At 44.7% G+C, this 72,089-nt stretch overlaps 1 protein-coding gene across 2 annotated transcripts; it reads left to right on the top strand.

Moving 5' to 3' along the window:
* The first annotated feature begins 29,968 nt into the window (after positions 1 to 29,968).
* On the top strand, positions 29,969 to 41,003 carry LOC129842570 (dolichyl-diphosphooligosaccharide--protein glycosyltransferase subunit 4). 2 transcript variants are annotated; one of them, XM_055911180.1, is made up of 3 exons: positions 29,969 to 30,107; positions 37,710 to 37,842; positions 40,447 to 41,003. In XM_055911180.1, exon 2 carries the CDS (start codon positions 37,711 to 37,713, stop codon positions 37,822 to 37,824), a length of 114 nt encoding a protein of 37 aa, XP_055767155.1. In that variant the 5' UTR covers positions 29,969 to 30,107; position 37,710; the 3' UTR covers positions 37,825 to 37,842; positions 40,447 to 41,003. The 2 variants fall into 2 exon arrangements, with proteins under 2 accessions (XP_055767155.1, XP_055767154.1); XM_055911179.1 differs by lacking the exon at positions 40,447 to 41,003 and adding an exon at positions 38,494 to 38,629 and having other exon boundaries at positions 29,970 to 30,107.
* Positions 41,004 to 72,089: the final 31,086 nt, after the last annotated feature.

Here is a 72,089-nt window from a genome sequence, read left to right as displayed (position 1 = left end):
AGATGAGGTAGAGGACTGGTGATGATACTGATCAGATGAGGTAGAGGACTGGTGATGATACAGATCAGATGAGGTAGAGGACTGGTGATGATACAGATCAGATGAGGTAGGGGACTGGTGATGACACAGATCAGATGAAGTAGAGGACTGGTGATGATACAGATCAGATGAGGTAGAGGACTGGTGATGATACAGATCAGATGAGGTAGAGGACTGGTGATGATACAGATCAGATGAGGTAGGGGACTGGTGATGACACAGATCAGATGAAGTAGAGGACTGGTGATGATACAGATCAGATGAGGTAGAGGACTGGTGATGATACAGATCAGATGAGGTAGAGGATTGGTGATGACACAGATCAGATGAAGTAGAGGACTGGTGATGACACAGATCAGATGAGGTAGAGGACTGGTGATGACACAGATCAGATGAGGTAGAGGACTGGTGATGACAGATCAGATGAGGTAGAGGACTGGTGATGATACAGATCAGGTGAGGTAGAGGACTGGTGATGACACAGATCAGATGAGGTAGAGGACTGGTGATGACACAGATCAGATGAGGTAGAGGACTGGTGATGACACAGATCAGATGAAGTAGAGGACTGGTGATGAAACAGATCAGATGAGGTAGAGGACTGGTGATGACACAGATCAGATGAGGTAAGATTGAATCCCCTGAGCTGACAAGGTAAAAATCTGTCGTTCTGCCCCTGAACAAGGCAGTTAACTCTAACAAGTCGCACTCCCGGATCCGGGATCCTCTTCATCAAAAAAGCTGACTAGCATAGCCTAGCCTAACGGGACAAGGATATCATATAAAATAATTTCATGAAATCACAAGTCCAATACAGCAAATGAAAGATAAACATCTTGTGAATCCAGTCATCATTTCCGATTTTTAAAATGTTTTACAGCGAAAACACCATATGTATTTTTATTAGCTAACCACAATAGCCAAACACACAACCGCATATTTTCACCATGTTTCCACCGCATAGGTAGCTTTCACAAAACCCACAAATAGAGATACAATTAATCACTAACCTTGAACAACTTCATCAGATGACAGTCTTATAACATCATGTTATACAATACATTTATGTTTTGTTCGAAAATGTGCATATTTGAGGTATAAATCGTAGTTTTACATTGCAGCCACCATCACAAATAGCACCAAAGCAGCCAGAATATTTACAGAGAGCAACGTGAAATAAATAAATACTCAACATAAAACATTTATGAAAAATACATGGTGTACAGCAAATGATAGTTAACCTCTACTTCCACACAATCCCGGTTCCGGGAGCACCCCCATCAGTAAAAAAGCTGACTAGCATAGCCTAGCATAGCGTCACAAGTAAATACTAGCATCTAAATATCATTAAATCACAAGTCCAAGACACCAGATGAAAGATACACATCTTGTGAATCCAGCCATCATTTCTGATTTTTAAAATGTTTTACAGGGAAGACACAATATGTAAATCTATTAGCTAACCACGATAGCAAAAGACACAACTTTTTTTACTCCACCATTTTTTTCCTGTATAGGTAGCTATCACAAATTCGACCAAATAAAGATATAAATAGCCACTAACCAAGAAACAACTTCATCAGATGACAGTCTGATAACATATGTATTGTATAGCATATGTTTTGTTAGAAAAATTTGCATATTTCAGGTATAAATCATAGTTTACATTGCAGCTACAATCAGAAATTGCACCAAAGCAGCCATAATAATTACAGGCACCAACGTCAAATACCTAATTACTCATCATAAAACATTTCTGAAAAATACATAGTGTACAGCAAATGAAAGACAGGCATCTTGTGATTCCAGCCAATATTTCCGATTTAATAAGTGTTTTACAGCGGGAAAAAATGTAGCGTTATATTAGCTTACCACAATAGCCAGAAACACTTGGGCGCCGACGACTACGACAGATATATGAAATAGCATCATAAAATGTTTCTTCCTTTGCTGATCTTCCATCAGAATGTTGTACAAGGAGTCCTTTGTCCAGAACAGTCATTGTTTGGATTTAGAACGGCAACTTTCCCTCTTCATTTAGCACGCGCACTAGCCGGGTGGCACATATCTCTCCAAGTCAACAAACGGAAGAGAACGGAACACGGCAAAACTCCCGAAAAATGTTCAATAATCTGATGAAACTATGTTGAAAAAACATACTTTACGATGATATGGTCACATGTATCAAATAAAATCAAAGCCGGAGATTGTAGTCGCCTATAACGGCAGCTAAACAAAACGCAATCCCACTGTCCACCTCGCGCTCTTCAGAGTACCGAAAATGGGGGACACGTCATTCCAAGATGATGTGTTCCATCTCAGACCAAGATAATCACCTCATTTCTTCTCTCACAGCCTCTTGACACCCAGGGGAAGGTGTATGACGTGCATGTATACTAATAGGTCTCGTGCCCATTTATAGGCAGGAAGAAGAACAGAGCATCGATTTCAGACTTTCCACTTCCTGGTCAGGAAGTTTGTGCCAAATGAGTTCTGTTTAACTCACAGATATAATTCAAACGGTTTTAGAAACTAGAGTGTTTTCTATCCAATAGTAATAATAATATGCATATTGTACGAGCAAGAATTGAGTACGAGGCCGTTTGAAATGGGCACCTTTCATCCAAGCTACTCAATACTGCCCCTTGCAGCCCAAACAGGTTAATATAATGTTTACATACCCTACATTACTCATCTCATATGTATATGTATATACTGTACTCTATATCATCTACTGCATCTTGCCATCTTTATGTAATACATGTATCACTAGCCACTTTAAACTATGCCACTTTATGTTTACATACCCTACAGTACTCATCTCATATGTATATACTGTACTCTATACCATCTACTGCATCTTGCCTATGCCGTTCTGTACCATCACTCATTCAAATATCTTTACATATTATCCGTACATATTCTTTCTCCCTTTACAATTGTGTGTATAAGGTAGTAGTTGTGGAATTGTTAGGTTAGATTACTTGTTGGTTATTACTGCATTGTCGGAACTAGAAGCACAAGCATTTCGCTACACTCGCATTAACATCTGCTAACCATGTGTATGTGACAAATAAAATTTGATTTGATTTGAGTAGATTCTCAGCCCTCACTAGCATGAAAACTAAATACAGGCACAGACTGTTTGTGGAAAATGATTTAAGACTGAGACTCTCTCCAATACAACCCAACATTGTAGAGTTCTGTGCATCCTTTCAAGCACACCCTTCTCATTAACCTGTGGTGAGTTATTCACCATTTCCGATTAACAATTAAGGTCTTATATGTAAGATGGTTAAAAAAGGTAGGGACGTGGATCAGAAAACTAGTCAGTATCTGGTGTGTCCACCATTTGCCTCATTCAGCGCGACACATCTCCTTCACATAGAGTTGATCAGGTTGTTGATTGTGGCCTGTGGAATGTTGTCCCACTCCTCTTCAATGGCTGTGCGAAGTTGCTGGATATTGGCGGGAACTGGAACACGATGTCGTACATGTCGATCCAGAGCATCTCAAACATGCTCAATGGATGACATGTTTGGTGAGTATGCAGGCCATGAAAGAACAAGAATTGTGTACAGATCCTTGTGACATGGGGCTGTGCATTATCATGCTGAAACATGAGGTGAAGGCGTAGATGAATAGCATGACAATCGGCCTCAGGATCTCATCACAGTATCTCTGCCATCTAAAAAACAACTGTGTTTGTTGTCCATAGCTTATGCCTGCCCATACAATAACCCCATGGGGCACTCTGTTCACAACGCTGACATCAGGGAACCGCTCACCCACACCACGCCATTGAAACAGGGAATCGATCAATCAATCAAGTTTATTTTATATAGCCCTTGGTACATCAGCTAATATCTCGAAGTGCTGTACAGAAACCCAGCCTAAAACCCCAAACAGCAAGCGATGCAGGTATAGAAGCACGGTGGAATCGTTCATGAAGAGCACACTTCTCCAGCGTGCCAGCGGCCATCGGAGCATTTGCCTGCTGAAGTTGGTTACGACGCAAACTGCAGTCAGGTCAAGACCCTGGTGAGAATGACGAGCACACAGATGAGCTTCCCTGAGACGGTTTCTGACAGTTTGTGCAGAAATTCTTCGGTTGTACAAACCTAGTTTCATCAGCTGTCCGGGTGGCTGGTCTCAGACGAGGGGAAAGAACTGGATGTGTAGGTCCTGGGCTGGCGTGACATGTGGTCTGCGGTTGTGAGACCAGTTGGGCGTTCTCTATGACGACGTTGGAGGTGGCTTATGGTAGAGGAATGAACATGCAATTCTCTGGCAACAGCTCTGGTGGACATTCCTGCAGTCAGAATGCCAATTGCACGCTCCCTCAAAACGCAAAGCTTCTTGATATGCCACACCTGTCAGGTGGATGGATTGTCTTGGTCAAGGAGAAATGCTCACTAACAGGGATGTAAAGAAAATTGTGCACAAAAATTTAGAGAAATTATCTATTTGTGCTCATGGAAAGTTTCTGGGCTCTTTTATTTCAGCTCATGAAACATGGGACCAACACTTCACATGGTGCATTGATATTATTCTGGTTCAGTACATAGTTACATCACCAGCTATATTATTCTGGTTCAGTACATAGTTACATCACCAGTTATATTATTCTGGTTCAGTATATAGTTACATCACCAGTTATATTATTCTGGGTCAGTACATAGTTACATCACCAGTTATATTATTCTGGGTCAGTACATAGTTACATCACCAGTTATATTATTCTGGGTCAGTACATAGTTACATCACCAGTTATATTATTCTGGGTCAGTACATAGTTACATCACCAGTTATATTATTCTGGTTCAGTATACATAGTTACATCACCAGTTATATTATTCTGGTTCAGTACATAGTTACATCATCAGTTATATTATTCTGGTTCAGTACATAGTTACATCACCAGTTATATTATTCTGGTTCAGTACATAGTTACATCACCACAGTTATATTATTCTGGTTCAGTACATAGTTACATCACCAGTTATATTATTCTGGTTCAGTACATAGTTACATCACCAGTTATATTATTCTGGTTCAGTACATAGTTACATCACCACAGTTATATTATTCTGGTTCAGTATACATAGTTACATCACCAGTTATATTATTCTGGTTCAGTACATAGTTACATCACCAGTTATATTATTCTGGTTCAGTACATAGTTATATCACCAGTTATATTATTCTGGTTCAGTACATAGTTACATCACCAGTTATATTATTCTGGTTCAGTACATAGTTACATCACCAGTTATGTTATTCTGGTTCAGTACATAGTTACATCACCACAGTTATATTATTCTGGTTCAGTACATAGTTACATCACCAGTTATATTATTCTGGTTCAGTACATAGTTACATCACCACAGTTATATTATTCTGGTTCAGTATACGTAGTTACATCACCAGTTATATTATTCTGGTTCAGTACATAGTTACATCACCAATTATATTATTCTGGTTCAGTACATAGTTACATCACCAGTTATATTATTCTGGTTCAGTACATAGTTACATCATCAGTTATATTATTCTGGTTCAGTACATAGTTATATCACCAGTTATATTATTCTGGGTCAGTACATAGTTACATCACCACAGTTATATTATTCTGGTTCAGTACATAGTTACATCACCACAGTTATATTATTCTGGTTCAGTACATAGTTACATCACCAGTTATATTATTCTGGTTCAGTACATAGTTACATCACCAGTTATATTATTCTGGTTCAGTACATAGTTACATCACCAGTTATATTATTCTGGTTCAGTATACATAGTTACATCACCAGTTATATTATTCTGGTTCAGTACATAGTTACATCACCAGTTATATTATTCTGGTTCAGTACATAGTTACATCACCAGTTATATTATTCTGGTTCAGTACGTATTTACATCACCAGTTATATTATTCTGGTTCAGTACATAGTTACATCACCAGTTATATTATTCTGGTTCAGTACATAGTTACATCACCACAGTTATATTATTCTGGTTCAGTATACGTAGTTACATCACCAGTTATATTATTCTGGTTCAGTACATAGTTACATCACCAGTTATATTATTCTGGTTCAGTACATAGTTATATCACCAGTTATATTATTCTGGTTCAGTACATAGTTACATCATCAGTTATATTATTCTGGTTCAGTACATAGTTATATCACCAGTTATATTATTCTGGGTCAGTACATAGTTACATCACCACAGTTATATTATTCTGGTTCAGTACATAGTTACATCACCACAGTTATATTATTCTGGTTCAGTATACGTAGTTACATCACCAGTTATATTATTCTGGTTCAGTACATAGTTACATCACCAGTTATATTATTCTGGTTCAGTACATAGTTATATCACCAGTTATATTATTCTGGTTCAGTACATAGTTACATCATCAGTTATATTATTCTGGTTCAGTACATAGTTATATCACCAGTTATATTATTCTGGTTCAGTACATAGTTATATCACCAGTTATATTATTCTGGTTCAGTACATAGTTACATCATCAGTTATATTATTCTGGTTCAGTACATAGTTATATCACCAGTTATATTATTCTGGGTCAGTACATAGTTACATCACCACAGTTATATTATTCTGGTTCAGTACATAGTTACATCACCAGTTATATTATTCTGGTTCAGTACATAGTTACATCACCAGTTATATTATTCTGGTTCAGTATACATATTTACATCACCAGTTATATTATTCTGGTTCAGTACATAGTTACATCACCAGTTATATTATTCTGGTTCAGTACATAGTTACATCACCAGTTATATTATTCTGATTCAGTACGTAGTTACATCACCAGTTATATTATTCTGGTTCAGTACATAGTTACATCACCAGTTATATTATTCTGGTTCAGTACATAGTTACATCACCAGTTATATTATTCTGGTTCAGTACATAGTTACATCACCAGTTATATTATTCTGGTTCAGTACATAGTTACATCACCAGTTATATTATTCTGGTTCAGTACATAGTTACATCACCAGTTATATTATTCTGGTTCAGTACATAGTTACATCACCAGTTATATTATTCTTGTTCAGTACATAGTTACATCACCAGTTATATTATTCTGGTTCAGTACATAGTTACATCACCAGTTATATTATTCTGGTTCAGTACATAGTTACATCACCAGTTATATTATTCTTGTTCAGTACATAGTTACATCACCAGTTATATTATTCTGGTTCAGTACATAGTTACATCACCAGTTATATTATTCTTGTTCAGTACATAGTTACATCACCAGTTATATTATTCTGGTTCAGTACATAGTTACATCACCAGTTATATTATTCTGGTTCAGTACATAGTTACATCACCACAGTTATATTATTCTGGTTCAGTACATAGTTACATCACCACAGTTATATTATTCTGGTTCAGTACATAGTTACATCACCAGTTATATTATTCTGGTTCAGTACATAGTTACATCACCAGTTATATTATTCTGGTTCAGTACATAGTTACATCACCAGTTATATTATTCTGGTTCAGTATACATAGTTACATCACCAGTTATATTATTCTGGTTCAGTACATAGTTACATCACCAGTTATATTATTCTGGTTCAGTACATAGTTACATCACCAGTTATATTATTCTTGTTCAGTACATAGTTACATCACCAGTTATATTATTCTGGTTCAGTACATAGTTACATCACCAGTTATATTATTCTGGTTCAGTACATAGTTACATCACCACAGTTATATTATTCTGGTTCAGTACATAGTTACACCACCAGTTATATTATTCTGGTTCAGTACATAGTTACATCATCAGTTATATTATTCTGGTTCAGTACATAGTTACATCACCAGTTATATTATTCTGGTTCAGTACATAGTTACATCACCAGTTATATTTTTCTGGTTCAGTACATAGTTACATCACCAGTTATATTATTCTGGTTCAGTACATAGTTACATCACCACAGTTATATTATTCTGGTTCAGTACATAGTTACATCACCAGTTATATTATTCTGGTTCAGTACATAGTTACATCACCAGTTATATTATTCTGGTTCAGTACATAGTTACATCACCACAGTTATATTATTCTGGTTGAGTACATAGTTACATCACCAGTTATATTATTCTGGTTCAGTACATAGTTATATCACCAGTTATATTATTCTGGTTCAGTACATAGTTACATCACCAGTTATATTATTCTGGTTCAGTACGTAGTTACATCACCAGTTATATTATTCTGGTTCAGTACATAGTTATATCACCAGTTATATTATTCTGGTTCAGTATATAGTTACATCACCAGTTATATTATTCTGGTTCAGTACATAGTTACATCACCAGTTATATTATTCTGGTTCAGTACGTAGTTACATCACCAGTTATATTATTCTGGTTCAGTGCATAGTTACATCACCAGTTATATTATTCTGGTTCAGTACATAGTTACATCACCAGTTATATTATTCTGGTTCAGTACATAGTTACATCACCAGTTATATTATTCTGGTTCAGTACATAGTTACATCACCACAGTTGTATTGAAGTCAGTTATATGAATAAACAGGTAGAATGGTTTCACAAAATCAACTTTACTCATCTGGACAGACCTTTGTTTCTTTACACGTTAAATACATCATTGTCATCATATGAATCATCATAACTACTGCGGATGTGGTACGAGAGTTAGAGTCACATATTAACGGTTTTCACTCATTACAGGCAAATGTTCTTAGTGATGGAGGAAAAGCAGGACAGTGTCTAGCTCTTCAGAATGACTAGATCCTACCTGATCTGATGGAAGACTAGATCCTGATGGAGGACTAGATCCTACCTGATCTGATGGAGGACTAGATCCTACCTGATCTGATGGAGGACTAGATCCTACCTGATCTGATGGAGGACTAGATCCTACCTGATCTGATGGAGGACTAGATCCTACCTGATCTGATGGAGGACTAGATCCTACCTGACCGTATGGAGCACTAGATCCTACCTGATCTGATGGAGGACTAGATCCTGATGGAGGACTAGATCCTACCTGATCTGATGGAGGACTAGATCCTACCTGATCTGATGGAGAACTAGATCCTACCTGATCTGATGGAGGACTAGATCCTACCTGATCTGATGGAGAACTAGATCCCACCTGATCTGATGGAGGACTAGATCCTGATGGAGGACTAGATCCTACCTGATCTGATGGAGGAATAGATCCTACCTGATCTGATGGAGGACTAGATCCTACCTGATCTGATGGAGAACTAGATCCTACCTGATCTGATGGAGAACTAGATCCTACCTGATCTGATGGAGGACTAGATCCTGATGGAGGACTAGATCCTACCTGATCTGATGGAGGACTAGATCCTACCTGATGGGGGACTAGATCCTACCTGACCGTATGGAGGACTAGATACTACATGATCTGATGGAGGACTAGATCCTGATGGAGGACTAGATCCTGATGGAGGACTAGATCCTGATGGAGGACTAGATCCTAGCTGATCTGATGGAGGATTAGATCCTACCTGATCTCCCAGATGTTCAGAGGGGTTCTGTATTCACATTTAAGATATAGTTAAAAAAATAAATAACGAAGATTAAATCATATATTTACACAAACGTCCCGGCCCTTCAGTTGACATGTCTATGGCGTCATCGTCGTCACTTCACTACAGACCAATCAAAGCCTCTCATACGGTCTTACCAATCAAAGCCTCTCGTGCGGTCTGACCAACATCCCAACTGAAGTAATGATGAACAAACAAACACTTCCCGAGTCCCAAAAACGTCTCAAGGGCATCAGACTGTTAAATAGCCATCACTAGTCGGCTACCAGCCAGTTACTCCACCCTGCACCTTAGAGGCTGCTGCCCTCTATACATAGACATGGAATCACACTTTAATAATGTTACTCCACCCTGTACCTTAGAGGCTGCTGCCCTCTATACATAGACATGGAATCACTGGCCACTTTAATAATGTTACTCCACCCTCCACCTTAGAGGCTGCTGCCCTCTATACATAGACATGGAATCACTGGTCACTTTAATAATGTTACTCAACCCTCCACCTTAGAGGCTGCTGCCATCTATACATAGACATGGAATCACACTTTAATAATGTTACTCCACCCTGCACCTTAGAGGCTGCTGCCCTGTATACATAGACATGGAATCAGACTTTAATAATGTTACTCCACCCTGCACCTTAGAGGCTGCTGCCCTCTATACATAGACATGGAATCACACTTTAATAATGTTACTCCACCCTGCACCTTAGAGGCTGCTGCCCTCTATACATAGACATGGAATCACTGGTCACTTTAATAATGTTACTCCACCCTCCACCTTAGAGGCTGCTGCCCTCTATACATAGACATGGAATCACTGGTCACTTTAATAATGTTACTCCACCCTCCACCTTAGAGGCTGCTGCCCTCTATACATAGACATGGAATCACTGGTCACTTTAATAATGTTACTCCACCCTGCACCTTAGAGGCTGCTGCCCTCTATACATAGACATGGAATCACTGGTCACTTTAATAATGTTACTCCACCCTCCACCTTAGAGGCTGCTGCCCTCTATACATAGACATGGAACACTGGTCACTTTAATAATGTTACTCCACCCTGCACCTTAGAGGCTGCTGCCCTCTATACATAGACATGGAATCACACTTTAATAATATTACTCCACCCTCCACCTTAGAGGCTGCTGCCCCGTATACATAGACATGGAATCACTGGTCACTTTAATAATGTTACTCCACCCTCCACCTTAGAGGCTGCTGCCCCGTATACATAGACATGGAATCACTGGCCACTTTAATAATGTTACTCCACCCTGTACCTTAGAGGCTGCTGCCCTCTATACATAGACATGGAATCACTAGTCACTTAAATAATGTTACTCCACCCTGCACCTTAGAGGCTGCTGCCCTCTATACATAGACATGGAATCACACTTTAATAATGTTACTCAACCCTCCACCTTAGAGGCTGCTGCCCTCTATACATAGACATGGAATCACACTTTAATAATGTTACTCAACCCTGCACCTTAGAGTCTGCTGCCCTCTATACATAGACATGGAATCACTGGTCACTTTAATCATGTTACTCAACCCTCCACCTTAGAGGCTGCTGCCCTCTATACATAGACATGGAATCACTGGTCACTTTAATAATGTTACTCCACCCTGCACCTTAGAGGCTGCTGCCCTCTATACATAGACATGGAATCACACTTTAATAATGTTACTCCACCCTCCACCTTAGAGGCTGCTGCCCTCTATACATAGACATGGAATCACTGGTCACTTTAATAATGTTACTCCACCCTGCACCTTAGAGGCTGCTGCCCTCTATACATAGACATGGAATCACTGGTCACTTTAATAATGTTACTCCACCCTCCACCTTAGAGGCTGCTGCCCTCTATACATAGACATGGAATCACACTTTAATAATGTTACTCCACCCTGCACCTTAGAGGCTGCTGCCCTCTATACATAGACATGGAATCACACTTTAATAATGTTACTCAACCCTCCACCTTAGAGGCTGCTGCCCTCTATACATAGACATGGAATCACTGGTCACTTTAATAATGTTACTCCACCCTCCACCTTAGAGGCTGCTGCCCTCTATACATAGACATGGAATCACTGGCCACTTTAATAATGTTACTCCACCCTGCACCTTAGAGGCTGCTGCCCCGTATACATAGACATGGAATCACTGGTCACTTTAATAATGTTACTCCACCCTGTACCTTAGAGGCTGCTGCCCTCTATACATAGACATGGAATCACACTTTAATAATGTTACTCCACCCTGCACCTTAGAGGCTGCTGCCCTCTATACATAGACATGGAATCACTGGCCACTTTAATAATGTTACTCCACCCTGCACCTTAGAGGCTGCTGCCCCATATACATAGACATGGAATCACACTTTAATAATGTTACTCCACCCTGCACCTTAGAGGCTGCTGCCCCATATACATAGACATGGAATCACACTTTAATAATGTTACTCCACCCTGCACCTTAGAGGCTGCTGCCCTCTATACATAGACATGGAATCACACTTTAATAATGTTACTCCACCCTGCACCTTAGAGGCTGCTGCCCTCTATACATAGACATGGAATCACTGGTCACTTTAATAATGTTACTCCACCCTGCACCTTAGAGGCTGCTGCCCTCTATACATAGACATGGAATCACTGGTCACTTTAATAATGTTACTCCACCCTCCACCTTAGAGGCTGCTGCCCTCTATACATAGACATGGAATCACTGGTCACTTTAATAATGTTACTCCACCCTGCACCTTAGAGGCTGCTGCCCTCTATACATAGACATGGAATCACTGGTCACTTTAATAATGTTACTCCACCCTCCACCTTAGAGGCTGCTGCCCTCTATACATAGACATGGAATCACTGGTCACTTTAATAATGTTACTCCACCCTCCACCTTAGAGGCTGCTGCCCTCTATACATAGACATGGAATCACACTTTAATAATGTTACTCAACCCTCCACCTTAGAGGCTGCTGCCCTCTATACATAGACATGGAATCACACTTTAATAATGTTACTCCACCCTCCACCTTAGAGGCTGCTGCCCTCTATACATAGACATGGAATCACACTTTAATAATGTTACTCCACCCTGCACCTTAGAGGCTGCTGCCCTCTATACATAGACATGGAATCACACTTTAATAATGTTACTCAACCCTCCACCTTAGAGGCTGCTGCCCTCTATACATAGACATGGAATCACTGGTCACTTTAATAATGTTACTCCACCCTGCACCTTAGAGGCTGCTGCCCTATATACATAGACATGGAATCACTGGTCACTTTAATAATGTTACTCCACCCTGTACCTTAGAGGCTGCTGCCCTCTATACATAGACATGGAATCACTGGTCACTTTAATAATGTTACTCCACCCTGTACCTTAGAGGCTGCTGCCCTCTATACATAGACATGGAATCACTGGCCACTTTAATAATGTTACTCAACCCTCCACCTTAGAGGCTGCTGCCCTCTATACATAGACATGGAATCACACTTTAATAATGTTACTCCACCCTGCACCTTAGAGGCTGCTGCCCTCTATACATAGACATGGAATCACACTTTAATAATGTTACTCCACCCTGCACCTTAGAGGCTGCTGCCCTCTATACATAGACATGGAATCACTGGTCACTTTAATAATGTTACTCCACCCTGCACCTTAGAGGCTGCTGCCCTCTATACATAGACATGGAATCACTGGTCACTTTAATAATGTTACTCAACCCTCCACCTTAGAGGCTGCTGCCCTCTATACATAGACATGGAATCACACTTTAATAATGTTACTCCACCCTGCACCTTAGAGGCTGCTGCCCTGTATACATAGACATGGAATCAGACTTTAATAATGTTACTCCACCCTGCACCTTAGAGGCTGCTGCCCTCTATACATAGACATAATAATGTTTACATACTGCTTTACTCTTCTCATATGTACATACTGTATTCTATTCTACTGTATTTAGTCAATGCCGCTGCGACATTACTCATCCTAATATATATATTTCTTAATTCCAGTCTTTTACTTTTAGGTTTTGTGTATTGTGTTTATTGTTGTGAGATATTACTGCAGTGTTGGAGCTACGAACACAAGCATTTCGCTACACCCGCAATAACTTCTGCTAAGTATGTGCGTGACAACAATAATAAAAATATATTTAAAAATGCCACCCTATTCCCTATATAGTGCACTAAAGTCCTTTCCACACTGCATTGTTCTTAGCCCCGGGCTAAAATGGCCCCTAAAACTGGTCCTGTGTTTGTTAATCCCGGGCTAAAATGACCCCAGGCTAAGTCTGGTCCTGTGTTCACACAAGCGTTTGTTAATCCTGGGCTAAAATGACCCCAGGCTAAGACTGGTCCTGTGTTTGTTAATCCCGGGTTAAAATGGCCCCTAAAACTGGTCCTGTGTTTGTTAATCCTGGGCTAAAATGGCCCCTAAGACTGGTCCTGTGTTCACACAAGCGTTTGTTAATCCTGGGCTAAGGATTCCGACTTGTATTCCAAAGCCCTGGGCTAAATGGACAAACTGCCACGCTCCTAATGTTAGAAGCAATAAAGCCTGTATTAACATGATTTCCTCCTGCTTCTAGCCTAGCATTTGATTTCCAACAGGAATGGTTTATATAAACCTTGCGGTCTTCCTGTCTGACCTCTGAAACAATGTTTCACTTATGAAATGTGATCTCGCCCCCTGTACAGAGAATGCTGTGCACGTGTAACGGATGTGAAATGGCTAGCAAGTTAGCGGGTACGCGCTACTAGCGTTCCAATCAGTTACGTCACTTGCTCTGAAACCTAGATGTAGTGTTGCCCCTTGCTCTGCAAGGACCGTGGCTTTTGTGGAGCGATGGGTAACGACGCTTCGTGGGAAACCGTTGTTGATGTGTGCAGAAGGTCCCTGGTTCGTGCCCGAGTCGGGGCGAAGGGACGTACTAAAGTTATACTGTTACACACAGACGAGACATCGACTTCTCTGATCCAGGCGAAATCACGCAACAATATTATCATGGATAGCACCATGACGCTTGAGGATTCATTACCAATACTAGATCACTCACCCACCACTGTGATCTGTACGCTATGGTACAATGCACATCTCTCTCCAGCAGGAGGCTAAAGCACCGGTTCACTTCTGTGTACAAAGCATTGATGTGACAACTCCCTTTGTATCTCTCTTCCTTACTGACCAGATCAGTCACTCAATACAGTCTTCGTTCACAATCGCTGCTGCCTTTGTCTGTTCCTAAAGCAGGAACTGAGATGGGGAAACAATCTTTCTCCCATAATGCCCCTTCATCCTGGAACATGCTACAGAAGATTTTAAAGTTAGTGAAGTTAGTGTCCTTCTCCGTTGTTAAGACTCTGATCGACAACACCGTTTGTGATAGCTGCAGGTGTTTCTAATCTTCACTTGTGCACCAGGTGTTACAGTAATACAGGTGTGTACCAGTAATACAGGTGTGTACCACTAATACAGGTGTGTACCAGGTGTGTTACATTAATACATGTGTATACCAGGTGTGTTACAGTAATGCAGGTGTGTACCAGGTGTGTTACATTAATGCATGTGTAAACCAGGTGTGTTACAGTAATACAGGTGTGCACCAAGTGTGTTACAGTAATGCAGGTGTGTTACAGTAATACAGGTGTATACCAGGTGTGTTACATTAATACAGGTGTAAACCAGGTGTGTTACAGTAATACAGGTGTATACCAGGTGTGTTACAGTAATGCAGGTGTATACCAGGTGTGTTACAGTAATGCAGGTGTATACCAGGTGTGTTACAGTAATACAGGTGTATACCAGGTGTGTTACAGTAATACAGGTGTGCACCAGGTGTGTTACAGGAATGTAGGTGTATACCAGGTGTGTTACAGTAATGCAGGTGTATACCAGGTGTGTTACAGTAATGCAGGTGTATTTTTTTTTCACCTTTCTTTAACCAGGTAGGCTAGTTGAGAACAAGTTCTCATTTGCAACTGCGACCTGGCCAAGATAAAGCAAAGCAGTGTGAACAGACAACAACACAGAGTTACACATGGAGTAAACAATAAACAAGTCAATAACATGGTAGAAAAAAAGAGAATCTATATACAATGTGTGCAAAAGGCATGAGGTATACAAGAAATACGAAAAATACAAATGTACACGAGAGGACTCAACAAACACGTCTACACTGCTACGCCATCTTGGAACCATCAGTATACCAGGTGTGTTACAGTAATACAGGTGTGCACCAGGTGTTTTACAGTAATACAGGTGTATACCAGTTGTGTCACAGTAATGCAGGTGTGTACCAGGTGTGTTACATTAATGCATGTGTATACCAGGTGTGTTACAGTAATACAGGTGTGCACCAAGTGTGTTACAGTAATGCAGGTGTGTTACAGTAATACAGGTGTATACCAGGTGTGTTACAGTAATACAGGTGTATACCAGGTGTGTTACAGTAATACAGGTGTATACCAGGTGTGTTACAGTAATGCAGGTGTATACCAGGTGTGTTACAGTAATGCAGGTGTATACCAGGTGTGTTACAGTAATGCAGGTGTATACCAGGTGTGTTACAGTAATGCAGGTGTATACCAGGTGTGTTACAGTAATACAGGTGTATACCAGGTGTGTTACAGTAATACAGGTGTATACCAGGTGTGTTACAGTAATACAGGTGTATACCAGGTGTGTTACAGTAATACAGGTGTATACCAGGTGTGTTACAGTAATACAGGTGTATACCAGGTGTGTTACAGTAATACAGGTGTATACCATATGTGTTACAGTAATACAGGTGTATACCAGGTGTGTTACAGTAATACAGGTGTATACCATATGTGTTACAGTAATACAGGTGTATACCAGGTGTGTTACAGTAATACAGGTGTATACCATATGTGTTACAGTAATACAGGTGTATACCAGGTGTGTTACAGTAATACAGGTGTATACCAGGTGTGTTACAGTAATACAGGTGTATACCATATGTGTTACAGTAATACAGGTGTATACCAGGTGTGTTACAGTAATACAGGTGTATACCAGGTGTGTTACAGTAATGCAGGTGTATACCATACGTGTTACAGTAATACAGGTGTATACCATGTGCGTTACAGTAATACAGGTGTATACCAGGTGTGTTACAGTAATGCAGGTGTATACCAGGTGTGTTACAGTAATACAGGTGTATTTTTTTTTCACCTTTCTTTAACCAGGTAGGCTAGTTGAGAACAAGTTCTCATTTGCAACTGCGACCTGGCCAAGATAAAGCAAAGCAGTGTGAACAGACAACAACAAAGAGTTACACATGGATTAAACAATAAACAAGTCAATAACATGGTAGAAAAAAAGAGAATCTATATACAATGTGTGCAAAAGGCATGAGGTATACAAGAAATACGAAAAATACAAATGTACACGAGAGGACTCAACAAACACGTCTACACTGCTACGCCATCTTGGAACCATCAGTATACCAGGTGTGTTACAGTAATACAGGTGTGCACCAGGTGTTTTACAGTAATACAGGTGTATACCAGGTGTGTCACAGTAATGCAGGTGTATACCATACGTGTTACAGTAATACAGGTGTATACCAGGTGTGTTACAGTAATACAGGTGTATACCAGGTGTGTTACAGTAATACAGGTGTATACCAGGTGTGTTACAGTAATACAGGTGTGCACCAGGTGTGTTACAGTAATACAGGTGTGCACCAGGTGTGTTACAGTAATGCAGGTGTGTCACAGTAATACAGGTGTATACCAAGTGTGTTACAGTAATACAGGTGTATACCAGGTGTGTTACAGCAATGCAGGTGTATACCAGGTGTATTACAGTAATGCAGGTGTATACCAGGTGTGTTACAGTAATGCAGGTGTATACCAGGTGTGTTACAGTAATACAGGTGTATACCAGGTGTGTTACAGTAATGCAGGTGTATACCATACGTGTTACAGTAATACAGGTGTGTACCAGGTGTGTTACAGTAATGCAGGTGTATACCAGGTGTGTTACAGTAATGCAGGTGTATACCATACGTGTTACAGTAATGCAGGTGTATATCAGGTGTGTTACAGTAATGCAGGTGTATACTATATGTGTTACAGTAATACAGGTGTATACCAGGTGTGTTACAGTAATACAGGTGTATACCAGGTGTGTTACAGTAATACAGGTGTATACCAGGTGTGTTACAGTAATACAGGTGTATACCAGGTGTGTTACAGTAATACAGGTGTATACCAAGTGTGTTACAGTAATACAGGTTTATACCAGGTGTGTTACAGTAATACAGGTGTATACCATACGTGTTACAGTAATACAGGTGTATACCATGTGCGTTACAGTAATACAGGTGTATACCAGGTGTGTTACAGTAATGCAGGTGTATACCAGGTGTGTTACAGTAATACAGGTGTATTTTTTTTTCACCTTTCTTTAACCAGTTAGGCTAGTTGAGAACAAGTTCTCATTTGCAACTGCGACCTGGCCAAGATAAAGCAAAGCAGTGTGAACAGACAACAACACAGAGTTACACATGGAGTAAACAATAAACAAGTCAATAACATGGTAGAAAAAAAGAGAATCTATATACAATGTGTGCAAAAGGCATGAGGTATACAAGAAATACGAAAAATACAAATGTACACGAGAGGACTCAACAAACACGTCTACACTGCTACGCCATCTTGGAACCATCAGTATACCAGGTGTGTTACAGTAATACAGGTGTGCACCAGGTGTTTTACAGTAATACAGGTGTATACCAGTTGTGTCACAGTAATGCAGGTGTATACCATACGTGTTACAGTAATACAGGTGTATACCAGGTGTGTTACAGTAATACAGGTGTATACCAGGTGTGTTACAGTAATACAGGTGTATACCAGGTGTGTTACAGTAATACAGGTGTGCACCAGGTGTGTTACAGTAATACAGGTGTGCACCAGGTGTGTTACAGTAATGCAGGTGTGACACAGTAATACAGGTGTATACCAAGTGTGTTACAGTAATACAGGTGTATACCAGGTGTGTTACAGTAATGCAGGTGTATACCAGGTGTGTTACAGTAATGCAGGTGTATACCAGGTGTGTTACAGTAATGCAGGTGTATACCAGGTGTGTTACAGTAATACAGGTGTATACCAGGTGTGTTACAGTAATGCAGGTGTATACCATATGTGTTACAGTAATACAGGTGTGTACCAGGTGTGTTACAGTAATGCAGGTGTATACCAGGTGTGTTACAGTAATGCAGGTGTATACCATACGTGTTACAGTAATGCAGGTGTATACCAGGTGTGTTACAGTAATGCAGGTGTATACTATATGTGTTACAGTAATACAGGTGTATACCAGGTGTGTTACAGTAATACAGGTGTGTACCATATGTGTTACAGTAATACAGGTGTACACCAGGTGTGTTACAGTAATGCAGGTGCATACCATATGTGTTACAGTAATACAGGTGTATACCAGGTGTGTTACAGTAATACAGGTATATACCAGGTGTGTTACAGTAATACAGGTGTATACCAGGTGTGTTACAGTAATACAGGTGTATACCAGGTGTGTTACAGTAATACAGGTGTATACCAAGTGTGTTACAGTAATACAGGTTTATACCAGGTGTGTTACAGTAATACAGGTGTGTACCATATGTGTTACAGTAATACAGGTGTATACCAGGTGTGTTACATTAATACAGGTGTATACCAGGTGTGTTACAGTAATACAGGTGTATACCATGTGTTACAGTAATACAGGTGTATACCAGGTGTGTTACACTAATACAGCTGTGCACCAGGTGTGTTCCAGTAATACAGGTGTATACCAAGTGTGTTACAGTAATACAGGTTTATACCAGGTATTTTACAGTAATACAGGTGTGTACCAGGTATTTTACAGTAATACAGGTGTGCACCAGGTGTGTTACAGTAATACAGGTGTATACCAAGTGTGTTACAGTAATACAGGTGTATATCAGGTGTGTTACAGTAATACAGGTGTGCACCAGCTTCCTCCTCTGCCATGGTGGATGAGCTACCTCTTCTGCCAAATACAGGACCATTTATCCTTCCCAACAGGAAATGGCATCTACAGACCTGAGTGTTGTCACTGGGTTTCTGGTCCACCCATCTGAAAAGACAAACATTTAAAAACAAAAAAATGTTTTTTTTACTAGCTAGCTAAGTTCATTACTAAAATGGTAACGTGTATATTAAAATACAATAAGAGGTGAATGCCATAAGAGTCCAACGAGGTGAAGTATTGCGATGAGCTATACTACTGTACTTCTGATTGTAGTTGTCAAGAGGAAAGTTAAAACCCTCAGCCGTGAGGTCACTGAGGAGGACCAACAGGTCCGGTGGATCAGGTGGATCATGCAGCGATGGAACATACGGATTTTAGGCCCTGGCCAGCAGACCATGATTTCTACTAGCCTCGGGCTAGCTTAATGGTCATCCCTGCTGACATGTATAACTGACTTCATTGGACATTTGATCGGTCATGTACAACAGATGCACTCGTGGAACAAAACCATTTATGTTTTCTTTGGGAAAACATCAAGTCCACACGTCTTTTGTGAGCTAGCTAGCCAGCGAGTTAACGTTAGCTCACCGGTCGTGTAGTCACACTTTTCCACATGGTGACATAATAGCTCATGTTAGCCCATCAGGGCACGGATATTTAGGCAACTCATCGTTCGTGTAGTCAGACTTCCCCCCAGACCCCACGGGTGTTGACATGCTAGCTAAGAGATATTAGTGCCAATCGTTAGGCACATGTGCTAGCAAGTCTGACTACACCAGGGTGAGATACGGTGCAATGTTTGCTAGCTAGTTATAACGGCAGTCCTCCTCCTCTTCATCTGAAGAGGAGGAGTATTGAGGGAACCAAGGCGCAGCGTAGTGAAATGACATATTTTTATTAACGAAAACACGAACTTGACTAAACTAACAAAAACAACAAACGGTGTAGACAGACCTAAACGACGAACTTACATAAAACAAGAAGAACGCACGAATAGGAAACATAGACTACACAAACCGAACAAACCGTAAACAGTCCCGCGTGGTGTACAGACACAGACACGGAAGACAATCACCCACAACGAACACTGTGACAACGCCTACCTAAATATGACTCTTAATTAGAGGAACGCCAAACACCTGCCTCTAATTAAGAGCCATACCAGGCAACCCAAAACCAACACAGAAACAGAAAACATAGAATGCCCACCCAACCTCACGTCCTGACCAACTAACACACATAACAAACTAACAGAAATAGGTCAGGAACGTGACATAACCCCCCCCATAAGGTGCGAACTCCGGGCGCACCAGCACAAAGTCTAGGGGAGGGTCTGGGTGGGCATCTGACCACGGTGGTGGCTCAGGCTCCGGGCGAGGTCCCCACCCCACCATAATCCATCCTAGCCTCCATCTCCCCCTAAGAATGTCCACCCTATTTTTACCCCCACAAAATCCCCTTAGTAACATCAATGACAGGGACAGCACCGGGACAGAGAGATAGATCAAGACAGAGGGATAGCACAAGACAGAGGGATAGATCAGAATAAAGAGGTAGATCAAGATAGAGAGGGAGATCATGATAGAGGGGCAACTCCGGACTGAAAGGCAGCTCCGGACAGAGAGACAGCTCTGGACTGAGGGGCAGTTCTGGGTATATAGCCGTTTCTGGCTGAAGGGCAGCTCATGGCTGACTGACGAATCTGGACGCTCATGGCAGGCTGACGGCTCTCGACGCTCATGGCTGGCTGAAGGCTCTGGACGCTCATGGCTCACTGACGGCTCTCGACGCTCATGGCTGGCTGACGGCTCTCGACGCTCATGGCTGGCTGACGGCTCTCGACGCTCATGGCTGGCTGACGGCTCTCGACGCTCATGGCAGGCTGACGGCTCTCGACGCTCATGGCAGGCTGACGGCTCTCGACGCTCATGGCAGGCTGACGGCTCTCGACGCTCATGGCAGGCTGACGGCTCTCGACGCTCATGGCAGGCTGACGGCTCTGGACGCTCATGGCTCTCTGACGGCTCTGGCTGCTCATGGCTCGCTGGCGGCTCTGGCAGATCCTGTCTGGCTGGCGGCTCTGGCAGATCCTGTCTGGTTGGCGGCTCTGGCAGATCCTGTCTGGTTGGCGGCTCTGGCAGATCCTGTCTGGTTGGCGGCTCTGGCAGATCCTGTCTGGTTGGCGGCTCTGGCAGATCCTGTCTGACGGATGGCTCTAGCGGCTCCTGTCTGGCGGGCGGCTCTAGCGGCTCCTGTCTGGCGGACGGCTCTGTAGGCTCATGGCAGACGGGCGGCTTTGCAGGCTCATGGCAGACGGGCGGCTTTGCAGGCTCATGGCAGACGGATGGCTCAGATGGCGCTGGGGAGACGGATGGCTCAGATGGCGCTGGGGAGACGGATGGCTCAGATGGCGCTGGGGAGACGGATGGCTCTGGCCGGATAAGGCGCACTGTAGACCTGGTGCGTGGTGCCGGAACTGGAGGCACCGGGCTAAGGACACGCACCTTCATACTAGTGCGGGGAGCAGGGACAGGGCACACTGGACTCTCAAAGCCCACTCTATACCTGGTGCGTGGTACCGGCACTGGTGGCTCCGGGCTGAGGGCAAGCACATCAGGATTAGTAGGGGGAGAAGAAACAGTGTGTACAGGGCTCTGGAGACGCACATGTGGCTTAGTGCGTGGTGCCGGAACTGGAGGCACCGAACTGGATACACGCACTACAGGGAGAATGCGTGGAGGAGGAACAGGGCTCAGGAGACGCACTGGTAGCCTAGTGAGTAGTGTAGGCACTGTAGGTACTAGGCTGGGGCGGGGAGGTGGCGCCGGAAATACCGGACCGTGCAGGCGTACTGGCTCTCTTGAGCATTGAGCCTGCCCAACCTTACCTGGTTGAATGTTCCCGGTCGCCCGACCAGTGCGGGGAGGTGGAATACCCCGCACCGGGCTATGTAGGCGAACTGGGGAAACCATGCGTAAGGCAGGTGCCATGTATGCCGGCCCGAGGAGACGCACTGGAGACCAGACGCGTTGAGCCGGCCTCATGACACCTGGCTCAATACCCAATCTAGCCCTACCAGTGCGGGGAGGTGGAATAACCCACACTGGGCTATGCACTCGTACAGGAGACACCGTGCGCTCTACTGCGTAACATGGCGCCTGCCCGTACTCCCGCTCTCCACGGTAAGCCTGAGAAGTGGGCGCAGGTCTCCTACCTGCCCTTGGCCCACTACCTCTTAGCCCCCCCACCCCCCCAAGAAATTTTTGGGTGTTACTCACGGGCTTTTTGGGCTTCCGTGCAAGACGCGTTCCCTCATAACTCCGGTTCCTCTCTCTCTTTTCCTCCGCTCTCCGAACTGCCTCCAGCTGTTCCCATGGACGGTGATTCACTTTAGCCCATGGTCCATCTCCGTTAAATACTTGCTCCCAACTCCACAAGTCCTGTATACTCTCCCGTTGCTCGAAATTCCGCTGCTTGGTTCTGGAGATTTGGTGGGTGATTCTGTAACGGCAGTCCTCCTCCTCTTCATCTGAAGAGGAGGAGTATTGAGGGAACCAAGGCGCAGCGTAGTGAAATGACATATTTTTATTAACGAAAACACGAACTTGACTAAACTAACAAAAACAACAAACGGTGTAGACAGACCTAAACGACGAACTTACATAAAACAAGAAGAACGCACGAATAGGAAACATAGACTACACAAACCGAACAAACCGTAAACAGTCCCGCGTGGTGTACAGACACAGACACGGAAGACAATCACCCACAACGAACACTGTGACAACGCCTACCTAAATATGACTCTTAATTAGAGGAACGCCAAACACCTGCCTCTAATTAAGAGCCATACCAGGCAACCCAAAACCAACACAGAAACAGAAAACATAGAATGCCCACCCAACCTCACGTCCTGACCAACTAACACACATAACAAACTAACAGAAATAGGTCAGGAACGTGACACTAGTGTTGCCAACTAGCCAACCAAGGTGTCTAACTAACCAGCCTATCAGGCGATATTTAGCTAGCTATATCCCTGCCCTGGTGGGATAACTTTAGTTCATGTGTCACCACGTGAAAAAGTATGAATACACAAACCGTGAGCTAACGTTAACTAGCTGGCTAACTCACACAGGTCAAAATGTCAAAAGTTCACAAGAGTCATTATGCTGGTTTTCTTTTTACTTGTAAGGAGGGTAATGTACGTTCTACACGTAACTACAGTCGGTGTTTTATCTAGATTGTTTTCAAAAGCATCTAGCTAACCACAGATCTTTGTCCTAGCCAAAATAGCTTGTTTGCGGCAGACTACCTTATCACACAGCTTCAGCGATGCCTCGCTTACTGGAGGAGTGGCTACAATCTGGTACATAGCACAGAACCCACGGGTGGAAGTCCGACTACACGAACGATGAGTTGCCTAAATATCCCTGCCCTCCTGGGCTAACATGAGCTATTATGTCACCATGTGGAAAAGTGTGACTACACGACCAGTGAGCTAACGTTAACTCGCTGGCTAGCTAGCTCACAAAAGACGTGTGGACTTAATGTTTTCCTTCTGAATGACAGAGAGCCCTAAGGTCAGCTACAGTAGGGTACTTAAACAAATTCTAGTAATTTTAAAAAATGCTAAAGAAGAATACACACGAGAAATACACAATCAATTATTTACACGAGAAACTATGATGAACAAAAGATATAAGCCCAAGACATAACAATTTAAAACATGTTGCTGAGTTATAGTTCATATAAGGAAATCAGTCAAATGAAATAAATTCATTAGGTCCTAATCTATAGAGTTCACATGACTGGGTGTAACAGTATAACTTTTAAACCGTCCCCTCGCCCCGACACGGGCGCGAACCAGGGACCTTCTGCACACATCAACAACGGTCGCCCACGAAGCATCGTTACCCATCGCTCCACAAAAGGCCACGGCCCTTGCAGAGCAAGGGGCAACACTACTTCTAGGTTTCAAAGCAAGTGACGTAACTGATTGAAACGCTAGTAGCGCGTACCCGCTAACTAGCTAGCCATTTCACATCCGTTACACGGGCAGGGGCGCAGCCATGGGTGGGCCTGGGAGGGCATAGACCCACCCACTTGGGAGCCTGGCCGACCCACTGCAGAGCCAGGCCCAGCCAATCAGAAAGAGGTTTTCCACACAAATGGGCATTGTTACAGACAGAAATACTCCCCCCCATCCCTCTAACGATCCCACAGGTTAGGAAACCCGGAGGTTCTGGTCTGGCGTGGTTTCACGTGGTCTGCGGTTGTGAGGCCGGTTGGACGTACTGCCAAATTTTCTAAAACGACGTTGGAGGCAGCTTATGGTGAAGAAATGAACATTCAATTCCCAGGCAACAGATCAGGTGAACATTCCGCTCCCTCAAAACTTGAGACATCTGTGGGATTTTGTTATGTGACAAGACTGCACATTTTATAGTGGCCTTTTATTGCCCCCAGCACAAGGTGCACTTGTGTAATGATCATGCTGTTTAATCAGCTACCTGTCAGGTGGATGGATTATCTTGACAAAGGATAAAATCCTAACAGCGATGTAAACAAATTTGTGCACAAAATGTTTGGAACATTTCTGGGATATTTTATTTCAGCTCATGAAACATGGGACCAGCACTTTACATAATATGTGTCACATTCTGACCTTAGTTCTTTTGTTATTTCTTTGTTTTAGTTAGTTAGTTAGGTCAGGGCGTGAGTTGGGTGGGTTATCTATGTTCGTTTTTCTATGTTTTTTTTTCTTTCGTTTGGCCTGGTATGATTCTCACTCAGAGGCAGGTGACGTTAGTTGTCTCTGATTGAGAATCAAACTTAGGTAGCCTTTTTCCACCTGTGTTTGGTAGGTGTTTATTTTCTGTGTCTGTGTGTTCCACACGGAACTGTTTCGGGTTGGTTATTTCACGTGTCGTTTATTGGTGTTGTTTCAGTGTTCGATTGTTTTAATAAAGAGCATGAACACATACCACGATGCGCATTGGTCCTCCGATCCTTACTACTCCTCCTCGTCTGAGGAAGAGGAAGACAGCCGTTACAATATGTTTACATTTTTGTTCAGTGTAAAAAGCCAATACTATCTACACGTTAGGTAACTTATTACTTGTCGATAAGAGTTGGTATGGAGAAATGTGGAGGTTTCCCCAAACCTGGGCCTTGAGTGATTACGGCAAAGCTTGCAACAGGTAGTTCTGTATGATAGCCACATTAGCAGCTAATTAGCATTTCATTTTGGGGGATAATTACAGGTGAAAATATTGACAAAAGTTACCTTGTCCGAGAGAGATATGCTCAGTTATCGAAACATCACGTCAGGGTAAGCCTTAACGAAACACAGACCTTATTTAAATCACATGGTTATCAAATCGCAAATTAATTTCTTAAAAATCATACAATGTGATTTTATGGATTTTTGTTTTAGATTCCGTCTCTCACAGTTGAAGTGTAACTATGATAAACAATTACAGACCTCTACATGCTTTGTAAGTAGGAAAACCTGCAACATCGTCAGTGTGTCAAATACTTGTTCTCCCCACTATATGTATAGGGGGAAGGTGACTATATACAGGGTCAGTACCATATTAACAATGTACAGGGATACTGGAGTGATGGAGGTAGATATGTATAGGGGTAAGGAGACTATATACAGGGTCAGTACCATATTAACAATGTACAGGGATACTGGAGTGATGGAGGTAGATATGTATAGGGGTAAGGTGACTATATACAGGGTCAGTACCATATTAACAATGTACAGGGATACTGGAGTGATGGAGGTAGATATGTATAGTGATGGAGGTAGATATGTATAGTGATGGAGGTAGATATGTATAGGAATGAGGGGACAGGGATACTGGAGTGATGGAGGTAGATATGTATAGGGGTAAGGAGACAGGGATACTGGAGTGATGGAGGTAGATATGTATAGGGGTAAGGTGACAGGGATACTGGAGTGATGGAGGTAGATATGTATAGGGGTAAGGAGACAGGGATACTAGAGTGATGGAGGTAGATATGTATAGGGGGAAGGGGACAGGGATACTGGAGTGATGGAGGTAGATATGTATAGGGGGAAGGGGATACTGGAGTGATGGAGGTAGATATGTATAGGGGGAAGGGGACAGGGATACTGGAGTGATGGAGGTAGATATGTATAGGGGGAAGGGGACAGGGCTACTGGAGTGATGGAGGTAGATATGTATAGGGGTAAGGAGACAGGGATACTAGAGTGATGGAGGTAGATATGTATAGGGGGAAGGGGACAGGGATACTGGAGTGATGGAGGTAGATATGTATAGGGGGAAGGAGACAGGGATACTGGAGTGATGGAGGTAGATATGTATAGGGGTAAGGTGACAGGGATACTGGAGTGATGGAGGTAGATATGTATAGGGGGAATGAGACAGGGATACTGGAGTGATGGAGGTAGATATGTATAGGGGTAAGGTGACAGGGATACTGGAGTGATGGAGGTAGATATGTATAGGGGGAAGGTGACAGGGATACTGGAGTGATGAAGGTAGATATGTATAGGGGTAAGGTGACTATATACAGGGTCAGTTCCATATTAACAATGTACAGGGATACTGGAGTGATGGAGGTAGATATGTATAGGGGGAAGGGGACAGGGATACTGGAGTGATGGAGGTAGATATGTATAGGGGTAAGGTGACTATATACAGGGTCAGTACCATATCAACAATGTACAGGGATACTGGAGTGATGGAGGTAGATATGTATAGGGGGAAGGGGACAGGGATACTGGAGCGATGGAGGTAGATATGTATAGGGGGAAGGGGACAGGGATACTGGAGTGATGGAGGTAGATATGTATAGGGGGAAGGGGACAGGGATACTGGAGTGATGGAGGTATATATGTATAGGGGTAAGGTGACAGGGATACTGGAGTGATGGAGGTAGATATGTATAGGGGTAAGGGGACAGGGATACTGGAGTGATGGAGGTAGATATGTATAGGGGGAAGGGGACAGGGATACTGGAGTGATGGAGGTAGATATGTATAGGGGGAAGGAGACAGGGATACTGGAGTGATGGAGGTATATATGTATAGGGGGAAGGGGACAGGGATACTGGAGTGATGGAGGTAGATATGTATAGGGGGAAGGGGACAGGGATACTGGAGTGATGGAGGTAGATATGTATAGGGGGAAGGGGACAGGGATACTGGAGTGATGGAGGTAGATATGTATAGGGGGAAGGAGACAGGGATACTGGAGTGATGGAGGTAGATATGTATAGGGGGAAGGGGACAGGGATAGTGGAGTGATGGAGGTAGATATGTATAGGGGGAAGGGGACAGGGATACTGGAGTGGTGGAGGTAGATATGTATAGGGAGAAGGAGACAGGGATACTGGAGTGATGGAGGTAGATATGTACAGGGGTAAGGTGACTATATACAGGGTCAGTACCATATTAACAATGTACAGGGATACTGGAGTGATGGAGGTAGATATGTATAGGGGGAAGGGGACAGGGATACTGGAGTGATGGAGGTAGATATGTATAGGGGGAAGGGGACAGGGATACTGGAGTGATGGAGGTATATATGTATAGGGGTAAGGTGACAGGGATACTGGAGTGATGGAGGTAGATATGTATAGGGGGAAGGGGACAGGGATACTGGAGTGATGGAGGTAGATATGTATAGGGGGAAGGGGACAGGGATACTGGAGTGATGGAGGTAGATATGTATAGGGGGAAGGGGACAGGGATACTGGAGTGATGGAGGTAGATATGTATAGGGGGAAGGAGACAGGGATACTGGAGTGATGGAGGTAGATATGTATAGGGGGAAGGAGACAGGGATACTGGAGTGATGGAGGTAGATATGTATAGGGGGAAGGAGACAGGGATACTGGAGTGATGGAGGTAGATATGTATAGGGAGAAGGGGACAGGGATACTGGAGTGATGGAGGTAGATATGTATAGGGAGAAGGGGACAGGGATACTGGAGTGATGGAGGTAGATATGTATAGGGGGAAGGGGACAGGGATACTGGAGTGATGGAGGTAGATATGTATAGGGGGAAGGAGACAGGGATACTGGAGTGATGGAGGTAGATATGTATAGGGGTAAGGTGACCGGGATACTGGAGTGATGGAGGTAGATATGTATAGGGGTAAGGTGACCGGGATACTGGAGTGATGGAGGTAGATATGTATAGGGGGAAGGAGACAGGGATACTGGAGTGATGGAGGTAGATATGTATAGGGGGAAGGGGACAGGGATACTGGAGTGATGGAGGTAGATATGTATAGGGGTAATGTATTGTCACGGAGAGGCCGGGGGGATCATCAAGGACAACAACCACCCGAGGGGACCTACCCGAGGGGACCTACCGGGTCTCCCGGGTGGAGCAGTGGTCTAGGGCACTGCATCTCAGTGCTAGCTGCGCCACCACAGTCTCTGGGTTCGCGCCCAGGCTGGGCTGGGTTCCTGCCCAGGCTCTGTCGCAGCCGGCTGCAACCGGGAGGTCCGTGGGGCGACGCACAATTGGCATAGCGTCGTTAGGGAGGGTTTGGCCGGTAGGGATATCCTTGTCTCAGTATGTAATATGTACGGTAATATGTAAAAATGTAAAATGTAATAAAATGTATGCACTCTACTGTAAGTCGCTCTGGATAAGAGCGTCTGCTAAATGACTAAAATGTAAAATGTAATGGGACAGGGATACTAATAGTGTTCTAATGTGTGGTGCTGACCAAGAGCCAATCAGACTCTGGATATGGACCCACCTGTTTGGTTCTAGCCGGACAGCCTGTAGTCAGATCCTTAACCATCAGCGATATGTACTAGTGGGTGATTCACAGCCGACCTCTCAGACGAGCTAGTCGTTTTTACAACACCACTGCCCCGGACCCACCATTACCTCCCCCTCTGGCGAGGAAGACCAACAACTTGTATCAAATCTAAATCATTGATTCACTTTCAAATCTCATATTCTAATCTAGATTAATATTTTGCTAATGAAATATTCATAATAATATTAATAGAAATCAGGCGTGTTTTCTATTCATTTAGTCAATTCTGTTGCAAAACCTTTCTTAAACGGAAGCAAACGGAATGAAACAGGGAGGGACTTACCTGAGTTTGTCCAATGGAAACTACAAACAGTTGCATAACGTTCCTTTGTGCAACAGAATCGGCGGAATAAATACACCCCAGGTTACAATATGTACAGACAGAGCCGATCTATGAATTATATTTCTATGGCGCCGCCCTCATTACGGTGACGTGGCCCTCTAGTCGAAAGCGACAGGACTGGAAACCTGCGACCGCATCACACATCAGAAAGGCTAACTGAGTCTGCAACGAACTCAATTACACATCAGCGAGAAATAACGTAAGGAATGCATTGGGTATTTTTGCTGAAATGTAGTCGAATGATTTTTTTTTTTTTTAAATCAAAGGCTGTATTGCCTTCCTCGCCGATTTTACCGGCGACTTGTGCTGTGCAACGTTGGCCAATTATGAAAATAGCATGACAATGGCCATCCTCATTTTGTAGGCATAACTAGCTAACGTCCGGATAGTCTTAATCATGTTATCAACTATTCATAATGTGCCATTATTCATGACTAGTCGGCCAACCATCCATGTTTTGCTACGCTAGCTAGCTAATAGTCGAATGAATGGCGGATAGTTAGGTAACTAACGTTAGTGTCGTATTCTTAACAACTGGGCATGGGGAACTCGTAAGTCTCCGACAACAGTGCGTTCAGAAGCACTGGGAATTTGTTACTCCGACTGGGGGGGAAAAGATTCCAACGTTCATCCAAATCGGGATTTCGGGTCTCTTTCTAGAGCTTTAAGGTCGGAAACCCGGAGCTAACTGATGTCAGGATTTAACATTGTAGTTCTCCGAGTTCAGTTGTTTTGAACGCGGCATCAAGCTATTAAAGTAGACATTTTTCCCTGACACCCAAAAGTATTCGTTACATTTTGAATGCTTAGCAGGACAGGAAAATGGTCCAAATCACGCACTTATCAGGAGAACAAACCCTGGTCATCTCTACATCAGCTTATCTTCAGCAACAAAAAAAACAATTACTTCCGGGTCGCGGAATTGGGGTATATGTTCAAAATAAAAGTCCTTATGCGTGATAGAATACATGTTATGATGCAATAGTATACGTGTTTATTCATGATAAAGCATGCCCCACTCAAAAAATGTAGAACTAGGAATAGATATAGTCCTTGGTTCACTCCAGACTTGACTGCCCTTGACCAGCACAAAAAAACATCCTGTGGCGTTCTGCATTAGTATTGAATAGCCACCGCGATATGCATCTTTTCAGGGAAGTTAGGAACAAATATACACAGGCAGTTAGGAAAGCAAAGGTTAGCTTTTTCAAACAAATTTGCATCCTGTAGCTCAAACTCCAAAAGGTTCTGGGACACTGTAAAGTCCATGGAGAATAAGAACACCTCCTCCCAGCTGCCCACTGCTCTGAGGCTAGGAAACACTGTCACCACCGATAAATCCATGATAATCGAGCATTTCAATAAGCATTTCTCTACGGCTGGCCATGCTTTCCACCTGGCTACCCCTACCCCGGTCAATCAATCAAGTTTATTTTATATAGCCCTTCGTACATCAGCTAATATCTCGAATAGCTGTACAGAAACCCAGCCTAAAACCCCAAACAGCTAGTAATGCAGGTGTAGAAGCACGGTGGCTAGGAAAAACTCCCTAGAAAGGCCAGAACCTAGGAAGAAACCTAGAGAGGAAGAAGGCTATGAGGGGTAGCCAGTCCTCTTCTGGCTGTGCCGGGTGGAGATTATAACAGAACTATGCCAAGATGTTCAAAAATGTTCATAAGTGACAAGCATGGTCAAATAATAATCATGAATAATTTTCAGTTGGCTTTTCATAGCCGATCATTAAGAGTTGAAAAACAACTCACTTTTGAGTTAATATTCTCCATATGAATATTAAAATCACCAAAAATTTGAATATGATCTGCTATGACTACAAGGTCTGATAGGAATTCAGGGAACTCAGAGAGGAACGCTGTATATGGCCCAGGAGGCCTGTAAACAGTAGCTATAAAAAGTGATTGAGTAGGCTGCATAGATTTCATGACTAGAAGCTCAAAAGACGAAAATGTCACTTTTTTTTGTGTAAATTGAAATTTGCTATCGTAGATGTTAGCAACACCTCCGCCTTTGCGGGATGCACGGGGGATATGGTCACTAGTGTAACCAGGAGGTGAGGCCTCATTTAACACAGTAAATTCATCAGGCTTAAACCATGTTTCAGTCAGGCCAATCACATCAAGATTATGATCAGTGATTAGTTCATTGACTATAACAGCCTTTGAAGTGAGGGATCTAACATTAAGTAACCCTATTTTGAGATGTGAGGTATCACGATCTCTTTCAATAATGGCAGGAATGGAGGAGGTCATTATTCCAGTGAGATTGCTAAGGCAAACACCGCCATGTTTAGTTTTGCCCAACCTAGATCGAGGCACAGACACAGTCTCAATGGGTATGGCTGAGCTGACTACACTGACTGTGCTAGTGGCAGACTCCACTAAGCTGGCAGGTTGGCTGACAGCCTGCTGCCTGGCCTGCACCATATTTCATTGTGGAGCTAAAGGAGTTAGAGCCCTATCTATGTTGGTAGATAAGATGAGAGCACCCCTCCAGGTAGGATGGAGTCCGTCACGCCTTAGCAGGTCAGGCTTGGTCCTGTTTGTGGGTGAGTCCCAGAAAGAGGGCCAATTATCTACAAATTCTATCTTTTGGGAGGGGCAGAAAACAGTTTTCAACCAGCGATTGAGTGCTGAGACTCTGCTGTAGAGCTCGTCACTCCCCCTAACTGGGAGGGGGCCAGAGACAATTACTCGATGCCGACACATCTTTCTAGCTGATTTACACGCTGAAGCTATGTTGCACTTGGTGACCTCTCACTGTTTCATCCTAACATCGTTGGTGCCGACGTGGATAACAATATCTCTATACTCTCTACACTCGCCAGATTTAGCTTCAGCCAGCACCATCTTTAGATTAGCCTTAACGTCGGTAGCCCTGCCCCCTGGTAAACAGTGTATGATGGCTGGGTGAATCGTTTTAAGTCTAATACTGCGGGTAATGGAGTAGCCAATGACTAGGGTTTTCAATTTGTCAGAGCTAATGGTGGCAGCCTTCGGCGTCTCAGACCCCGTAGCGGGAGGAGTAGAGACAAGAGAAGACTCAGCCTCAGACTCCGACTCGTTGCTTAATGGGGAGAACCGGTTGAAAGTTTCTGTCGGCTGAATGAGCGACACCGGTTGAGCATTCCAACAGCATTTCCCTCCAGAAGCCATGAGAAAGTTGTCCGGCTGCGGGGACTGTGCGGGGGGATTTATACTAACGTTAGTATCTGTACTTACTGGTGGCACAGACGCTGTTTCTTCCTTTCCTACACTGAAATGACCCTTGCCTAACGATGGCATCTGAAGTTGGGCTTGCAGCACAGCTATTTTCGCCGTAAGGCGATCGTTCTCCTGTATATTATGAGTACAGCGACTGCAATTAGAAGACATCATGTTAATGTTACTACTTAGCTTCGGCTGTTGAAGGTGTTGACGAACCATGTCCAGATAAAGCGTCCGGAGTGAAAAAGTTGAATGAGGGAAAAAAGTTGCGATGGAAAAACTAAATATATAAACGGTAATAAACGGTAAAAAAAAACGTAAAGTTGTCAGCAAAACGCACAGCAACACGTCTGCAAATTCAACAGGAAGTGACGTCGCATACGCAGGTAACGCTTTCCCCACTCAACAAAGTGGGGAAATGGTGGTGGCTGTGGAGGGTACCGGGTCAACTGCCCGGTACCCTCCACAGCCACCACCATTTCTCCTTCACTCAAATCCAGACAGCTGATGTTCTGAAAGAGCTGCAAAATCTGGACCCCCACAAATCAGCCGGGCTAGACAATCTGGACCCTCTCTTCCTAAAACTATCTGCTGAAATTGTTGCAACCCCTATTACTAGCCTGTTCAACTTCTCTTTCATATCGTCTGAGATCCCCAAAGATTGGAAAGCTGCTGCGGTCATCCCCCTCTTCAAAGGGGGAGACACTCTAGACCCAAACTGTTACAGACCTATATCTATCCTACCCTGTCTTTCTAATGTCTTCGAATGCCAAGTTAACAGATTACCGACCATTTCAAATCCCACCGTACCTTCTCCACTATGCAATCTGGTTTCAGAGCTGGTCATGGGTGGACTTCAGCCACGCTCAAGGTCCTAAACGACATCACAACCGGCATCGATATTATTCTACAATGTAGAAAATAGTCAAAATAAAGAAAAACCCAGGACATATAAAGACCCCCCCCCCCTCATCATGATGATGATATGTATGTTTCCCCCCCCCCCCTCCAGAATGGTAATGATACGTATGTCCCCCCCCCCCTCCAGAATGGTAATGATACGTATGTCCCCCCCCCCCTCCAGAATGGTAATGATATGTATGTCCCCCCCCCCTCCAGAATGGTAATGATATGTATGTTCCCCCCCCCCCCCCTCCAGAATGGTAATGATATGTATGTTTCCCCCCCCCTCCAGAATGGTAATGATATATGTATGTTTCCCCCCCCCTCCAGAATGGTAATGATATGTATGTCCCCCCCCCCCTCCAGAATGGTAATGATATGTATGTTTCCCCCCCCCTCCAGAATGGTAATGATATGTATGTCCCCCCCCCCTCCAGAATGGTAATGATATGTATGCCCCCCCCTCCAGAATGGTAATGATACGTATGTCCCCCCCCCTCCAGAATGGTAATGATATGTATGCCCCCCCCCCCTCCAGAATGGTAATGATATGTATGTCCCCCCCCCTCCAGAATGGTAATGATATGTATGTTTCCCCCCCCCTCCAGAATGGTAATGATATGTATGTTCCCCCCCCCCCTCCAGAATGGTAATGATATGTATGTCCCCCCCCCTCCAGAATGGTAATGATATGTATGCCCCCCCCCCTCCAGAATGGTAATGATATGTATGTTTCCCCCCCCCTCCAGAATGGTAATGATATGTATGCCCCCCCCCCTCCAGAATGGTAATGATATGTATGCCCCCCCCCCCCTCCAGAATGGTTAAAGATATGTATGCCCCCCCCCCCCCTCCAGAATGGTAATGATATGTATGTTTCCCCCCCCCCTCCAGAATGGTAATGATATGTATGTTCCCCCCCCCCCCCTCCAGAATGGTAATGATATGTATGCCCCCCCCCTCCAGAATGGTAATGATACGTATGTCCCCCCCCCCCCCTCCAGAATGGTAATGATATGTATGCCCCCCCCCTCCAGAATGGTAATGATATGTATGCCCCCCCCCCCCCTCCAGAATGGTAATGATATGTATGCCCCCCCCCTCCAGAATGGTAATGATATGTATGCCCCCCCCCCTCCAGAATGGTAATGATACGTATGTCCCCCCCCCCCTCCAGAATGGTAATGATATGTATGCCCCCCCCCCCCTCCAGAATGGTAATGATATGTATGTTTCCCCCCCCCCAGAATGGTAATGATATGTATGGTTTCCCCCCCCCTCCAGAATGGTAATGATATGTATGTCCCCCCCCCCTCCAGAATGGTAATGATATGTATGTTTCCCCCCCCCCCTCCAGAATGGTAATGATATGTATGTTCCCCCCCCCTCCAGAATGGTAATGATATGTATGCCCCCCCCCCTCCAGAATGGTAATGATACGTATGTCCCCCCCCCCCCTCCAGAATGGTAATGATATGTATGCCCCCCCCCCTCCAGAATGGTAATGATATGTATGTCCCCCCCCCCCTCCAGAATGTTAATGATATGTATGCCCCCCCCCCCCCTCCAGAATGGTAATGATATGTATGTTCCCCCCCCCCCCCCCCAGAATGGTAATGATATGTATGTTTCCCCCCCCCTCCAGAATGGTAATGATATGTATGTCCCCCCCCCCCCCCTCCAGAATGGTAATGATATGTATGCCCCCCCCCCCTCCAGAATGGTAATGATATGTATGTTTCCCCTCCAGAATGGTAATGATATGTATGCCCCCCCCTCCAGAATGGTAATGATATGTATGCCCCCCCCCCCTCCAGAATGGTAATGGTATGTATGTTTCCCCCCCCCCCAGAATGGTAATGATATGTATGTTTCCCCCCCCCTCCATAATGGTAATGATATGTATGTTTTCCCCCCCTCCAGAATGGTAATGATATGTATGTCCCCCCCCCCCCCCTCCAGAATGGTAATGATATGTATGTCCCCCCCCCTCCAGAGTGGTAATGATATGTATGCCCCCCCCCCTCCAGAATGGTAATGATATGTATGCCCCCCCCCCTCCAGAATGGTAATGATATGTATGCCCCCCCCCCTCCAGAATGGTAATGATATGTATCCCCCCCCCCCCCTCCAGAATGGTAATGATATGTATGTCCCCCCCCCCCCTCCAGAATGGTAATGATATGTATGCCCCCCCCCCCCTCCAGAATGGTAATGATATGTATGCCCCCCCGCCCCTCCAGAATGGTAATGATATGTATGCCCCCCCCTCCAGAATGGTAATGATATGTATGCCCCCCCCCTCCAGAATGGTAATGATATGTATGTCCCCCCCCCCCCCTCCAGAATGGTAATGATATGTATGTCCCCCCCCCCCCCTCCAGAATGGTAATGATATGTATGTACCCCCCCCCCCCCCCTCCGGAATGGTAATGATATGTATGCCCCCCCCCCTCCAGAATGGTAATGATATGTATGCCCCCCCCCCCCCTCCAGAATGGTAATGATATGTATACCCCCCCCCCTCCAGAATGGTAATGATATGTATGCCCCCCCCCCCTCCAGAATGGTAATGATATGTATTTTTCCCCCCCCCTTCCAGAATGGTAATGATATGTATACCCCCCCCCTCCAGAATGGTAATGATATGTATGCCCCCCCCCCCTCCAGAATGGTAATGATATGTATGTCCCCCCCCCTCCAGAATGGTAATGATATGTATGTCCCCCCCCCCCCCTCCAGAATGGTAATGATATGTATGTTCCCCCCCCCCTCCAGAATGGTAATGATATGTATGCCCCCCCCCCTCCAGAATGGTAATGATATGTATACCCCCCCCCTCCAGAATGGTAATGATATGTATGCCCCCCCCCCCCCTCCAGAATGGTAATGATATGTATGCCCCCCCCCCTCCAGAATGGTAATGATATGTATGTCCCCCCCCCCCTCCAGAATGGTAATGATATGTATGTCCCCCCCCCTCCAGAATGGTAATGATATGTATGCCCCCCCCCTCCAGAATGGTAATGATATGTATGCCCCCCCCCCTCCAGAATGGTAATGATATGTATGTCCCCCCCCCCCTCCAGAATGGTAATGATATGTATGCCCCCCCCCCTCCAGAATGGTAATGATATGTATGTCCCCCCCCCCTCCAGAATGGTAATGATATGTATGTCCCCCCCCCCCCCTCCAGAATGGTAATGATATGTATGTCCCCCCCCCTCCAGAATGGTAATGATATGTATGTCCCCCCCCCCCCTCCAGAATGGTAATGATATGTATGACCCCCCCCCCTCCAGAATGGTAATGATATGTATGCCCCCCCCCCCCCTCCAGAATGGTAATGATATGTATGTTTCCCCCCCCCCCCTCCAGAATGGTAATGATATGTATGTCCCCCCCCCCCTCCAGAATGGTAATGAAATGTATGTCCCCCCCCCCCCCCCCTCCAGAATGGTAATGATATGTATGTCCCCCCCCCTCCAGAATGGTAATGATATGTATGTTTCCCCCCCCCTCCAGAATGGTAATGATATGTATGTCCCCCCCCCCCCCCCTCCAGAATGGTAATGATATGTATGCCCCCCCCCCCCCTCCAGAATGGTAATGATATGTATGACCCCCCCCCCCCCCTCCAGAATGGTAATGATATGTATGCCCCCCCCCCCCTCCAGAATGGTGACTGACGTGCAGCTGGCCATCTTTGCCAACATGTTGGGTGTGTCTCTGTTCCTGCTGGTGGTCCTATATCACTACGTAGCCGTCAACAACCCCAAGAAACAGGAGTAGACCTGACCTGGAGAGGAGGTGAGGATTGTGGGAAGGATGTAGCCAGAGATCCCTCTCTACCATATGTTTTTCTCTTCGAGTGGGAGAAGGCTCCGTTTCTCAGAGCCGGGTATGGCTCGAGCATGTACCTTAATCCAAGTAGTCAATATTTCAATGTACCCCCGAATTCGCCCAGTATCCAGACTGCCAGATCAACATTTACATTTAAGTCATTTAGCAGACGCTCTTATCCAGAGCGACTTACAAATTGGTGCATTCACCTTATGACATCCAGTGGAACAGCCACTTTACAATAGTGGATCTAAATCTTTTAAGGGGGGGGGGCAAGTCCTCATACTAGCTAGCTTTAAACAGAGCTGCGTGGACTGGCGTTGAACAACAAAGGAGCTGATTGGCTGACTATCCTGTTGTCCAACGTGACATAATGGTGTGAATGAGGATGAAAATGGCAATGTTCTTAAAAAAAAACAGAGGTATTTCCAGCTTCTTGATCTGGCAGTCTGGATCCTGGGCGAATTCGGGGTACATTGGAATATTGAGTACTTGGATTGGTGAGGCTGTGGCTTCATCCCATATGACACCCTATTCCCTATTTAGTGCACCACTTTTGACCAGGGCCCAAGTAGGCAATGTGGGACGCACAATCTGACTCATGGCCTGTCCTCACAGGTGGCGGCGAGGAGGACTAGAGAGAGCAGCAGTGAGACTCCTCTTCTTCTCACCTTCATCGTCGTCTTTTCTCCTTCCCTGTCTGTTTCGCCCAGCCTGTACAGGAGTGTTTTCTAATAAAATGTCTGTCAACAAATGCCTATTTAGTTTGGTGATTGACTGAAAAAACCTTGTTGGCATTTCTACTAACATTACGTGAACACACATGACAGTACTGCAATACGTGCACTCTGGATGGAATTCATGGATTTTGGCCAGCTGGGCCTCTAGACCGCAATACCTACTAGCCTGGGTCCAAAATCGGTACCGTGGGATATTCGGGAATACAAAAAATGTAGCCCGGTCTGGAAAGAGCCAGCCAGTACACTATGCAGAGCACAGACACAGCTTTCTGCAAACATGTATTCAGCAACTGATCTACTGTTGAAGTCCTTCTGTACTTGTGTCTTTTGTTTTATGTCAGACGGCCATCTGTCATAATTGTTGTTTTTAGATCAACTTTAATATTGCAGATTACAGTGCCTTCGGAAAGTATTCAGGCCCCCTTGACTTTTTTTCCCACATTTTGTTACGTTACAGCCTTATTCTAAAATGGATTACATTTATTTTAAATCCTCAATCTACACACAATACTTCAGCTGTGCTTCCTTTCGTAGTCTGTAATGGTTTGCAAGCCCTGCCACATCTGACAAGCGTCAGAGCCGGTGTAGTACAATGCGATCTTAGTCCTGTATTGACACTTTTCCTGTTTGATGGTTTGTCAGAGGGCAGAGCGGGATTTCTTATAAGCGTCCGGATTAGTGTCCCGCTCCTTGAAAGCGGCAGCTCTAGCCTTTAGCTCGGTGCGGATGTTGCCTGTAGCCCATGGCTTCTGGTTGGGGTATGTACGTGGGGACGACGTCATCGATGCACTTATTGACGAAGACAATTTTAGTTTTTTTATTTAACCAGGTAGACTAGTTGAGAACAAGTTCTCATATACAACTGCGACCTGGCCAAGATAAAGCAAAGCAGTGCGACACAAACAACAACACAGAGTTACACATGGAATAAACAAACACAGAGTCAATAACACAAAATAAAAATATATATGCAGTGAGTGCAAATGTAGTAAGATTAGCGAGGTAAGCGTGAAATAATTACAATTCAGCATTAACGCTGGAGTGATAGATGTGCAGATGATGATGTGCAAGTAGAGATACAGAACTGAAAAAGCGTGTGCGAGCAAGGAGGCCTACAAACCTGACTCAGTTACACCAGCTCTGTCAGGAGGAAAGGGCCAAAATGCACCCAACTTATTGTGGAAAGCTTGTGGAAGGCTACCTGAAATGTTTGACCCAAGTTCACCAATTTAAAGACAATGCTACCGAATACTAATTGAGTGTATGTAAACTTCTGACCCACTGGGAATGTGATGAAAGAAATAAAAGCTGAAAGAAATAATTCTCACTACTATTATTCTGACATTTCACATTCTTAAAATAAAGTGGTGATCCTAACTGACCTAAGACAGGGAATTTTTATGAGGATTAACTGTCAGGAATTGTGAAAAACTGAGTTTAAATGTATTTGTCTAAGGTCTATGTAAAACTTCCGACTTCAACTGTACGTAACAATGCAGAAAAATGAATCCATGCTTTTGTCACTGCTAGATTAGACTACTGCAATTCTCTACTTTCCGGCTACCCGGATAAAGCACTAAATAAACTTCAGTTAGTGCTAAACACGGCTGCTAGAATCCTGACGTGATCATATTACTCCAGTGCCTCTCTACATTGGCTTCCTGTTAAGGCTAGGGCTGATTAAGGTTTTATAATTTATAACCTACAAAGCATTACATGGTCTTGCTCCTACCTATCTTTCCGCATTTGAGTCTTATCTGAAACGTGTTATATTACTGTTACGTTCCCCAGTTTCTGTGTTGTGGTTTTGTTTTGTATGTGTGTGTTTCAGGATGGCTTCCTGAAATTCCCCCAAGCGGCTGATTGGTCGGACACATCGACGATAAGAGAGCTGACCCCGCCCTCTCGTCAGGATACAGCTGGATACAGGATACCCCATTAGACTCCTTCTATATAAGCCAGTGTTCTGTTGTTGTATTTTGTAGCAGTCCTGCGGAAGTATGTTAATGTCCAAAGGACTGTTCATTATTGAACTTGTTTGTACTTTTCTGTTTCATTTGTTCCCAGGGGGGGGAAGGGAAGGCACCTAGGGAGTGCTTAGGCATTACCACCAGGTCATTATAACCACACCCACCGGGCCTAGACATCTAGTGGACCATACATATACCCGTAGTATATTCACTGTCTAGGCACACTAGGTAAGACCTGGGCGGACCACCCCCTGTATTTTGTTTAGCGCACCAGGTGGTGCTAAGTTAAGTAAGTAGTGGGTAGGCAGGTAAGGTAGGAGAGGGGGCTTTGATATTTACTTTCTTTGCTTTGGTTCCGTCCAGCCCCTTTTCCCTAAAATTACCGTGTGACGGAATAAATTCGTTGTAAAAGGTACAATTCTCTGCCTTTTTGTCATCCTTACTCGCACCTACAGTCCCATACCTCTTTCACTCCACGGGGAGTTGAGTGCAGGGTGTTGCGTTCCCTCTTCCTAGAGGCGTACGTAACAATTACATGGATTTATTATACTTTAAAATGGCTTGTAGGCTACATGTGGAAGCCAGGAGATGCTAAATGTGTTCACGTTAATTAACGATCAATTACCATTAGACCGACAGTTATTTGCTTGACAAGGCGCACAGGCGGACAAAACTACAGCCCTAAGCATGGGTCCCCAGATCCTTTGCACCATCGAGAGCATCCTGACCGGTTGCATCACCGCCCAGTATGGTAACTGCTCAACATCGGACTGTAAGGCACTGCAGAGGGTAGTGTGTACGGCTCAGTACATCACTGGTGCCAGGCTTCCTGCCATCCAGGACCTCTGTACTAGGTGCTGTGAGAGGAATGCCCCAAAAATTGTGAAAGACTCCAGTCACCTCAGTCAGACTGTTCTCTCAGGTCATTATAACCACACCCACCAGGTCATTATAACCACCAGGTCATTATTACCACCATGTCATTATAACCACCAGGTCATTATAACCACCAGGTCATTATAACCACCAGGTCATTATAACCACCAGGTCATTATAACCACCAGGTCATTATTACCACCAGGTCATTATTACCACCAGGTCATTATAACCACCAGGTCATTATAACCACCAGGTCATTATAACCACACCCACCAGGTCATTATAACCACCAGGTCATTATTACCACCAGGTCATTATAACCACACCCACCAGGTCATTATAACCACCAGGTCATTATCACCACCAGGTCATTATAACCACCAGGTCATTATTACCACCAGGTCATTATAACCACCAGGTCATTATAACCACCAGGTCATTATAACCACACCCACCAGGTCATTATAACCACCAGGTCATTATAACCACCAGGTCATTATAACCACCAGGTCATTATAACTACCAGGTCATTATAACCACCAGGTCATTATAACCACCAGGTCTTTATTACCACCAGGTCATTATAACCCCCAGGTCATTATCACCACCAGGTCATTATCACCACCAGGTCATTATTACCACCAGGTCTTTATAACCACCAGGTCATTATAACCACCAGGTCATTATAACTACCAGGTCATTATAACCACCAGGTCATTATAACTACCAGGTCATTATAACCACCAGGTCATTATAACCAACATGTCATTATAACCACCAGGTCATTATAACCAAAAGGTCATTATTACCACCAGGTCATTATTACCACCAGGTCATTATTACCACCAGGTCATTATAACCACCAGGTCATTATAACCACACCCACCAGGTCATTATAACCACCAGGTCATTATAACCACCAGGTCATTATAACCACCAGGTCATTATAACCACACCCACCAGGTCATTATAACCACCAGGTCATTATAACCACCAGGTCATTGTAACCACCAGGTCATTATAACCACCAGGTCATTATTACCACCAGGTCATTATAACCACACCCACCAGGTCATTATAACCACCAGGTCATTATAACCACCAGGTCATTGTAACCACCAGGTCATTATAACCACCAGGTCATTATAACCACCAGGTCATTATAACCACACCCACCAGGTCATTATAACCACCAGGTCATTGTAACCACCAGGTCATTATTACCACCAGGTCATTATAACCACCAGGTCATTGTAACCACCAGGTCATTATAACCACCAGGTCATTATTACCACCAGGTCATTGTAACCACCAGGTCATTATAACCACCAGGTCATTACAACCACCAGGTCATTACAACCACCAGGTCATTATAATCACCATGTCATTATAACCACAAGGTCATTATAACCACCAGGTCATTACTACCAACATGTCATTATAACCACCAGGTCATTATTACCACCAGGTCAATATAACCACCAGGTCATTATTACCACCAGGTCATTATAACCACCAGGTCATTACTACCAACATGTCATTATAACCACCAGGTCATTATTACCAACCGGGTCATTATAACCACCAGGTCATTATTACCACCAGGTCATTATAACCACCAGGTCATTATAACCACCAGGTCATTATTACCACCAGGTCATTATAACCACCAGGTCATTATTACCACACCCACCAGGTCATTATTACCACCAGGTCATTATAACCACCAGGTCATTATTACCACCAGGTCATTATAACCACCAGGTCATTATTACCACACCCACCAGGTCATTATTACCACACCCACAAGGTCATTATTACAACCAGGTCATTATAACCACCCGGTCATTATTACCACCAGGTCGTTATAACCACCAGGTCATTATTACCACACCCACCAGGTCATTATAACCACCAGGTCATTATAACCACCAGGTCATTGTAACCAACAGGTCATTATTACCACCAGGTCATTATAACCACACCCACCAGGTCATTATAACCACCAGGTCATTATAACCACCAGGTCATTATAACCACCAGGTCCTTATTACCACCAGGTCATTATTACCACACCCACCAGGTCATTATTACCACACCCACAAGGTCATTATTACAACCAGGTCATTATAACCACCCGGTCATTATTACCACCAGGTCGTTATAACCACCAGGTCATTATTACCACACCCACCAGGTCATTATAACCACCAGGTCATTATAACCACCAGGTCATTGTAACCACCAGGTCATTATTACCACCAGGTCATTATAACCACACCCACCAGGTCATTATAACCACCAGGTCATTATAACCACCAGGTCATTATAACCACCAGGTCATTATAACCACACCCACCAGGTCATTATAACCACCAGGTCATTATAACCTCCAGGTCATTGTAACCACCAGGTCATTATTACCACCAGGTCATTATAACCACCAGGTCATTACAACCACCAGGTCATTACAACCACCAGGTCATTATAATCACCATGTCATTATAACCACAAGGTCATTATAACCACCAGGTCATTACTACCAACATGTCATTATAACCACCAGGTCATTATTACCACCAGGTCAATATACCCACCAGGTCATTATTACCACCAGGTCATTATAACCACCAGGTCATTATTACCACCAGGTCATTATAACCACCAGGTCATTATTACCACACCCACCAGGTCATTATTACCACACCCACAAGGTCATTATTACAACCAGGTCATTATAACCACCCGGTCATTATTACCACCAGGTCGTTATAACCACCAGGTCATTATTACCACACCCACCAGGTCATTATAACCACCCGGTCATTATTACCACCAGGTCATTATAACCACCAGGTCATTATAACCACCAGGTCATTATAACCACACCCACAAGGTCATTATTACCACCAGGTCATTATAACCACCAGGTCATTATTACCACACCCACCAGGTCATTATTACCACACCCACAAGGTCATTATTACAACCAGGTCATTATAACCACCCGGTCATTATTACCACCAGGTCGTTATAACCACCAGGTCATTATTACCACACCCACCAGGTCATTATAACCACCCGGTCATTATTACCACCAGGTCATTATAACCACCAGGTCATTATAACCACCAGGTCATTATAACCACACCCACAAGGTCATTATTACCACCAGGTCATTATAACCACCAGGTCCTTATTACCACAAGGTCCTTATTACCACAAGGTCATTATAACCACCAGGTCATTATAACCACCAGGTCATTATTACCACCAGGTCATTATAACCACCCGGTCATTATTACCAATATTTCTTTATAACCACCAGGTCATTATAACCACCAGGTCATTATAACCACCAGGTCATTACTACCACCATGTCATTATAACCACCAGGTCATTATAACCACCATGTCATTATAACCACCAGGTCATTATAACCACCATGTCATTATAACCACCAGGTCATTATAACCACCAGGTCATTATAACCACCAGGTCATTATAACCACCAGGTCATTATAACCACCAGGTCATTACTACCACCATGTCATTATAACCACCAGGTCATTATAACCACCAGGTCATTATAACCACCAGGTCATTATTACCACCAGGTCATTCTACCCACCAGGTCATTATAACCACACCCACCAGGTCATTATATACACCAGGTCATTATTACCACCAGGTCATTATAACCACCATGGCATTATAACCACCAAGTCATTATAACCACCAGGTCATTATAACCACCAGGTCATTATAACCACACCCACCAGGTCATTATTACCACCAGGTCATTATAACCACCAGGTCATTATTACCACCAGGTCATTATAACCACCAGGTCATTATAACCACCAGGTCATTATAACCACACCCACCAGGTCATTATTAACACCAGGTCATTATAACCACCAGGTCATTATAACCACCAGGTCATTATAACCACCATGTCATTATAACCACCAGGTCATTATAACCACCAGGTCATTACTACCACTATGTCATTATAACCACCAGGTCATTATTACCACCAGGTCATTATAACCACCAGGTCATTATTACCACCAGTTCATTATAACTACCAGGTCACTTTTACCACCAGGTCATTATAACCACCAGGTCATTATAATCACCAGGTCATTAGCCATAAGGGAGACTAGACATCTACCACCCCACAATCAGATTTGAGCCATAAGGGAGACTAGACATCTACCACCCCACTACCACTATCAAATTAGAGCCATGAGGGAGACTAGACATCTACCACCCCATTACCACTATCAGATTAGAGCCATAAGGGAGACTAGACAGCTACCACCCCACTACCACTATCAGATTAGAGCCATAAGGGAGACTAGACATCTGCCACCCCACTACCACTACCAGATTAGAGCCATAAGGGAGACTAGACATCTACCACCCCACTACCACTATCAGATTAGAGCCATAAGGGAGACTAGACATCTACCACCCCACTCTCAGATTAGAGCCATAAGGGAGACTAGACATCTACCACCCCACTACCACTATCAGATTAGAGCCATAATGGAGACTAGACATCTACCACCCCACTACCACTATCAGATTAGAGCCACAAGTGAGACTAGACATCTACCACCCCAATACCACTATCAGATAAGAGCCAATAAGGGAGACTAGACATCTACCACCCCACTACCACTACCAGATTAGAGCCATAAGGGAGACTAGACATCTACCACCCCACTACCACTATCAAATTAGAGCCATATGGGAGACTAGACATCTACCACCCCACTACCACTACCAGATTAGAGCCATAAGGGAGACTAGACATCTACCACCCCACTACCACTATCAGATTAGAGCCATAAGGGAGACTAGACATCTACCACCCCACTATTAGATTAGAGCCATAAGGGAGACTAGACATCTACCACCCCATTACCACTATCAAATTGAACCATAAGGGAGTCTAGACATCTACCACCCCACTACCACTATAAGATTAGAGCTATAAGGGAGACTAGACATCTACCACCCCACTACCACTATCAAATTAGAGCCATAAGGGAGACTAGACATCTACCACCCCACTACCACTACCAGATTAAAGCCATAAGGGAGCCTAGACATCTACCACCCCACTACCACTGTCAGATTAGAGCCATAAGGGAGACTAGACATCTACCACCCCACTACCACTATCACATTAGAGACATAAGGGAGACTAGACATCAACCACCCCACTACAACGATCAGATTAGAGCCATAAGGGAGACTAGACATCTACCACTACTAGATTAGAGCCATAAGTGAGCCTAGACATCTTCCACCTCACTACCACTATCCGATTATAGCCATAAGGGAGACTAGACATCTACCACCCCATTACCACTATCAGATTAGAGCCATAAGGGAGACTAGACATCTACCACCCCACTACCACTATCAGATTAGAGCCATAAGGGAGCCTAGACATCTACCACCCCACTACCACTATCAGATTAGAGCCATAAGGGAGACTAGACATCTACCACCCCACTACCACTATCAGATTAGAGCCATAAGGGAGACTAGACATCTACCACCCCACTACCACTATCAAATTAGAGCCATAAGGGAGACTAGACATCTACCAACCCACTACCACTAACAGCTTAGAGCCATAAGGGAGACTAGACATCTAAAACCCCACTCTCAGATTAGAGCCATAAGGGAGACTAGACATCTACCACCCCACTACCACTATCAGATTAGAGCCATAATGGAGACTAGACATCTACCACCCCACTACCACTATCAGATTAGAGCCACAAGTGAGACTAGACATCTACCACCCCACTACCACTACCAGATTAGAGCCATAAGGGAGACTAGACATCTACCACCCCACTACCACTATCAAATTAGAGCCATATGGGAGACTAGACATCTACCACCCCACTACCCCTACCAGATTAGAGCCATCAGGGAGACTAGACATCTACCACCCCACTACCACTATCAGATTAGAGCCATAAGGGAGACTAGACATCTACCACCCCACTATTAGATTAGAGCCATAAGGGAGACTAGACATCTACCACCCCATTACCACTATCAAATTGAACCATAAGGGAGTCTAGACATCTACCACCCCACTACCACTATAAGATTAGAGCCATAAGGGAGACTAGACATCTACCACCCCACTACCACTATCAAATTAGAGCCATAAGGGAGACTAGACATCTACCACCCCACTACCACTACCAGATTAAAGCCATAAGGGAGACTAGACATCTACCACCCCACTACCACTGTCAGATTAGAGCCATAAGGGAGACTAGACATCTACCACCCCACTACCACTATCACATTAGAGACATAAGGGAGACTAGACATCAACCACCCCACTACAACGATCAGATTAGAGCCATAAGGGAGACTAGACATCTACCACTACTAGATTAGAGCCATAAGTGAGCCTAGACATCTTCCACCTCACTACCACTATCCGATTATAGCCATAAGGGAGACTAGACATCTACCACCCCACTACCACTATCAGATTAGAGCCATAAGGGAGACTAAACATCTACCACCCCATTACCACTATCAGATTAGAGCCATAAGGGAGACTAGACATCTTCCACCCCACTACCACTATCAGATTAGAGCCATAAGGGAGCCTAGACATCTACCACCCCACTACCACTATCAGATTAGAGCCATAAGGGAGACTAGACATCTACCACCACACTAACACTACCAGATTAGAGCCATAAGGGAGACTAGACATCTACCACCCCATTACCACTACCAGATTAGAGCCATAAGGGAGACTAGACATCTACCACCCCACCACCACTATCAGATTAGAGCCATAAGGGAGACTAGACATCTACCACTACCAGATTAGAGCCATAAGGGAGACTAGACATCTACCACTACCGGATTAGAGCCATAAGGGAGACTAGACATCTACCACCCCACTACCACTATCAGATTAGAGGCATATGGGAGACTAGACATCTACCACCCCACTACCACTATCAGATTAGAGCCATGTGGGAGACTAGACATCTACCACCCCACTACCCCTACCAGATTAGAGCCATAAGGGAGACTAGACATCTACCACCCCACTACCACTATCAAATTAGAGCCATAAGGGAGACTAGACATCTACCAACCCACTAGCACTATCAGATTAGAGCCATAAGGGTGACTAGACATCTACCACCCAATATCAGATTAGAGCCATAAGGGACACTAGACATCTACCACCCCATTACCACTATCAGATTAGAGCCATAAGGGAGATTAGACATCTACCACCCCAATACCACTATCAGATTAGAGTCATAAGGGAGACTAGACATCTACCACCCATATACCACTACCAGATTAGAGCCACAAGGGAGACTAGACATCTACCACCCCACTATCACTATTAAATTAGAGCCATAAGGGACACTAGACATCTACCAACCCACTACCACTATCAGATTAGAGCCAAAATGGAGACTAGACATCTACCACCCCACTACCACTATCAGATTAGAGACATAAGGGAGACTAGACATCAACCACCCCACTACAACGATCAGATTAAAGTCATAAGGGAGACTAGACATCTACCACCCCACTACCACTATCAGATTAGAGCCATAAGGGAGACTAGACATCTACCACTACTAGATTAGAGCCATAAGTGAGCCTAGACATCTTCCACCTCCCTACCACTATCAGATTATAGCCATAAGGGAGACTAGACATCTACCACCCCACTACCACTATCAGATTAGAGCCATAAGGGAGACTAGACATCTACCACCCCACTACCACTATCAGATTAGAGCCATAAGGGAGACTAGACATCTACCACCCCATTATCACTATCAGACTAGAGCCATAAGGGAGACTAGACATGTACCACCCCACTACCACTATCAGATTAGAGCAGTAAGGGAGCCTAGGCGTCTACCACCCCACTACCACTATCAGATTAGAGCCATAAGGGAGACTAGACATCTACCACCCCACTAACACTACCAGATTAGAGCCATAAGGGAGACTAGACATCTACCACCCCATTACCACTACCAGATTAGAGCCATAAGGGAGAGTAGACATCTACCACCCCACTACCACTATCAGATTAGAGCCATAAGGGAGACTAGACATCTACCACTACCAGATTAGAGCCATAAGGGAGACTAGACAGTTACCACCCAACTACCACTATCAGATTAGAGCCATAAAGGAGACTAGACATCTACCACCCCACTACCACTATCAAATTAGAGCCTTAAGGGAGACTAGACATCTACCAACCCACTACCACTATCAGATTAGAGAAATAATGGAGACTAGACATCTACCACCCCATTACCACTATCAGATTCTAGCCATAAGGGAGACTAGACATCTACCACCCCACAAACACTACCGGATTAGAGCCATAAGGGAGACTAGACATCTACCACCCCACTACCACTATCAGATTAGAGGCATATGGGACACTAGACATCTACCACCCCACTACCACTATCAGATTAGAGCCATAAGGGAGACTAGACATCTACCACTATCAGATTAGAGCCATAAGGGAGACTAGACATTTACCACCCCACTACCACTATCAGATTAGAGCCACAAGGGAGACTAGACATCTACCACCCCACAACCACTACCGGATTAGAGCCATAAGGGAGACTAGACATCTACCACCCCACTACCACTACCAGATTAGAGCCATAAGGGAGACTAGACATCTACCACCCCATTACCACTATCAGATTAGAGCCATAATGGAGACTAGACATCTACCACCCCCCTACCACTAATAGATTAGAGCCACAAGGGAGACTAGACATCTACCACCCCACTACCACTACCAGATTAGAGCCATAAGTGAGACTAGACATCTACCACCCCACTACCAGACTAGAGCCATAAGGGAGACTAGACATGTACCACCCCACTACCACTATCAGATTAGAGCAGTAAGGGAGCCTAGGCGTCTACCACCCCACTACCACTATCAGATTAGAGCCATAAGGGAGACTAGACATCTACCACCCCACTAACACTACCAGATTAGAGACATAAGGGAGACTAGACATCTACCACCCCATTACCACTACCAGATTAGAGCCATAAGGGAGAGTAGACATCTACCACCCCACTACCACTATCAGATTAGAGCCATAAGGGAGACTAGACATCTACCACTACCAGATTAGAGCCATAAGGGAGACTAGACAGTTACCACCCAACTACCACTATCAGATTAGAGCCATAAAGGAGACTAGACATCTACCACCCCACTACCACTATCAAATTAGAGCCTTAAGGGAGACTAGACATCTACCAACCCACTACCACTATCAGATTAGAGAAATAATGGAGACTAGACATCTACCACCCCATTACCACTATCAGATTCTAGCCATAAGGGAGACTAGACATCTACCACCCCACAAACACTACCGGATTAGAGCCATAAGGGAGACTAGACATCTACCACCCCACTACCACTATCAGATTAGAGGCATATGGGACACTAGACATCTACCACCCCACTACCACTATCAGATTAGAGCCATAAGGGAGACTAGACATCTACCACTATCAGATTAGAGCCATAAGGGAGACTAGACATTTACCACCCCACTACCACTATCAGATTAGAGCCACAAGGGAGACTAGACATCTACCACCCCACAACCACTACCGGATTAGAGCCATAAGGGAGACTAGACATCTACCACCCCACTACCACTACCAGATTAGAGCCATAAGGGAGACTAGACATCTACCACCCCATTACCACTATCAGATTAGAGCCATAATGGAGACTAGACATCTACCACCCCCCTACCACTATCAGATTAGAGCCACAAGGGAGACTAGACATCTACCACCCCACTACCACTACCAGATTAGAGCCATAAGTGAGACTAGACATCTACCACCCCACTACCAGATTAGAGCCATAAGTGAGACTAGACATCTACCACCCCACTACCACTATCAGATTAGAGCCATAAGGGAGACTAGACATTTACCACCCACTACCACTACCAGATTAGAGCCATAAGTGAGACTAGACATCTACCACCCCACTACCAGATTAGAGCCATAAGTGAGACTAGACATCTACCACCCCACTACCACTATCAGATTAGAGCCATAAGGGAGACTAGACATCTACCACCCCACTACCACTATCAGATTAGAGCCATAAGGGAGACTTGACATCTACCACCCCACTATAAGATTAGAGCCATAAGGGAGACTAGACATCTACCACTCCACTACCACTGTCAAATTAGAGCCATAAGGGAGACTAGACATCTACCAACCCACTACCACTATCAGATTAGAGCCATAATGGAGACTAGAAATCTACCACCCCATTACCACTATCAGATTCGAGCCATAAGGGAAACTAGACATCTACCACCCCACAACCACTACCGGATTAGAGCCATAAGGGAGACTAGACATCTACCACCCCACTACCACTACCAGATTAGAGCCATAAGGGAGACTAGACATCTAGCACCCCATTACCACTATCAGATTAGAGCCATAATGGAGACTAGACATCTACCACCCCCCTACCACTATCAGATTAGAGCCACAAGGGAGACTAGACATCTACCACCCCACTACCACTACCAGATTAGAGCCATAAGTGAGACTAGACATCTACCACCCCACTACCAGATTAGAGCCATAAGTGAGGCTAGACATCTACCACCCCACTACCACTATCAGATTAGAGCCATAAGGGAGACTAGACATCTACCACCCCACTACCACTATCACATTAGAGACATAAGGGAGACTAGACATCAACCACCCCACTACAACGATCAGATTAGAGCCATAAGGGAGACTAGACATCTACCACTACTAGATTAGAGCCATAAGTGAGCCTAGACATCTTCCACCTCACTACCACTATCCGATTATAGCCATAAGGGAGACTAGACATCTACCACCCCATTACCACTATCAGATTAGAGCCATAAGGGAGACTAGACATCTACCACCCCACTACCACTATCAGATTAGAGCCATAAGGGAGCCTAGACATCTACCACCCCACTATCACTATCAGATTAGAGCCATAAGGGAGACTAGACATCTACCACCCCACTACCACTATCAGATTAGAGCCATAAGGGAGACTAGACATCTACCACCCCACTACCACTATCAAATTAGAGCCATAAGGGAGACTAGACATCTACCAACCCACTACCACTAACAGCTTAGAGCCATAAGGGAGACTAGACATCTAAAACCCCACTCTCAGATTAGAGCCATAAGGGAGACTAGACATCTACCACCCCACTACCACTATCAGATTAGAGCCATAATGGAGACTAGACATCTACCACCCCACTACCACTATCAAATTAGAGCCATAAGGGAGACTAGACATCTACCACCCCACTACCACTACCAGATTAAAGCCATAAGGGAGCCTAGACATCTACCACCCCACTACCACTGTCAGATTAGAGCCATAAGGGAGACTAGACATCTACCACCCCACTACCACTATCACATTAGAGACATAAGGGAGACTAGACATCAACCACCCCACTACAACGATCAGATTAGAGCCATAAGGGAGACTAGACATCTACCACTACTAGATTAGAGCCATAAGTGAGCCTAGACATCTTCCACCTCACTACCACTATCCGATTATAGCCATAAGGGAGACTAGACATCTACCACCCCATAACCACTATCAGATTAGAGCCATAAGGGAGACTAGACATCTACCACCCCACTACCACTATCAGATTAGAGCCATAAGGGAGCCTAGACATCTACCACCCCACTACCACTATCAGATTAGAGCCATAAGGGAGACTAGACATCTACCACCCCACTACCACTATCAGATTAGAGCCATAAGGGAGACTAGACATCTACCACCCCACTACCACTATCAAATTAGAGCCATAAGGGAGACTAGACATCTACCAACCCACTACCACTAACAGCTTAGAGCCATAAGGGAGACTAGACATCTAAAACCCCACTCTCAGATTAGAGCCATAAGGGAGACTAGACATCTACCACCCCACTACCACTATCAGATTAGAGCCATAATGGAGACTAGACATCTACCACCCCACTACCACTATCAGATTAGAGCCACAAGTGAGACTAGACATCTACCACCCCACTACCACTACCAGATTAGAGCCATAAGGGAGTCTAGACATCTACCACCCCACTACCACTATCAAATTAGAGCCATATGGGAGACTAGACATCTACCACCCCACTACCCCTACCAGATTAGAGCCATAAGGGAGACTAGACATCTACCACCCCACTACCACTATCAGATTAGAGCCATAAGGGAGACTAGACATCTACCACCCCACTATTAGATTAGAGCCATAAGGGAGACTAGACATCTACCACCCCATTACCACTATCAAATTGAACCATAAGGGAGTCTAGACATCTACCACCCCACTACCACTATAAGATTAGAGCCATAAGGGAGACTAGACATCTACCACCCCACTACCACTATCAAATTAGAGCCATAAGGGAGACTAGACATCTACCACCCCACTACCACTACCAGATTAAAGCCATAAGGGAGACTAGACATCTACCACCCCACTACCACTGTCAGATTAGAGCCATAAGGGAGACTAGACATCTACCACCCCACTACCACTATCACATTAGAGACATAAGGGAGACTAGACATCAACCACCCCACTACAACGATCAGATTAGAGCCATAAGGGAGACTAGACATCTACCACTACTAGATTAGAGCCATAAGTGAGCCTAGACATCTTCCACCTCACTACCACTATCCGATTATAGCCATAAGGGAGACTAGACATCTACCACCCCACTACCACTATCAGATTAGAGCCATAAGGGAGACTAGACATCTACCACCCCACTAGCACTATCAGATTAGAGCCATAAGGGAGACTAAACATCTACCACCCCATTACCACTATCAGATTAGAGCCATAAGGGAGACTAGACATCTACCACCCCACTACCACTATCAGATTAGAGCCATAAGGGAGCCTAGACATCTACCACCCCACTACCACTATCAGATTAGAGCCATAAGGGAGACTAGACATCTACCACCACACTAACACTACCAGATTAGAGCCATAAGGGAGACTAGACATCTACCACCCCATTACCACTACCAGATTAGAGCCATAAGGGAGACTAGACATCTACCACCCCACCACCACTATCAGATTAGAGCCATAAGGGAGACTAGACATCTACCACTACCAGATTAGAGCCATAAGGGAGACTAGACATTTACCACCCCACTACCACTATCAGATTAGAGGCATATGGGAGACTAGACATCTACCACCCCACAACCACTACCGGATTAGAGCCATAAGGGAGACTAGACATCTACCACCCCACTACCACTATCAGATTAGAGGCATATGGGAGACTAGACATCTACCACCCCACTACCACTATCAGATTAGAGCCATGTGGGAGACTAGACATCTACCACCCCACTACCACTACCAGATTAGAGCAATAAGGGAGACTAGACATCTACCACCCCACTACCACTATCAAATTAGAGCCATAAGGGAGACTAGACATCTACCAACCCACTAGCACTATCAGATTAGAGCCATAAGGGTGACTAGACATCTACCACCCAATATCAGATTAGAGCCATAAGGGACACTAGACATCTACCACCCCATTACCACTATCAGATTAGAGCCATAAGGGAGATTAGACATCTACCACCCCAATACCACTATCAGATTAGAGTCATAAGGGAGACTAGACATCTACCACCCATATACCACTACCAGATTAGAGCCACAAGGGAGACTAGACATCTACCACCCCACTATCACTATTAAATTAGAGCCATAAGGGACACTAGACATCTACCAACCCACTACCACTATCAGATTAGAGCCAAAATGGAGACTAGACATCTACCACCCCACTACCACTATCAGATTAGAGACATAAGGGAGACTAGACATCAACCACCCCACTACAACGATCAGATTAAAGTCATAAGGGAGACTAGACATCTACCACCCCACTACCACTATCAGATTAGAGCCATAAGGGAGACTAGACATCTACCACTACTAGATTAGAGCCATAAGTGAGCCTAGACATCTTCCACCTCCCTACCACTATCAGATTATAGCCATAAGGGAGACTAGACATCTACCACCCCACTACCACTATCAGATTAGAGCCATAAGGGAGACTAGACATCTACCACCCCACTACCACTATCAGATTAGAGCCATAAGGGAGACTAGACATCTACCACCCCATTATCACTATCAGACTAGAGCCATAAGGGAGACTAGACATGTACCACCCCACTACCACTATCAGATTAGAGCAGTAAGGGAGCCTAGGCATCTACCACCCCACTACCACTATCAGATTAGAGCCATAAGGGAGACTAGACATCTACCACCCCACTAACACTACCAGATTAGAGCCATAAGGGAGACTAGACATCTACCACCCCATTACCACTACCAGATTAGAGCCATAAGGGAGAGTAGACATCTACCACCCCACTACCACTATCAGATTAGAGCCATAAGGGAGACTAGACATCTACCACTACCAGATTAGAGCCATAAGGGAGACTAGACAGTTACCACCCAACTACCACTATCAGATTAGAGCCATAAAGGAGACTAGACATCTACCACCCCACTACCACTATCAAATTAGAGCCTTAAGGGAGACTAGACATCTACCAACCCACTACCACTATCAGATTAGAGAAATAATGGAGACTAGACATCTACAACCCCATTACCACTATCAGATTCTAGCCATAAGGGAGACTAGACATCTACCACCCCACAAACACTACCGGATTAGAGCCATAAGGGAGACTAGACATCTACCACCCCACTACCACTATCAGATTAGAGGCATATGGGACACTAGACATCTACCACCCCACTACCACTATCAGATTAGAGCCATAAGGGAGACTAGACATCTACCACTATCAGATTAGAGCCATAAGGGAGACTAGACATTTACCACCCCACTACCACTATCAGATTAGAGCCACAAGGGAGACTAGACATCTACCACCCCACAACCACTACCGGATTAGAGCCATAAGGGAGACTAGACATCTACCACCCCACTACCACTACCAGATTAGAGCCATAAGGGAGACTAGACATCTACCACCCCATTACCACTATCAGATTAGAGCCATAATGGAGACTAGACATCTACCACCCCCCTACCACTATCAGATTAGAGCCACAAGGGAGACTAGACATCTACCACCCCACTACCACTACCAGATTAGAGCCATAAGTGAGACTAGACATCTACCACCCCACTACCAGATTAGAGCCATAAGTGAGACTAGACATCTACCACCCCACTACCACTATCAGATTAGAGCCATAAGGGAGACTAGACATTTACCACCCACTACCACTACCAGATTAGAGCCATAAGTGAGACTAGACATCTACCACCCCACTACCAGATTAGAGCCATAAGTGAGACTAGACATCTACCACCCCACTACCACTATCAGATTAGAGCCATAAGGGAGACTAGACATCTACCACCCCACTACCACTATCAGATTAGAGCCATAAGGGAGACTTGACATCTACCACCCCACTATCAGATTAGAGCCATAAGGGAGACTAGACATCTACCACTCCACTACCACTGTCAAATTAGAGCCATAAGGGAGACTAGACATCTACCAACCCACTACCACTATCAGATTAGAGCCATAATGGAGACTAGAAATCTACCACCCCATTACCACTATCAGATTCGAGCCATAAGGGAAACTAGACATCTACCACCCCACAACCACTACCGGATTAGAGCCATAAGGGAGACTAGACATCTACCACCCCACTACCACTACCAGATTAGAGCCATAAGGGAGACTAGACATCTACCACCCCATTACCACTATCAGATTAGAGCCATAATGGAGACTAGACATCTACCACCCCCCTACCACTATCAGATTAGAGCCACAAGGGAGACTAGACATCTACCACCCCACTACCACTACCAGATTAGAGCCATAAGTGAGACTAGACATCTACCACCCCACTACCAGATTAGAGCCATAAGTGAGGCTAGACATCTACCACCCCACTACCACTATCAGATTAGAGCCATAAGGGAGACTAGACATCTACCACCCCACTACCACTATCACATTAGAGACATAAGGGAGACTAGACATCAACCACCCCACTACAACGATCAGATTAGAGCCATAAGGGAGACTAGACATCTACCACTACTAGATTAGAGCCATAAGTGAGCCTAGACATCTTCCACCTCACTACCACTATCCGATTATAGCCATAAGGGAGACTAGACATCTACCACCCCATTACCACTATCAGATTAGAGCCATAAGGGAGACTAGACATCTACCACCCCACTACCACTATCAGATTAGAGCCATAAGGGAGCCTAGACATCTACCACCCCACTACCACTATCAGATTAGAGCCATAAGGGAGACTAGACATCTACCACCCCACTACCACTATCAGATTAGAGCCATAAGGGAGACTAGACATCTACCACCCCACTACCACTATCAAATTAGAGCCATAAGGGAGACTAGACATCTACCAACCCACTACCACTAACAGCTTAGAGCCATAAGGGAGACTAGACATCTAAAACCCCACTCTCAGATTAGAGCCATAAGGGAGACTAGACATCTACCACCCCACTACCACTATCAGATTAGAGCCATAATGGAGACTAGACATCTACCACCCCACTACCACTATCAGATTAGAGCCACAAGTGAGACTAGACATCTACCACCCCACTACCACTACCAGATTAGAGCCATAAGGGAGACTAGACATCTACCACCCCACTACCACTATCAAATTAGAGCCATATGGGAGACTAGACATCTACCACCCCACTACCCCTACCAGATTAGAGCCATAAGGGAGACTAGACATCTACCACCCCACTACCACTATCAGATTAGAGCCATAAGGGAGACTAGACATCTACCACCCCACTATTAGATTAGAGCCATAAGGGAGACTAGACATCTACCACCCCATTACCACTATCAAATTGAACCATTAGGGAGTCTAGACATCTACCACCCCACTACCACTATAAGATTAGAGCCATAAGGGAGACTAGACATCTACCACCCCACTACCACTATCAAATTAGAGCCATAAGGGAGACTAGACATCTACCACCCCACTACCACTACCAGATTAAAGCCATAAGGGAGACTAGACATCTACCACCCCACTACCACTGTCAGATTAGAGCCATAAGGGAGACTAGACATCTACCACCCCACTACCACTATCACATTAGAGACATAAGGGAGACTAGACATCAACCACCCCACTACAACGATCAGATTAGAGCCATAAGGGAGACTAGACATCTACCACTACTAGATTAGAGCCATAAGTGAGCCTAGACATCTTCCACCTCACTACCACTATCCGATTATAGCCATAAGGGAGACTAGACATCTACCACCCCACTACCACTATCAGATTAGAGCCATAAGGGAGACTAGACATCTACCACCCCACTAGCACTATCAGATTAGAGCCATAAGGGAGACTAAACATCTACCACCCCATTACCACTATCAGATTAGAGCCATAAGGGAGACTAGACATCTACCACCCCACTACCACTATCAGATTAGAGCCATAAGGGAGCCTAGACATCTACCACCCCACTACCACTATCAGATAAGAGCCATAAGGGAGACTAGACATCTACCACCACACTAACACTACCAGATTAGAGCCATAAGGGAGACTAGACATCTACCACCCCATTACCACTACCAGATTAGAGCCATAAGGGAGACTAGACATCTACCACCCCACCACCACTATCAGATTAGAGCCATAAGGGAGACTAGACATCTACCACCCCATTACCACTACCAGATTAGAGCCATAAGGGAGACTAGACATCTACCACCCCACCACCACTATCAGATTAGAGCCATAAGGGAGACTAGACATCTACCACCCCATTACCACTACCAGATTAGAGCCATAAGGGAGACTAGACATCTACCACCCCACCACCACTATCAGATTAGAGCCATAAGGGAGACTAGACATCTACCACCCCATTACCACTACCAGATTAGAGCCATAAGGGAGACTAGACATCTACCACCCCACCACCACTATCAGATTAGAGCCATAAGGGAGACTAGACATCTACCACCCCACCACCACTACCAGATTAGAGCCATAAGGGAGACTAGACATTTACCACCCCATTACCACTATCAAATTAGAGCCATAAGGGAGACTAGACATCTACCAACCCACTACCACTATCAGATTAGAGCCATAATGGAGACTAGACATCTACCACCCCATTACTACTATCAGATTCGAGCCATATGGGAGACTAGACATCTACCACCCCACAACCACTACCGGATTAGAGCCATAAGGGAGACTAGACATCTACCACCCCACTACCACTATCAGATTAGAGGCATATGGGAGACTAGACATCTACCACCCCACTACCACTATCAGATTAGAGCCATGTGGGAGACTAGACATCTACCACCCCACTACCACTACCAGATTAGAGCAATAAGGGAGACTAGACATCTACCACCCCACTACCACTATCAAATTAGAGCCATAAGGGAGACTAGACATCTACCAACCCACTAGCACTATCAGATTAGAGCCATAAGGGTGACTAGACATCTACCACCCAATATCAGATTAGAGCCATAAGGGACACTAGACATCTACCACCCCATTACCACTATCAGATTAGAGCCATAAGGGAGATTAGACATCTACCACCCCAATACCACTATCAGATTAGAGTCATAAGGGAGACTAGACATCTACCACCCATATACCACTACCAGATTAGAGCCACAAGGGAGACTAGACATCTACCACCCCACTATCACTATTAAATTAGAGCCATAAGGGACACTAGACATCTACCAACCCACTACCACTATCAGATTAGAGCCAAAATGGAGACTAGACATCTACCACCCCACTACCACTATCAGATTAGAGACATAAGAGAGACTAGACATCAACCACCCCACTACAACGATCAGATTAAAGCCATAAGGGAGACTAGACATCTACCACCCCACTACCACTATCAGATTAGAGCCATAAGGGAGACTAGACATCTACCACTACTAGATTAGAGCCATAAGTGAGCCTAGACATCTTCCACCTCCCTACCACTATCAGATTATAGCCATAAGGGAGACTAGACATCTACCACCCCACTACCACTATCAGATTAGAGCCATAAGGGAGACTAGACATCTACCACCCCACTACCACTATCAGATTAGAGCCATAAGGGAGACTAGACATCTACCACCCCATTATCACTATCAGACTAGAGCCATAAGGGAGACTAGACATGTACCACCCCACTACCACTATCAGATTAGAGCAGTAAGGGAGCCTAGGCATCTACCACCCCACTACCACTATCAGATTAGAGCCATAAGGGAGACTAGACATCTACCACCCCACTAACACTACCAGATTAGAGCCATAAGGGAGACTAGACATCTACCACCCCATTACCACTATCAGATTAGAGCCATAAGGGAGAGTAGACATCTACCACCCCACTACCACTATCAGATTAGAGCCATAAGGGAGACTAGACATCTACCACTACCAGATTAGAGCCATAAGGGAGACTAGACAGTTACCACCCAACTACCACTATCAGATTAGAGCCATAAAGGAGACTAGACATCTACCACCCCACTACCACTATCAAATTAGAGCCTTAAGGGAGACTAGACATCTACCAACCCACTACCACTGTCAGATTAGAGAAATAATGGAGACTAGACATCTACCACCCCATTACCACTATCAGATTCTAGCCATAAGGGAGACTAGACATCTACCACCCCACAAACACTACCGGATTAGAGCCATAAGGGAGACTAGACATCTACCACCCCACTACCACTATCAGATTAGAGGCATATGGGACACTAGACATCTACCACCCCACTACCACTATCAGATTAGAGCCATAAGGGAGACTAGACATCTACCACTATCAGATTAGAGCCATAAGGGAGACTAGACATTTACCACCCCACTACCACTATCAGATTAGAGCCACAAGGGAGACTAGACATCTACCACCCCACAACCACTACCGGATTAGAGCCATAAGGGAGACTAGACATCTACCACCCCACTACCACTACCAGATTAGAGCCATAAGGGAGACTAGACATCTACCACCCCATTACCACTATCAGATTAGAGCCATAATGGAGACTAGACATCTACCACCCCCCTACCACTATCAGATTAGAGCCACAAGGGAGACTAGACATCTACCACCCCACTACCACTACCAGATTAGAGCCATAAGTGAGACTAGACATCTACCACCCCACTACCAGATTAGAGCCATAAGTGAGACTAGACATCTACCACCCCACTACCACTATCAGATTAGAGCCATAAGGGAGACTAGACATTTACCACCCACTACCACTACCAGATTAGAGCCATAAGTGAGACTAGACATCTACCACCCCACTACCAGATTAGAGCCATAAGTGAGACTAGACATCTACCACCCCACTACCACTATCAGATTAGAGCCATAAGGGAGACTAGACATCTACCACCCCACTACCACTATCAGATTAGAGCCATAAGGGAGACTTGACATCTACCACCCCACTATCAGATTAGAGCCATAAGGGAGACTAGACATCTACCACTCCACTACCACTGTCAAATTAGAGCCATAAGGGAGACTAGACATCTACCAACCCACTACCACTATCAGATTAGAGCCATAATGGAGACTAGAAATCTACCACCCCATTACCACTATCAGATTCGAGCCATAAGGGAAACTAGACATCTACCACCCCACAACCACTACCGGATTAGAGCCATAAGGGAGACTAGACATCTACCACCCCACTACCACTACCAGATTAGAGCCATAAGGGAGACTAGACATCTACCACCCCACTACCACTATCAGATTAGAGCCAAAATGGAGACTAGACATCTACCACCCCACTACCACTATCAGATTAGAGACATAAGGGAGACTAGACATCAACCACCCCACTACAACGATCAGATTAAAGCCATAAGGGAGACTAGACATCTACCACCCCACTACCACTATCAGATTAGAGCCATAAGGGAGACTAGACATCTACCACTACTAGATTAGAGCCATAAGTGAGCCTAGACATCTTCCACCTCCCTACCACTATCAGATTATAGCCATAAGGGAGACTAGACATCTACCACCCCACTACCACTATCAGATTAGAGCCATAAGGGAGACTAGACATCTACCACCCCACTACCACTATCAGATTAGAGCCATAAGGGAGACTAGACATCTACCACCCCATTATCACTATCAGACTAGAGCCATAAGGGAGACTAGACATGTACCACCCCACTACCACTATCAGATTAGAGCAGTAAGGGAGCCTAGGCGTCTACCACCCCACTACCACTATCAGATTAGAGCCATAAGGGAGACTAGACATCTACCACCCCACTAACACTACCAGATTAGAGCCATAAGGGAGACTAGACATCTACCACCCCATTACCACTACCAGATTAGAGCCATAAGGGAGAGTAGACATCTACCACCCCACTACCACTATCAGATTAGAGCCATAAGGGAGACTAGACATCTACCACTACCAGATTAGAGCCATAAGGGAGACTAGACAGTTACCACCCAACTACCACTATCAGATTAGAGCCATAAAGGAGACTAGACATCTACCACCCCACTACCACTATCAAATTAGAGCCTTAAGGGAGACTAGACATCTACCAACCCACTACCACTATCAGATTAGAGAAATAATGGAGACTAGACATCTACCACCCCATTACCACTATCAGATTCTAGCCATAAGGGAGACTAGACATCTACCACCCCACAAACACTACCGGATTAGAGCCATAAGGGAGACTAGACATCTACCACCCCACTACCACTATCAGATTAGAGGCATATGGGACACTAGACATCTACCACCCCACTACCACTATCAGATTAGAGCCATAAGGGAGACTAGACATCTACCACTATCAGATTAGAGCCATAAGGGAGACTAGACATTTACCACCCCACTACCACTATCAGATTAGAGCCACAAGGGAGACTAGACATCTACCACCCCACAACCACTACCGGATTAGAGCCATAAGGGAGACTAGACATCTACCACCCCACTACCACTACCAGATTAGAGCCATAAGGGAGACTAGACATCTACCACCCCATTACCACTATCAGATTAGAGCCATAATGGAGACTAGACATCTACCACCCCACTACCAGATTAGAGCCATAAGTGAGACTAGACATCTACCACCCCACTACCACTATCAGATTAGAGCCATAAGGGAGACTAGACATTTACCACCCACTACCACTACCAGATTAGAGCCATAAGTGAGACTAGACATCTACCACCCCACTACCAGATTAGAGCCATAAGTGAGACTAGACATCTACCACCCCACTACCACTATCAGATTAGAGCCATAAGGGAGACTAGACATCTACCACCCCACTACCACTATCAGATTAGAGCCATAAGGGAGACTTGACATCTACCACCCCACTATCAGATTAGAGCCATAAGGGAGACTAGACATCTACCACTCCACTACCACTGTCAAATTAGAGCCATAAGGGAGACTAGACATCTACCAACAAACTACCACTATCAGATTAGAGCCATAATGGAGACTAGAAATCTACCACCCCATTACCACTATCAGATTCGAGCCATAAGGGAAACTAGACATCTACCACCCCACAACCACTACCGGATTAGAGCCATAAGGGAGACTAGACATCTACCACCCCACTACCACTACCAGATTAGAGCCATAAGGGAGACTAGACATCTACCACCCCATTACCACTATCAGATTAGAGCCATAATGGAGACTAGACATCTACCACCCCCCTACCACTATCAGATTAGAGCCACAAGGGAGACTAGACATCTACCACCCCACTACCACTACCAGATTAGAGCCATAAGTGAGACTAGACATCTACCACCCCACTACCAGATTAGAGCCATAAGTGAGGCTAGACATCTACCACCCCACTACCACTATCAGATTAGAGCCATAAGGGAGACTAGACATCTACCACCCTACTACCACTATCAGATTAGAGCCATAAGGGAGACTTGACATCTACCACCCCACTATCAGATTAGAGCCATAAGGGAGACTAGACATCTACCACTCTACTACCACTATCAGATTAGAGCCATAAGGGAGACTAGACATCTACCACCCCACTACCACTACCAGATTACAGCCATAAGGGAGACTAGACATCTACCACCCCATTACCACTATCAGATTAGAGCCATAATGGAGACTAGACATATACCACTCCCCTACCACTATCAGATTAGAGCCACAAGGGAGACTAGACATCTACCACCCCACTACCACTATCAGATTAGAGCCATAAGGGAGACTTGACATCTACCACCCCACTATCAGATTAGAGCCATAAGGGAGACTAGACATCTACCACCCCACTACCACTATCAGATTAGAGCCATAAGGGAGACTAGACATCTACCACCCCACTACCACTGTCAAATTAAAGCCATAAGGGAGACTTGACATCTACCACCCCACTATCAGATTAGAGCCATAAGGGAGACTAGACATCTAAAAACCCCACTACCACTGTCAAATTAAAGCCATAAGGGAGACTTGACATCTACCACCCCACTATCAGATTAGAGCCATAAGGGAGACTAGACATCTAAAAACCCCACTACCACTGTCAAATTAAAGCCATAAGGGAGACTTGACATCTACCACCCCACTACCAGATTAGAGCCATAAGTGAGGCTAGACATCTGCCACCCCATTACCACTATCAGATTCGAGCCATAAGGGAGACTAGACATCTACCACCCCACAACCACTACCGGATTAGAGCCATAAGGGAGACTAGACATCTACCACCCCACTACCACTATCAGATTAGAGGCATATGGGAGACTAGACATCTACCACCCCACTACCACAATCAGATTAGAGCCATAAGGGAGACTAGACATCTACCACCCCACTACCACTATCAGATTAGAGCCATAAGGGAGACTTGACATCTACCACCCCACTATCAGATTAGAGCCATAAGGGAGACTAGACATCTACCACTCCACTACCACTATCAGATTAGAGCCATAAGGGAGACTAGACATCTACCACCCCACTACCACTACCAGATTACAGCAATAAGGGAGACTAGACATCTACCACCCCATTACCACTATCAGATTAGAGCCATAATGGAGACTAGACATCTACCACTCCCCTACCACTATCAGATTAGAGCCACAAGGGAGACTAGACATCTACCACCCCACTACCACTATCAGATTAGAGCCATAAGGGAGACTAGACATCTACCACCCCATTACCACTATCAGATTAGAGCCATAAGGGAGACTAGACATCTACCAACCCACTACCACTATCAGATTAGAGCCATAAGGGAGCCTAGACATCTACCACCCCACTACCACTATCAGATTAGAGCCATAAGGGAGACTAGACATCTACCACCCCACTAACACTACCAGATTAGAGCCATAAGGGAGACTAGACATCTACCACCCCATTACCACTACCAGATTAGAGCCATAAGGGAGACTAGACATCTACCACCCCACCACCACTATTAGATTAGAGCCATAAGGGAGACTAGACATCTACCACTACCAGATTAGAGCCATGAGGGAGACTAGACATTTACCACCCAACTACTACTATCAGATTAGAGCCATAAGGGAGAGTAGACATCTACCACCCCACTACCACTACCAGATTAGAGCCACAAGGGAGACTAGACATCTACCACCCCACTACCACTACCAGATTAGAGCCATAAGGGAGACTAGACATCTACCACCCCACTACCACTACCAGATTAGAGCCAGAAGGGAGACTAGACATCTACCACCCCTCTATCACTATCAGATTAGAGCCATGTGGGAGACTAGACATCTACCACCCCACTACCACTACCAGATTAGAGCAATAAGGGAGACTAGACATCTACCACGCCACTACCACTATCAAATTAGAGCCATAAGGGAGACTAGACATCTACCAACCCACTAGCACTTTCAGATTAGAGCCATAAGGGTGACTAGACATCTACCACCCACTATCAGATTAGAGCCATAAGGGACACTAGACATCTACCACCCCATTACCACTATCAGATTAGAGCCCTAAGGGAGATTAGACATCTACCACCCCACTACCACTATCAGATTAGAGACATAAGGGAGACTAGACATCAACCACCCCACTACAACGATCAGATTAAAGCCATAAGGGAGACTAGACATCTACCACCCATATACCACTACCAGATTAGAGCCACAAGGGAGACTAGACATCTACCACCCCACTATCACTATTAAATTAGAGCCATAAGGGACACTAGACATCTACCAACTCACTACCACTATCAGATTAGAGCCAAAATGGAGACTAGACATCTACCACCCCACTACCACTATCAGATTAGAGACATAAGGGAGACTAGACATCAACCACCCCACTACAACGATCAGATTAAAGCCATAAGGGAGACTAGACATCTACCACCCCACTACCACTATCAGATTAGAGCCATAAGGGAGACTAGACATCTACCACCCCACTACCACTATCAGATTAGAGCCATAAGGGAGACTTGACATCTACCACCCCACTGTCAAATTAGAGCCATAAGGGAGACTAGACATCTACCAACCCACTACCACTATCAGATTAGAGCCATAATGGAGACTAGAAATCTACCACCCCATTACCACTATCAGATTCGAGCCATAAGGGAAACTAGACATCTACCACCCCACAACCACTACCGGATTAGAGCCATAAGGGAGACTAGACATCTATCACCCCACTACCACTACCAGATTAGAGCCATAAGGGAGACTAGACATCTACCACCCCATTACCACTATCAGATTAGAGCCATAATGGAGACTAGACATCTACCACCCCCCTACCACTATCAGATTAGAGCCACAAGGGAGACTAGACATCTACCACCCCACTACCACTACCAGATTAGAGCCATAAGTGAGACTAGACATCTACCACCCCACTACCAGATTAGAGCCATAAGGGAGACTTGACATCTACCACCCCACTACCACTATCAGATTAGAGCCATAAGGGAGACTAGACATCTACCACTCCACTACCACTATCAGATTAGAGCCATAAGGGAGACTAGACATCTACCACCCCACTACCACTACCAGATTACAGCCATAAGGGAGACTAGACATCTACCACCCCATTACCACTATCAGATTAGAGCCATAATGGAGACTAGACATCTACCACTCCCCTACCACTATCAGATTAGAGCCACAAGGGAGACTAGACATCTACCACCCCACTACCACTATCAGATTAGAGCCATAAGGGAGACTTGACATCTACCACCCCACTATCAGATTAGAGCCATAAGGGAGACTAGACATCTACCACCCCATTACCACTATCAGATTCGAGCCATAAGGGAGACTAGACATCTAAAAACCCCACTACCACTGTCAAATTAGAGCCATAAGGGAGACTAGACATCTACCAACCCACTACCACTATCACATTAGAGACATAAGGGAGACTAGACATCTACCACCCCATTACCACTATCAGATTCGAGCCATAAGGGAGACTAGGCATCTACCACCCCACAACCACTACCGGATTAGAGCCATAAGGGAGACTAGACATCTACCACCCCACTACCACTATCAGATTAGGGGCATATGGGAGACTAGACATCTACCACCCCACTACCACTATCAGATTAGAGCCATAAGGGAGACTAGACATCTACCACCCCACTACCACTATCAGATTAGAGCCATAAGGGAGACTTGACATCTACCACCCCACTATCAGATTAGAGCCATAAGGGAGACTAGACATCTACCACTCCACTACCACTATCAGATTAGAGCCATAAGGGAGACTAGACATCTACCACCCCACTACCACTACCAGATTACAGCAATAAGGGAGACTAGACATCTACCACCCCATTACCACTATCAGATTAGAGCCATAAGGGAGCCTAGACATCTACCACCCCACTACCACTATCAGATTAGAGCCATAAGGGAGACTAGACATCTACCACCCCACTAACACTACCAGATTAGAGCCATAAGGGAGACTAGACATCTACCACCCCATTACCACTACCAGATTAGAGCCATAAGGGAGACTAGACATCTACCACCCCACCACCACTATCAGATTAGAGCCATAAGGGAGACTAGACATCTACCACTACCAGATTAGAGCCATGAGGGAGACTAGACATTTACCACCCAACTACTACTATCAGATTAGAGCCATAAGGGAGAGTAGACATCTACCACCCCACTACCACTACCAGATTAGAGCCACAAGGGAGACTAGACATCTACCACCCCACCACCACTATCAGATTAGAGCCATAAGGGAGACTAGACATCTACCACTACCAGATTAGAGCCATAAGGGAGACTAGACATTTACCACCCCACTACCACTATCAGATTAGAGCCACAAGGGAGACTAGACATCTACCAACCCAATACCACTATCAGATTAGAGCCATAATGGAGACTAGACATCTACCACCCCATTACTACTATCAGATTCGAGCCATAAGGGAGACTAGACATCTACCACCCCACAACCACTACCGGATTAGAGCCATAAGGGAGACTAGACATCTACCACCCCACTACCACTATCAGATTAGAGGCATATGGGAGACTAGACATCTACCACCCCACTACCACTATCAGATTAGAGCCATGTGGGAGACTAGACATCTACCACCCCACTACCACTACCAGATTAGAGCAATAAGGGAGACTAGACATCTACCACCCCACTACCACTATCAAATTAGAGCCATAAGGGAGACTAGACATCTACCAACCCACTAGCACTATCAGATTAGAGCCATAAGGGTGACTAGACATCTACCACCCACTATCAGATTAGAGCCATAAGGGACACTAGACATCTACCACCCCATTACCACTATCAGATTAGAGCCATAAGGGAGATTAGACATCTACCACCCATATACCACTACCAGATTAGAGCCACAAGGGAGACTAGACATCTACCACCCCACTATCACTATTAAATTAGAGCCATAAGGGACACTAGACATCTACCAACCCACTACCACTATCAGATTAGAGCCAAAATGGAGACTAGACATCTACCACCCCACTACCACTATCAGATTAGAGACATAAGGGAGACTAGACATCAACCACCCCACTACAACGATCAGATTAAAGCCATAAGGGAGACTAGACATCTACCACCCCACTACCACTATCAGATTAGAGCCATAAGGGAGACTAGACATCTGCCACTACTAGATTAGAGCCATAAGTGAGCCTAGACATCTTCCACCTCCCTACCACTATCAGATTATAGCCATAAGGGAGACTAGACATCTACCACCCCACTACCACTATCAGATTAGAGCCATAAGGGAGACTAGACATCTACCACCCCACTACCACTATCAGATTAGAGCCATAAGGGAGACTAGACATCTACCACCCCATTATCACTATCAGACTAGAGCCATAAGGGAGACTAGACATGTACCACCCCACTACCACTATCAGATTAGAGCAGTAAGGGAGCCTAGGCATCTACCACCCCACTACCACTATCAGATTAGAGCCATAAGGGAGACTAGACATCTACCACCCCACTAACACTACCAGATTAGAGCCATAAGGGAGACTAGACATCTACCACCCCATTACCACTACCAGATTAGAGCCATAAGGGAGAGTAGACATCTACCACCCCACTACCACTATCAGATTAGAGCCATAAGGGAGACTAGACATCTACCACTACCAGATTAGAGCCATAAGGGAGACTAGACAGTTACCACCCAACTACCACTATCAGATTAGAGCCATAAAGGAGACTAGACATCTACCACCCCACTACCACTATCAAATTAGAGCCTTAAGGGAGACTAGACATCTACCAACCCACTACCACTATCAGATTAGAGAAATAATGGAGACTAGACATCTACCACCCCATTACCACTATCAGATTCTAGCCATAAGGGAGACTAGACATCTACCACCCCACAACCACTACCGGATTAGAGCCATAAGGGAGACTAGACATCTACCACCCCACTACCACTATCAGATTAGAGGCATATGGGACACTAGACATCTACCACCCCACTACCACTATCAGATTAGAGCCATAAGGGAGATTAGACATCTACAACTATCAGATTAGAGCCATAAGGGAGACTAGACATTTACCACCCACTACCACTATCAGATTAGAGCCACAAGGGAGACTAGACATCTACCATCCCACAACCACTACCGGATTAGAGCCATAAGGGAGACTAGACATCTACCACCCCACTACCACTACCAGATTAGAGCCATAAGGGAGACTAGACATCTACCACCCCATTACCACTATCAGATTAGAGCCATAATGGAGACTAGACATCTACCACCCCCCTACCACTATCAGATTAGAGCCACAAGGGAGACTAGACATCTACCACCCCACTACCACTACCAGATTAGAGCCATAAGTGAGACTAGACATCTACCACCCCACTACCAGATTAGAGCCATAAGTGAGACTAGACATCTACCACCCCACTACCACTATCAGATTAGAGCCATAAGGGAGACTAGACATCTACCACCCCACTACCACTATCAGATTAGAGCCATAAGGGAGACTTGACATCTACCACCCCACTATCAGATTAGAGCCATAAGGGAGACTAGACATCTACCACTCCACTACCACTATCAGATTAGAGCCATAAGGGAGACTAGACATTTACCACCCACTACCACTATCAGATTAGAGCCACAAGGGAGACTAGACATCTAAAACCCAACTACCACTGTCAAATTAGAGCCATAAGGGAGACTAGACATCTACCAACCCACTACCACTATCAGATTAGAGCCATAATGGAGACTAGAAATCTACCACCCCATTACCACTATCAGATTCGAGCCATAAGGGAAACTAGACATCTACCACCCCACAACCACTACCGGATTAGAGCCATAAGGGAGACTAGACATCTACCAACCCACTACCACTATCACATTAGAGCCATAAGGGAGACTAGACATCTACCACCCCATTACCACTATCAGATTCGAGCCATAAGGGAGACTAGACATCTACCACCCCACAACCACTACCGGATTAGAGCCATAAGGGAGACTAGACATCTACCACCCCACTACCACTATCAGATTAGAGGCATATGGGAGACTAGACATCTACCACCCCACTACCACTATCAGATTAGAGCCATAAGGGAGACTAGACATCTACCACCCCACTACCACTATCAGATTAGAGCCATAAGGGAGACTTGACATCTACCACCCCACTATCAGATT

Source organism: Salvelinus fontinalis, unplaced genomic scaffold (assembly GCF_029448725.1).
Source record: "Salvelinus fontinalis isolate EN_2023a unplaced genomic scaffold, ASM2944872v1 scaffold_0053, whole genome shotgun sequence".
Taxonomy (NCBI): Eukaryota; Metazoa; Chordata; class Actinopteri; order Salmoniformes; family Salmonidae; genus Salvelinus; species Salvelinus fontinalis.
This window is presented reverse-complemented; position numbering and strand designations above follow the sequence as displayed.

Bases quoted from the DNA above. Each gene is read 5' to 3' on its own strand.
- LOC129842570 (XM_055911180.1), top strand. From the start codon at position 37,711: ATGGTGACTGACGTGCAGCTGGCCATCTTTGCCAACATGTTGGGTGTG.